This window comes from Artemia sp. Qi Xiang Cuo, chromosome 3, assembly GCF_049724085.1.
Source record: "Artemia sp. Qi Xiang Cuo chromosome 3, ASM4972408v1, whole genome shotgun sequence".
NCBI lineage: Eukaryota > Metazoa > Arthropoda > Branchiopoda > Anostraca > Artemiidae > Artemia > Artemia sp. Qi Xiang Cuo.
In genome coordinates this window covers 81,756,641-81,824,011 of record NC_142796.1, presented here as the reverse complement: position 1 = coordinate 81,824,011, position 67,371 = coordinate 81,756,641, and the positions used below count along the sequence as shown (strand labels likewise).

General features: G+C 36.1%; 2 protein-coding genes across 5 annotated transcripts; one reads left to right on the top strand and one right to left on the bottom strand.

Annotated features, from left to right (window-relative positions):
* Window positions 1-12,766: 12,766 nt before the first annotated feature.
* LOC148954624 (uncharacterized) lies at window positions 12,767-15,673 on the top strand. The gene has a single exon (XM_089086434.1). The coding sequence runs from the start codon at window positions 12,767-12,769 to the stop codon at window positions 15,671-15,673; it is 2,907 nt and encodes a 968-aa protein (XP_088942560.1).
* Window positions 15,674-18,762: 3,089 nt separating this feature from the next.
* LOC148954623 (uncharacterized) lies at window positions 18,763-66,826 on the bottom strand. 4 transcript variants are annotated; one of them, XM_089086648.1, is made up of 3 exons: window positions 66,630-66,826; window positions 45,380-45,539; window positions 18,763-20,790 (listed from the first exon to the last, which is right to left on the bottom strand). In XM_089086648.1, the coding sequence occupies exons 1-3, from the start codon at window positions 66,765-66,767 to the stop codon at window positions 19,649-19,651; spliced, it is 1,440 nt and encodes a 479-aa protein (XP_088942774.1). In that variant the 5' UTR covers window positions 66,768-66,826; the 3' UTR covers window positions 18,763-19,648. The 4 variants fall into 4 exon arrangements, with proteins under 4 accessions (XP_088942774.1, XP_088942776.1, XP_088942777.1 ...); XM_089086650.1 differs by having other exon boundaries at window positions 66,626-66,754; XM_089086651.1 differs by lacking the exon at window positions 66,630-66,826 and adding an exon at window positions 66,526-66,579.
* Between the last annotated feature and the right edge of the window lie 545 nt (window positions 66,827-67,371).

The window sequence follows — 67,371 nt, the reverse complement described above, 5'->3', positions numbered from 1 at the left end:
ATGAAAGAAATTCATAATGAACTTTGAAAAATCAATAGAATGTAACTGTGACAAAGTAAACCACGACATAACACTACTGAAATAGTCCAACTCTTTCATTTCAATGAAAGAAATTCAAAATTAGCTTTGAAAAATCAAGAGAATGTAACTGTGACAAGGTAAACTACGACAAAACACTACTGAAATATTCCAACTCATGGATTTCAACAAAAGAAATTCAAGATGAACTTTGAAAAATCAAGAGAATGTAACTGTGACAAGGTAAACCACAACAAAATACTACTGAAATATTCCAACCCTTGCATTTCAATGAAAGAAATTCCAAATGAACTTTGAAAAATCAAGAGAATGTAACTGTGACAAAGTAAACCATGTTTAGAAGGGACATTAGGAAAGGAACTTGCTCTGAAATGTCTTTTGAAAGGTATAACATAACATAACATAACATAACATAACATAACATAACATAACATAGCAAAACATAACATAGAATAACATAGTACAGCATAACATAACATAGCATAACATAACCTAACATAACATAGCGAAACATAACATGACATAACGTAGCGTAGCAAAGCATAGTATTACCTAATATAGCATAACATAACATAACATAGCATAACATAACATAACATAACATAACATAACAACATAACATTGGGGGTCTGGGGGCCCTTTGGGAGCCTGGGGGACCTTTGAGGACCGGGGGCTTCCTTCGGGGTTGGGGTGGGGGGGATCGGAGTCCTTTGAGGTTGGGGTAGAGGACCTCACGACACTGTTCAAATGGAACTTGTGTATTATAACGACCACAGAGTTTCACCCTCCAATCCTCTTCTAAAATCATGTGCTAAAATAGTCTTTTAAAATGTCTCTAACTGTTTCGCCGAAATAATTCCCTATAATGTCTAAAATGGTTTCGCCCAAATGATCCCTAAACGTAATGTTTGTGTGTTCTTCTTTGTTTTTGACAAATATGTGCTGTCAAATTTGAAATTACTAGGGAACCATTTTGTGAATCACTCTCTTAATTTCTAAGATCGAATCATTTGCCTGAAAAAAACTCTTTTGAAAGAACTTCAAAGATATTAATAGACATACGCTTGAGAACAATTCTCTTTGGTAAAAACAAATTAATTCCCCTTTCGTGAATCAATAATTCTCCTTAGAAACAACAATTAATTCCCCTTTCGTGACAAATCAATCAATCATGACATCATCTATCAGACATTAATTAACTTTCCCGGAAACAATTCTCTTCGAAAATACATCAAAGACATTAATTAACTTGACGTCATCTGTCTGACATTAATTAACTTCCCAAGAAACAATTCCAGGATCATAACATTCGCCCCTATTGGGCACTTGGCCAAAAACAACAACACCCTTGGAGAAAGAGGTCATTGACAAGTGAGAAAAAATACTGTTTTTACATTCTCACTGACAAAAACCATAAAACATACATAAATTGCTGTTGACATCCATGAAAAACATCAAATAAATTGACCAACACACATAACCGTCCAAGAAACAACCATCAAAGTGAGAAAAATCCTGTTTTTCCATTCTCACTGACAAAAACCATAAAACAGACATGAATTACTTTTGACATCCATGTAAAACATCAAATAAATTGACCTACACACATAACCGTCCAAGACAAACATCCATAAAAGTGACAAAATTTCGGTTTTTTCATTCTCACTGACAACAAACAGATATAAATTATGTAAAAAAAAGTTGTAGGTGGCAGCAGGGGTGAGGGATCGGACCTCCTGAGGCATCTCTACTAGCCCCTCCTTAACTACAACGCACAAATTGCATATAAAGCATTACCAATGCACTACTCAAAAGATTTTGAAAGACTAAAACAAGCCATTTTTGAAAAGTTTCAACTCTCCCCCAAGCACTTTCAAAGAAGGTTTAGAAGCAAAATAAAGCAAGACAACAAAACTTACAAAGAAAACGGGTACAAATTGAAAGATATGTGTTTAAAATGGCTAGAGCTAGAAAATTATAGAATGTTAGAGGACCCGGAAGAAATAAAAGGTAAGATAACGGAAATAGTGAATAAAACATCGATAGAAAAATTTATAGAAAATACCCACCCAAATACGAGAATGTACCTAAAAGAGAAACACCCACAAACAATTGAAGAAATATCCGAAATAGCAGACAGGCACACTGAAATTAGGAGGGAGACAATCCAACAAAGAGCAAGGTTAGGAGGTAGTGGTAAGAAAGAATTCCCTTACTCAGAAAATAAAAAAAATGCTAGCCAGATTTGGCAAAGACAAACGGAATCAACGTGCTACCATTGTAACTCCGACGGCCACTATAGTACCAATTGCCCAAATAAAGACGGTAGAAAATACGGCCAAAAACCGGAACAGTATGACGTTACCTGTTATAACTGTAATAAACGAGGACACTATGCCTCAGATTGCCGCAGCGCGAAAAAAAAATACGACAATAATTACAGAACAAGGGACGATGTGGCAAACGGAAAACAGGACAATCCGAGAAACGATCGATCCCGAGAGAATGGGAAAAAGTTTCAAACTTATAACAGGACCACATGGGTTAGAAGCCCGAAAAATGTGAAAACTTGCGCATTTGCAGAATCAAACAAAGTGTGTGGGTAACTAAATGGTGAATCGGTAGAAAGAGCTATCGATTCCTGCAGCGACCAAACCTATGTACGGGAAGACTTGGTAAAGAAAACCGACATAAATTACAAAAATAAAGTGGCAGCGCTATGCTACTATGGAGCAGAACATGTATGTCTAATGTCTCTATTCATAATATAAATCGCTAATAAAGAGGTGAATACGTTTAAAAAGGAATTGAAAGTAGGTATTGTACCTGTTCTTACTTTATACGTGTTACTAGGGGGATACTTTGGTAATATCGAAAATCTCCTTATACTAAAAGTAATCTCCATGATTAAAAAAGTAAATGCGGTGAAACGAAACAAATAAAAAAAAAACGAAGGCTCCGCCACCCACTAATGAAAATGATGATCAAAATATACAAAACCCATTTCAATTTAACGACGGGATGTTCATAAAAAATGCAAAACTAAGAAAACCGAAAAGCCAAAAAAGCCATAAACAAGAGAAATTATTGACCGTAGAAAGAGAACCAGAGGAAACCAAAGATGAACTAACTGAAATACTCGGGTTAACCTCCGAAAAATTCGTAGAATTACAAACAAATGATAGAGAGTGCAGAAAAATAAAACTAGCACTAATGAATAAAAAAATCCGCAATCTAAACAGTTTTCCAGCAATGGAAATCTACTTTACAAAATAATGGAGACTGGGGAGAACGATAAAAAATTACAACTTTTGGTACCGCTTTAACTGAAAAATGCAGTAATAAAATTGGCTCACTCAAGACCAACGGGGGACACATGGGATCCCAAAGAACAAGAGATAGAATCTTGCAATGTTTTGGTGGAAAGGACTGAGAAGGGATATTGTCAAGTTTTGTAAAAGATGCAAGGATTGCCAATTAATCGCTCACAAAAAACCAAATGAAAAAGTTCCAATGAAAAAATTTCCAATTTTTGGTAAACCATTTGAGAGAATTTCAATGGACATTGTAGGTCCACTTCCGAAATCTAGCGCGGGAAACAGATTCATTCTAGTTATTAATGATCTGGCTACGAGATACCCAGAAGCTATCCCAATGCAAACACTAAAATCACCAAAAATCGCAGAAGAATTAGCGAAATATGTCTCACGTCACGGAATCCCGAAGGAAATTTTAACAGATAATGGAACCAATTTTATATCGACATACATCCAAAAATTATACGAAATTATCGGCATTGAACAAGTATTAACTACTCCATTTCATCCTCAGACAAATAGAGTGACAGAAAGATTTAACGGAACCCTAATTAGTATGTTGAGACGCTTTGTAAGAGATGATGTAAACCAATGGGACAAAATGCTTCCTTATGTCCTTTTTGCATACAGAGAAACTCCACACCAAGCTACAGGGTTTTCGCCATTTGAATTACTATATGGGACAAACCCGAAGGGGTATAAGATATTTTAAAGGAATCATGGGAAAATAATGAGAAAAATGAAGAAACCGTGATAACACACTTGCTATCACTTTGAGAAAAACTGCATAAATACCATGAAATTGCCAGGTAAACGCAGCGGGAATACGCAGGATAAAATAAAATCATGGTTAGATGAAACCGCCCGAATGAGTAAATTTGTAAAAGGCGATGAATTCCACATATTACTCTTACATGGAAGTAATAAATTGGAAATAACACAGGAGGGACCATTCAAGTTGAAAAAGAAATTGGGTGATATAAACTGTATGATAGAATTAGATAGAGCAAGGAAAAAGGAAGAAGTTTATCATGTGAATATGCTGAGGAAATTTAACAGGGAGAATGAAAGGGGAAACCACAAATATCTGCAGAAGCGCTGCCTCATGATTTCGACCTCAGAAAATGACGAGGAAAGTGCTCAGTTGGGTACAATAGACCCGGCAGAAAAACACATAAATGCCATTGAAAGAGTATCGTCGGAAACACATCTGAGCCGAGCTCAAAAAGAACAGTTAAAAAATTTTTTCACGGAATTTGCAGACGTATTAACAGACCGAATCGGAAAAACAAAATATGTGGTACATAAAATACCAGTAACAAACAACAAACCTATAAAAAAATACCCGTACCGAATGCCGGAAGCTAAAAGAAAGGAAATGAAAAAAGAAATAAATCAAGGGCTCGATTCAGGGGTTATACAGCCATCAAACTCAGAATATTCAGCACGAGTCGCATTAGTCCCGAAGAAGGATGGCTCCATTTGGTTTTGCGTAGACTATAGAAAACTGAATAATATTTCCGAATCAGACGCGTACCCAATACCAAGAATGGATGAAATTCTAGAGTCAGTTGGCTCCGCAAAATTTATATCAATTTTAGACTTGAGAAGGGGATAATGGCAAGTAAAAATGAACCCAGAAGATCCAGCAAAAAAAGCTTTTATTGCGCCTTTTGGGTTATACCAGTTTAGGTATATGCCTTTTTGAATAAAAGGGGCACCAGCAACGTTCCAAAGAATAGTAGATTGTGTCTTAAAGTCTTTACCATATACAAAAGCCTACTTGGATGACATTATAGTATTTTCAAACTCGTTCAATAAACATATAACTCATGTGGAACAAGTATTGACCAGGCTGAGGAGAGCAGGATAAACTCTGAATGTAGAAAAATGTAAATTGGTACAGTCAGAAACAGAATACCTGGGACACAAAATAGGGAACGGAATTATAACCTCATTAAGAGAAAAAACAGAAAAAATTAAAAGCGCAGCAGTCCCAAATACAAAGAAAAAAGTTCGGTCATTTTTGGGGTTGGCAGGATGTTATCAAAAATTCATACAAAATTTTGCAACGATTGCTACACCTTTGACGGAGTTAACAAGGAAGGGGGCCTCAGATCCCGTTAAATGATAAGAATTGGAACAAGATGCCTTGGATACACTGAAAGATGCACTTTGCAGCGAAAGGGTACAGACAAATCCAGATTTCTCCTAACCATTTATGCTACAAACTGACAGTTCAGATTATAGATTAGGGGCAGTTTTATCCCAAAATTTTGAAGATGGGGAACATCCAATCACATTTATATCCAGAACATTGTCAAAAGCAGAATTAAGTTATAGCACGATAGGAGAAGAATGTCTTGCGATAATATACGCAGTCAAAAAACTAGACTACTATGTATATGGACGAAAATTTACAATAGCGACAGATCACAACCCATTGAAATGGCTAAATATAATGAAGCCAGATAACCGACGATTGGCACGATGGGCCCTGTGCTTATAAAAAATACGATTTCGAAATAAAATCAAGACCGGGGACAGATAACGGGAACGCGGACGGCATGTCCCGATTGTGATAAAAACATATGTAAATAGAAAAAAAGGAAAATGTTGGATGGGCTGTGCCTTGATAACATAAATAATAGGGAGAAAAATAAAATTTTGGATTGGCTGTGCCTTGATAAAATAAATAATAGGGGGGGGGGAAAGAGGTCAAAAATCCATGGGGAATAAAACAAGATGGTTACAAAATAGAGATGAATGACCTACAACGGGTTGGGAGAAAGTTGGGAGATATATGTCGAGACGGATTGGAAAAGCTTGGAAAGGAATCTGAGATTAGAATTATCAACTCAAAAGATATGTCGATCCTTTATGAGGGGGAGGAATCCCTTGGGGAAGATCCCCTGCGGGAAGTCGCGAAAGATAGCCCTTTTCCTCAATGGCGGGCTGGCGGACAAGCAGTGATCCCTTTACCGAGATTTTGCCCGTCTGATCTGGAGTCCTTGGGGGATACTCTCTCCCAGTCACTTCATACTTCACCCACGCCTTTGTCCAGTAACCCTATTCATAGCTGTTAGTCTGCATGGGAATTGACAATTATTTCCGGAAAGCCATATTCAGTATTCAACTTTGAACTTCATTTAGCATCAACGCATATTCTTCATTTAATTATCCCAGGGGAGGGAACCCAGAAAAAAGGCAATTCATGGTTCGCTCAAAATTTTACTTCATTCCCAGTACCCTTATCGTTTTCACAGGCCTTTATATTTTCGGCCTTAGATTATTTGAAATTATGCCAAAGTGCGATTTACTTTTTTATTGAGATGTGGGGTTGTTTCCACAGATGGAAATTAAGAGGCTAGCGCAGCCAAATTTTTCATGATGGCTGGCATCATCGAAAGTACCAGGAACCAATTCTCTGCTCCTCTCAAATGTAAATTCGTGAGAGCGAGAAAAATTTTTTTTTTGATTGTGCTGCGCACAATGAATTTCTACGAATCTTGGGGACTTCAACTTTCACAACATAATGCAGATGCTATACGATCTAGACCATTGTGGTTCTACGGTAGAGACGTGTCAATGACAACGGATCCTGAGCCAAGCGGTGGAAGTGCGGGCACTGGTGGATGAAAGAAGAGAGGATACAAGTTTGGTGATTTTGAGTTTAATGTTATTTATTTTATGTCTGAGTTTCCAGCCAATCCACCGGGGATGCAAGCCATTTATCTTAGGAGGGAGGTGTTGGAACCCTTGGTCCCAGTTTGTTCAGATAAATTTCCTTCCCAGATTCTTTTCTTTTGGTCCCTTAATTATTCTTTTCCCCAAGTAATAATTATTAATTTCCCTTTAATTTTGGTGGCGCCATTTTCTGTCCTTTATAACTGCGTAGTTGATTAAACAGACCACGAGGCATTAAGGTCGCAGTTGGGGATGATTGACCAGTAATTAGTAAGCCCTTGGATTGGCTGGAAAAATTCACCCACCACCCATCGCAGGCACGCGGCTGGCTGAGCGAGTTGGGGGGAAATTGGAAGTGTGATTTAGTTAGTTCCTTTTTTGTAGCGTGACTGATTACAGTAAGATTTTTTATGCTATATAATCTCTGACTTTTTAGCCTAGGTAGAGTCCAAGGAGATAGTTAGAAACATTACCGGTAACCCTTGGCCTTAAAGTGGCCCCTGGGACCATTCGATCACGCTATCGGACCCTAAGGCAGGGTATATTGTAAATCGGGTACTGACATACCCGATAGATACGGAACCGTTGAGGTAAGCACGGGAATCCCACTAACATTTGGGCTGACAAGGGGTTCTCCCCCTCGAGTAAGTGGCATAGCAACCATTTTGCGCCATATTTGCACCAATAAGTGGAGACCCCCTACTTTACACCCCAATAGATGTGTTTGGGGGAATGATGGGCGTGGCGGGGGCTAGTTTCCCTCCAATCATTTCTAACTTTTAAAAAGAGTGCTAACCCTTTGAATTTCCAATTCAGTGGGGTTGTTTTGTAACTTCTACGGCTACGCTTTCAATAAAAACCTCCAATGCCCCAGGTCACTACTTAAAACTCAGGCTGCGAAGGTTCTGGGGGAGTGTACTCTTCAAAAACAGAGTTTCCATGTAGAAATCAACTACGCTGAGCAAAATGGATATCTACAAATTTGGATTGGATTTGTGGTTCTGGAAATGGTGGGCGTGGAAGGGGTTTTAGTTGTCTTACAATCCCTTTTGACTTTTAAAAAGGGCACAAGCCAATCCAATTTCCAATTGAATGAGACCATTTCGAAGTTTTTGCGACAGCTTCTTGGATACGAAGTGCCCTGCTCTAAAGGAAAAAACTAATAAATGATACATTGCGCCAACATCGTTCCTATATGCCCTCAGGGCATAACTTAAACCCTTGCCCCGAGGGTTGTGGGGAGTGTCCTCCTCAAAAACATTTTTTTCTATCTAGAAATCAACTACGCTGAACAAAATGGCTAACTCAAAATTTTGATTGGATGTGTTTGGGGAAATGATGGGCGTGAAGAGGGACTAGTTGCCCTCGAATCACTTTCGACTATTAAAAAGGGCACTAGCCCTAAGAATTTCCCATCGAATGAGCCTTTTTTGAACTTTCTACGACAACGCCTTTATAAGAACCTTATATACCTCCACGGCATCACTTACAAGCCTTGCCCTGAGGGCTGTGGGGGAGTGTCCTCCTCAAAAACATAATTTCTATCGGGAAATAAACTACGCTGAACAAAATGGTTATCTCCAAATTTTGATTGGACGTGTTTCGGGAAATGGTGGGCGTGGAAGGGGTGTTAGTTGCCTTGCATTCACTTTCGACTATTAAAAAGGGCAAAAGCCCCTTCTTATATGCCCTCAGGGCATAACTTAAAACCCTCGCCCCGAGGGTTATGGGGGAGTGTCCTCCTCAAATCATATTTTCTATCTGAAAATAAACTACGCTGAACAAAATGGCTAACTCAAAGTTTTGATTGGATGTGTTTGGAGGAATGATGGGCGTGGGGGGGGGAGGGGGCTAGGTGCCCTCCAATCACTTTCGACTATTAAAAAGGGCACTAACCGCTCCAATTTCCAACCGAATGAGCCCTTTTCGAAGTTCTACGACAACTCCTTCGATACGAAGTGCCCGAGTATGGAGAAAAAAAAATAATACATTATGCCCACATCGTTCTTTACTTAGGCAGCGCTATCGCGCTGCCTACCGTATGATTCCTTGGATCTTATTGAATGCCACGGTGAATCTATGACTCAGTTTTCCAGTAATTTGATGCATATCCGAATGATTTCGACATTTTTGTTATTGTTATTGTGCCCCTTTACTCATTCCCTCAATTTTTTTCCCCAAGGACCACTAAGCTGTTTTACGTTATTTCGCGTGTTTGTTTTAACCATATAGTGACCTAGTTAATTATTAAGTAAATTATTTTTTTTAATGTACAGCTGAGATGGTATCCAATCAAGGTTGTATCCAGGCGAGGTGGGGGGGGGAGGAGGAGGTATTATATTTAAATGATAGTATCTTGAATTTTTTTTATTGAAGGCAGGGATGCCAAAAAGTTAATTATTATTATTTTTTTAATTTAAAGCAGAAACGGTATCCTATCAAAGTGGTAATTATATGTCAAAGTGGTTATAAATAAAAGTTAATTATATATTTTTTTTTATTTAAAGCAGAGACGGTAACCTATCAAGGTGCTTTCCGGAGGGGGGGGGTAGGGAACTATCATTTTTAAATGATAATCCTTCGAACTTTTTTTTATTGAAAGCAGGGATGCGAAAAAGTTAGTTTTATTTACTTTAAAGTAGAGACGGTATCCTATCAAGACAGTATCCAGAGGGGGGGGGGAGTGTTATATTTAAATGATAACATCTCAAATTTTTTTATTGAAAGCAGGCATGCCAAAAAGTTAATTATTTTTTTTAATTTAAAGCAGAGACGGTATCCTATCAAAGTGGTAATTATATGTCAAAGTGGTTATAAATAAAAGTGAATTATTTTTTAATTTAAAGCAGAGACGGTATCCTATCAAGGTGGTAGCCGGAGGGGGGGGTGTAGGGAGTTATCTTATTTAAATGATAATCCTTCGAACTTGTTTTTGTTGAAAGCAGGGATGCCAAAAAGTTAATTATTATTTTTTAATTTAAAGCAGATACGGTATCCTATCATGGTGGTATCTAGAGGGGGGGCGGGGGGGGGGGTTAGGGAAGTATTATATTTAAATGATAATATCTCGAATTTTTTTATTGAAAGCAAGAATGCCAAAAAGTTTTTTTTTAATTTAAAGCAGAGACGGTATCCTATCAAGGTGGTATCCAGAGGGGGGGGGGGGTTAGGTGTGTATTATATTTAAATAATAATGATAGATATATTTAAATGATAATATGTTTAAATGATAAACAACGTTGATCGTGCCGGCGACGCGCCACCTACAACTCACCCGCGGCAGCGCGAAAAAATCATCGGCGGCACGAAAGAGGACTATAGACTAGCTTCAGAATTTTAGCGCGATACCGATACTTCCGTTATCACATACAGTCCTATGCCCAGGGACTATGGAGAGTCGGTTCTAGGAAATAACCCCCTCCTAATTGGTATCGCACGTATCGGTATCGAGTGTATGGGTGTCGGGTATATTGGTATCGCGCGTACCGGTATTGGGTGTTTTGTTTTATAGAGAGATGTTTAATGGCTCATTCGATTTTAAATTAAATATACTAGTGCTCTTTTTAAGTGACCAAAATTACTGGGGGGGCAGCTAGCCCCCCTCCCCAAATGCCCACCCCAAAAAAGCTGTCCAATTACAATTTTAAAATAGTCATTTTGTTCAACACAGTTCAAAGGCCCAATAACTAAGGTTTTAGTGATGATATGACTCTCTGGTGGCCGACATTTACCCCCCAGAAAATACCCCCTCCCCGCTGAAAATGCCCCCCCCCCCGTGGAAAACGATTTTTACTTCATAGTATGCACAGTAATTGTACCCAACACGTTTTGATGCAAACCCGCTATATTTTACCCTTCCCCTCCCCTGATTTGCAAATATATAGCCCAAATTTGTTTCTAAAGTGACGAAGAAACCGGTTTGTTCTCGAGTTTTACACATCGTAAACTTGAGTGAGTGGTGCATAATAGCGACGAAGATATTTCTTTTGATTCTGCTTTAAGCAGTCATATCTTTGATAATCCTAGGAATAAAATACTTTTTGAAGAAACATCCCTTATTAGCAAGGGTTTAGGCATAAAACAGGTTGTTCGAGAGGCAATTGAAATTAGAATCAAAATAAATAGTAATACTTCTTTAAATAGGGACTTGGGGGAATATTCACTTAATCCCTTATATACAAATTTAATTAAAAATCATTTAACAAATTATGTTAAAAAACCAGTAAACAATTCCACTCAACCTGTTACAGATAGCCCTTCTAGGCCAGTGGTTCCCAACCGGTGGTACGCGTACCCCAGGGGGTAGGCTAAACCCTCGCGGGGGGTACGCGAAGGTCCCAAAATTAATTTAGTCTACATCTTTAAAACTTTTCTGTGACTCAGTTCCAACGTTTTCCTCAAAATCAGATAACCCATTGTAAGTAATATGAGACTCATTTTCAAAACTTTCGCTTTCAGTAACCCGCTAATTTTTCTCCATAGAAAGACTTTTAAACTGGAGTCGAAGAAAGACTCCATAGAAGACTTTTAAACTTGAGGAACTTTCTATGGAAGAGTTTTGTGTGGGGGGACTTGCCATGGAGTGGGAGGTGGATTTTCTGGGATTATTTGAAAAATGATGAGAAATTAACTTTTTCATATTTATTTTCTTTTGTAAGTGTAAATAGCGACGAAGACCACACTGCCTTTCGATCACAAATACAAACAACAAGTAGAAACAACAGGGAATTTTTCTTAAAACATAGGAAACTTAACACTAAATGAATATTTCAACCCTGTATCCAAGGACCGTCTTCAACAAAATAAATGAAAATAGCAATGCTCGAAGATAGGCCTGATGTAGATTGTATAAGCAAGTAGGAGTTAGTGAACCGAGGGGCGAAAGCTGCACATACTGGTTAAACTCTGGATGGAGTAGTGGCCCTTGCGTGCAATATTGTCAATATCTTTTTTCTTTTCTCTTTTTTCTTCTTTTCTTCAGATAGCTTGGCATTGGAACATCGTATATTGCTGTTTATTGGCTCATTTTTAAGGAAATTGATGGGATTAAAAACTTTTTGTAATTAAAAAATTTATTTGCCAAACAGAATCAATTTTTCAACTAAAAACTGCATTTTTCCACAATACTGTAGTAGCTGTTTATATTATACACTATTAGAGTCAATATATTATATCACAGTCGATATGTATATTATACACTATTACAGTCAATATAGTTTATTATGGATAGGGATTTTACATTAAAAGATTAAATGGAAAAACTACATTTTTTTATAGCACTGTAGTAGCTGTTATTATTATAACATGAGGAATTTGTCACCTATATGTGCTTTTGTAATAAAAAAAAAACAGTTAAAACAAAATCAATGTTTTTACCGAGAACTACATTTTCATATACTAGATAATGAATGTCGTCATAGTTTTATTAGAACTATGACGTGAATAGAAAAACACTACATTATGACGTTAACTCTGATAACATTCGTTGACGTCATAACCAATATATTATTTTACATGACGTCACATTATGACGTCATGATTATAATATAAGGGGCCGTAATAATATAGGGCGCTATTAGAATACATAGCTTGAACAGTAGTACACATACGAAATGTCACTTTCACTGAAAAAAATCGATTTTTACAAGGAGTTTGTTGAAGTAAGGAATCTTTCAATTTCAAAGCACCGGAAATTCTGCCAAATATTAAACAAATTCTCTGAAATGGAGGATGTGAATAGAATACCTAGGATAAAAGGGACAAGGCAGTCGAGAGTTAAGCCTTACGAAAGGCCTACCAGTGTAAAAAATGGAATTTTCAAAAGATTATCTAGAGTTTTCAGTGCTGTTCCATCTTGGCTAATAGAAAAATTGTCACAAAGCAAAGTTTCAAATGGACAAGGTCAAGAAACACCTAGTGTTAAACAAGAAACAGAAGACCAAGATACTTTTCATACACCACCATCAACTACAATGCTCCCTGGTGACCAAGGAGAAGAAAGAGAGACCAATGTGCCTTTAAGTGAATCACTTCAGACTACAAATCAATCCAAGTGTATGTCTTCTTCTACAACATTAGAAATCAAACGAAAAAGAAGGTTGGATCAGAGTGAATCTGCTGAAAGCAGTGCAAATGTGAGCGGAAGCCCTAGTATTTTTGAAGAGGATCCAGATCTTCGTAATAACTGGAACCTTGGTGCCAAAAGGGCTCGCCTAAGTTTATGGTCATCCAGATCTCACAGAGAGGCTCCTGAGGAGCCTTCTACATATCTACCTTTGCTAAGAAGTGAAATGTTCCGGTCCCCGTTTAATCCTGGTAATACTACGCACAGTGGAGCTTCAACCTACCGCTTCGAAGCGACTCGGCCCTTTAGGCGTCAAGTCATATCTGTGAAGAACAGGGTGAAACCGACTGAAAAACCCCGACCCATGAGTACAATGACGAGACGAATATACAAAGCCCTCGAGTCTTCCACCCATCCCACTCATTTAGACACTCCCAGAAAACAAATGTCAATTTCGGATCTATCTTCAAGTTCCTTAAGACCTTCTACAGGATTTTCCACGCCGCCCAGAAGTCTTGGACATCCATTGAATTCCTTGCCTCTACCATCCTCCCCAGCAAGAGTTGTTTTTCCACCTCTTAGGATACGCAAACCTGCGGAGCTTCCAGTTACTGATCTGCAGCAAACGGGAGTTCGGAAGACAAAAACTGGAGAAAAAATCGTGACAAAGGGGTTGGATGCAAGAAAACACACCAAAGTGGAGAGTAGAATCAATAAGTTTCAGCTAGAAACTGAAAAAAAGCCGTTATTTGAAGTATCAGAACCGCCAAAGACTGTATTTTCTGCTCCTTTGAAACCGTTCAATCTTGACTTTGAAAATAAAGCAGCTGCAGTCAAAGAAAGAAGTGAGAATTATAGTGACTTCAAATGTAATGAAACTGTAAGCTTGAATGATGGTCAAATTGAAACTTCAGTCTTTGCAAAGACTAAGTTTGATGAATGTCCAAGCCTTGGAGACCCTAAACTGGTACCCGTCGTTTTGGCAGCGGCAAAGAAGCCTAGTGTTGAAACTGTTAAGAGAATTTTTGTAGAGTGGACGTGTAAAGAGTGTTTAGCCACTCATGGTACAGATATGAAGTTTTGCCCAGCATGTAACGAAGAAAAAGATAAGATTAAGGAGCCCATAGCTCAGTCTCCGTCTTTGATTGAAACCTTAAAAGATTTTTTTCTACCGAATCTGTCGGAAAATGGCAAGTGTGTTGCATCCATATCTCCAAAGCCTGGTTCCGCACCGCTAGTACCGAAACAGCCCGCTATCCTATTTTCATCTGATGCATTTAATCCAAAACCAGTTCCTATTTCCCCTGTTAAAGAGAAAAATGTACCTTTAGTTTCTGGAACGGCAACCACAACTATAGCGAATTCCTTAACCCTTCCATCTGCACATTCCGTCACTCCTTTAACAACAACTAAAACCAATGTTTTTGCTACTGGGCAGTTACCCTCAAAAGAATTTTCGGGCTTAACTGAAACACACAAGTCTACCGAAACTTGTTTGTTTGGGGGTACAAGCCCACCTATCGGTCATTTCAGTTTTGGCAACACGGAAGGCATCACTTCTCTTAAGGAAAGTACAATTACAAACACGCCAGTTTATAGTGCACCAACATCAAAACTTGGAGCTGCGAAACCATCTCAAGAAACAATATCCTCTTCAAAAGATTTAAAAGCAAAGGCTGTTTCAGCATGTGGAAATGTGGCAGCTCCATTTCAAGTCGGAGTCCCCATTGAAAGTCAAGATTTAGGTAAAGCAGTGCGAAAAAACGAAACTTCTAATTTCAATCTTCGTGTGGCAACTACTCCAACTACCGAAAATATCTTTCGGGATTTTTTCAGAGCTCGTTCGAGCATAGATGCTAAGTTGGAAGACGCTAAAGAAAGACGCTTCTCTCAAGAAAGTACAACTGCAAGCACGCCAGTTTATAGTGCACCAACATCAAAACTTGGAGCTGCGAAACCATCTCAAGAAGCAATATCCTCTTCAAAAGATTTAAAAGCAAAGGCTGTTTCAGCATCTGAAAATGTGGCAGCTCCATTTCAATTCGGAGTCCCCATTGAAAGTCAAGATTTAGATAAAGCAGTGCGAAAAAACGAAACTTCTAATTTCAAGCCTCGTGTGCCAACTACTCCAACTACCGCAAATATCTTTCGGGATTTTGTCAGAGCTCGTTCGAGCATAGATGCTAAGTTGGAAGACGCTAAAGAAAGACGCTTCTCTCAAGGAGGTACAACTACAAGCACGCCAGTTTATAGTGCACCAACATCAAACCTTGGAGCTGCGAAACCATCTCAAGAAGCAATATCCTCTTCAAAAGATTTAAAAGCAAAGGCTGTTTCAGCATCTGCAAATGTGGCAGCTCCATTTCAGTTCGGAGTCCCCATTGAGAGTCAAGATTTAGATAAAGGATTGCGAAAAAACGAAACTTCTAATTTCAAGCTTCATGTGCCAACTACTCCAACTACCGTAAATATCTTACGGGATTTTGTCAGAGCTCGTTCGAGCGAAGAGGCTAAGTTGGAAGATGCTAAAGAAAGACGCTTGAAACGGTTCTCTCAAGGAAAGTAGAACTACAAGCACGCCAGTTTATAGTGAACCAACATCTGTGACAACATGAGCTTTTTTAAGTAATGAATCAAAACGAAGTTTGTATTCCACCTATTTCCTCTGCATCTGCTTTCAGTAAGTTTACCGGTGCGATTCCCGGTGAATCATTTGAGCTTTTTATGTGTAATTATTGAAGTTTTTTAACTTTGACTCAATAAAACTTATTATTTTAAATACTGGATTTGTGGATACCCTTACTACAACGATTTAATATCGTTCGATCTCGCTTAATACCTGATACCTTCATGATTTGACTGCCTGGCGTCTTGGCCAAATGAATTTTCTTCTTTGAGCAATCATGTTTTGAAACTTTGAATTGCTTGCTAAAAAAAAAAAAACTTTTTTTATGAAGAAGCCAGCTTATCCAAGCATGTATTCACTCTTAAAGCTCAGAGAAAGAGTGTCCATCCCTTCAAAATAAAATCCAAAGATTGAAAATAAAAAGAGACAACAAGTAAAAACGAGGATTGCAAGAGCTTTTTCGTGTGAGAGGTTCTCTTCAAAATTCTGATTTTTAATTGTTTCTCACAGTTAAAAAAAACTGACTTTAGCCTTCATGTTACACTAAAATTGACTTAACAGTTGAAACTCAAAATATACTGCTGTTTGAAAATATTTCCCTCTTTCTTCATTCACTCTGTTCAGCCAACGTAACCCCAAAACTAAAAAAAAAAATTGACACTGTTCTACGAAAACAAGCATGCCAAGAGAGAAGAGCTACATCCTCCTTTCTCAAAACTTCATCTATTCCTAGAAAAATCAACAATAATAAATGTAGCGCTAGGTTCCGACAAAAGAAGGGGAATAACCCTTCCCCCAAAGATGGCTAGAGTTCCAACGCACGGGTCTACTTGATGATCAGTACGACATTCCTAAAAACGAAATTCTTTGATTTACAGCATGAAAAAAAAATGTTTAGATTCTAGTTTATTAAAATGAAACAAAACGTTAATCAGCACAACCATGTAGGAATAAAAGCATCGAGTTAATTAAATCACAAAAGCTTGAACAATATAAACGTTATGCAAAATGAAGTTTCCTGAAATGAAAACGCTCTGCATAAACGAAAGTATACAAAGTTCCTTCGGGTATCAGCTAAGCACCATGACAAAAGTAATTCTTTTTCACAAAGAAAAATCCAACACTACCATCCTAAGAGGTCCCTAGATTAAGGCCGTATCCAGGGGAGGGGGGTTGAGGATTTTAACCCCCTCCCCAGCCCGAAATTTTAGTCCAACCCGTAAAAACGTAATAAAAATGGGTACGTGTATGATAAACGCCTTACCGTTCAAGTTGTTCATTCACTGACACATTATAGAACCGGTGTTATTTCGTTAGTTTCTTTCAGCTTAGCGTGAGACAAGACAGAAAGAAGTGACAGAATAGATGGAAAATATATAATCTGAGCTATATATTTGCACATCAAGGGGGGGATAAGTATTTGGACAGCGCTAAGTTAGAAAACAATTCTTACTACATAATATGTAGAATAATTGTACCTAACACATTAGGCATGCAGACCCACTATACTTCCCCTCCGTCCCCTAATGTGCTAATATATAACCCAAATTTATTTCTAAAGTATTATATTTGTATCTTATTTTGTTATATTTTATTAGGATTGAGCGTCAAACATATTAGAAGAACATTAGGTAGGGCGTATATCATAAAAAAAACTAAAAATGTATAAAAACACATTTTTGATGTGTTTTAAGTTTTTTTAACCCCCCCCCCCCCCTCCCGTACAAAAACTTGGATACGGCGTTGCCCTACATACCCAATGATAGATCGGCAATACGTCAGAGGGTGGCTGACCCCTCCCAAAATACCTAAGAAGTACACTGAAAAACTGATAATTAGTTACTGAGATCTTCTAAAAGTTCAAAAACTCCCCAGATTCTCACTTTTTCTGGTGCCCAAATACAGTTAAATTCTAATTCTTGGTGTTATTTTACTCCGTCAGTATGAGCGGCGTGACATATTTTAAACCAGTTCTTGCTAAAACGATTTTGCACTAAAATCGTTTCAAATTTAATATATAAAAAATCCATTTTTTAAAACAGAAAAAAAAGTTTTAGAATTGCTGAAAATTCGGTTTAGCCAGCTTTTTATGGCCGCCTTCTGATCATTTTTTCCTCCTTAGGCTTTTAAGTTTGGAAATGAAGCTGGAAGTACAGGAAATACAATAAAATAAAAATCAAAATTTTTGACAATGAAAATAATAAAACCTCAATATTATATTTTTCGCCTTACTATTCATTTGTCATCTGTCATTTCTTTCCTTTTTTTCGTTGAGTCACTTTTTTGATTATTGGATATGATAATCACTAAACTAAAAATACCCATTAGCTTTGTAACGTCAACCCTGAAAAGACGAGGTAAAGAGCAGGGACTTAGAATTTAGCTTGACTCTAAGAAGAAAATAACTAAAATAAAGACAATGGTTATACATCTCTGTCAAGGGATAGTGGTTGAGAAACTGAAAAAAGCGCAATAGTACATCAAATATCTAGATTGTTAAATTTCTTCATGTTGGGAATTTAAAGTTCCCAAAGTCAGATCCTTAGGAATCCCCATTCCATCTTTGTAGCTCTGATTCTTGTCACATTTAGACAACTTTTATTCCGCAACTTTAGATTTTGTAAAATAAAAAAGAAACAAATGAGAAAAAATTAGCTTTTTATTAAAAGGAATAGCCAATACACATTTACACTAGCGGTACTTACGATCCGACAAGGAATGAAATAAAAATCATTCGGAAATCATTCGGACACTTGGAAAGGAAAAGCCACACCTTTGGCCCACGTTTAACTGTTACTTCTACTGTTAACATCTTCCTATAAATTTCTTCATGTTTTTACTGTTGCAAATAAATTCTTCCGATAACTATTTTTGTTCAATCATCGAAAGGTATAGTTCTGCACACAGAGCTAAAGGAGAATCCTCCTTCCCTAAAGATAGATCCAGAGGATTCCTCCTCTTCTAAAAAAGGCTGTTGATAAGGAAATACAAAAAAAAAAAAAAAAAAAAAAAAAAAAAAAAAAAAAAAAACTGCAACAAAAGAAACACATTTTTTTAACTTCAACAATTTCTACGGTTAAGATTTTCCTAAAAATTCCTTTACGTTTTTCCTGTCGCAAGTAATTTCTTTCAGAACTAATTTTGTTCAATCATCAAAAAGTATGTCCCTGCATACAGAAAGAAAAGAGAATCCTCCTTTCCTCAAGATATATCCGCAGGATTCTTTTTTTTTTTAGTGAGCTGCGGCAACAGAAATAAATTTTTGTGTTTAAAGGATTTCAACGGTTAACATTTTCTTAAAAATTCCTTCACGTTTTTCCTATCTCAAGTAAATTCTTCCACGAACTATTTTTGTTCAATCATTAAAACTTATAGTCCTGCCACACAAAGAAAAAGGTGAATCCTCCTTCCCTCAAGATAGAACCGCAGGATACCCCATCTTCATAAAAAATCGTGACAAAAGGAATACATTTTTTGTGGTTAAAAAGTTTCTGTGTTTAAAATTTTCATCATATTTTCCTGTCACAAGTCAATTCTTCTAAAAACTGTTGTGTTCAATCATCAAACTTTATATTCCTCGACACATAGAGAAAGGAAAATCCTCAAGATCGATCCAGAAGATTCTCTCTCTTTATATAAAACTGTAGTCAAACAGACCCGTTGTTTGTGCTCAAAGAATAAATGTATCTTGATACCCCCCCCCCCCACGATCTCTCTCTCTTTTAAGACTTTGACCTCGCAAATCCTAATCAAGAAGAGCTGAAACCATACAGACAAGAATCAACTGATTCATAACAGAAAAAAAATAATCAAACGGCCAAAAAGGAACCCTGTGACCAGAAATTAGAAAGGCGAACAAGAATCACAACGTGGCTACTATTTTCCATAACGTTAACGAGTGAATCAATTAATCAATTAGTTATTTGCACTATCATTCAAATTGTCGTTTGACATTTTTATTACATCAGATCCTGTCATATCATCATCTTTCACTTCATCTTCCATCCTCGAGTCATTTTCTTCTGCTGTAACGGTATTTTCTGCACTACATCCATCGTCGTTAGCTGACGATTCACACTTACCACCTCCACACCCCTCTTGAATGTCCATGTCATTCTTAGTTGACGATCCCTTTTCGATCTTAGATTCTAAAAGGGAGATATACTTTTGTATTTCTTTTATCGTTTCTCTACGCACAGCTCGCACTTCTTCACCAGAAACATCATCTAAACGGATCATAAGCCGCGTCAGCATCTCATCAAGATAAAGAAACTCTTTATCAGACCTCTTCCCTTTGAAAGACTCTATGCGACTAATAAGTGATTGCAGGTCTTTATTGACATCTTTTATTTTAGCAAGGTTACGTTCATGAGCTGTCAAATGAACCTGCTTTTCTCGTTCAGGAGGATGTACAGGACCTTTAGCTGCTTCTTGGCTAGGCGGACGTTGATCAGTTTTTGGTTCATGCTGAACTGGTTTCTGAAATTGTTTAGGAGTTTCAGCCCTAGGCTGCTGAACTGGAGCTTTAAAAGTCGGAGGCATACACTTTTCGGCTGTCAGCTCATGCTGAACAGGTATTTGAAATTCCTGAGATCCTTCCTCACGACTTAATCTCGGACCCTTGAATTCAGTTCGCTGTGGACGAGTGAAAATCTGCCCGGGGGATTGGGCTCTAGGAGATTGCTGACGTGGCCTAATGGAACCTCGAATGGGAGTGTTGGATCTACTTCTCATCTCCTCATCAACACGAGGAAGCGGAGTATCACGTCCTTCAACGAATATAGGCACGTTACGGACAACTGGTTTATGCTCCTGCTCGGGTTGATTAGGTGTAAAATTGACACTTGACACAAAATTTTGATGGTCTCCTGATTCTTCAGCTGTTGGTGGAGCTGACGCACATCTTTGTTCTCTATCTTCAACATTAGATTGCTGGTTAATTTCGGCCGTATTACTTTTTACTATGGGTTTCTTCTGATCCTGCTTCTTCTCGGTCTGATTCGGCTTAGCAAATTCATGAACAACAGGAATCGGGATTCCATCGCTGAGTGAGGAGCCTAAAACAAAAAGTAAATTTCATAAATAAAGCATATAAGGTTATCTTTTTTATTATTGTTATTCTGAAATATACGAAATTCAAAATGTACCAAAGTACACCTTAAAACCATCTTTTTTCACGCAACTCGATACAATATGACCAGAAACGTAAATTTTATTTTTCAAAGTTTTTTTCTGTGGCAAAAACCAACTGCTACATAAATCCTTTACTTCGAAATACTACTTCAAACCTCTTTTCAAGTTTTGAAATTTCACAGGAAGTCTTACGTTTCCACAAACTGTAGGCAAAAATTCTTGTAGTTCAACACACATGTTTTCGTGTACCTAATTAAAATTATTAACTGTTGTTAAAAAGATGGAAACATATGCTATTACTTAGAAAACATATGCTACTATTACCTTCATTTACTATTGCAATGAACTCTTTACTCCGTTAATTCGCTCAAGGCTGACACATATACGAACTCTTTCATTTAATTCTATTCAAAGCTTCTGCTTTGATACTCTCATCCCTAAAAGTTTACCCAGAATACCCAAAAGAATACCCAAAGAATTTTAGCAAATGATTTTTACCATCCCTGAAAATACGGAGAAACCTTCAGAGAAACACAGATAATATGTAGGAGAAGAACACATAGTCTTGCACAAAGCGTGGGACACATACAAAAGGGGAGGGGCATTCAAGTCCCCACCCAATTTAAATCTTGGGCTGAAAATATTTCCTAAATGGTTCAAATTTTGAGGGGTTTTGACAAACTTCAGGCCCCTCAAAAAAAAAAAATTATGTATGTGCTTACACACCCGACAATTTGGGATACATTCCTGTGCTTATTTGACAATTTCGATTTTTATGTGGCTGTCTTGAGTTTACTATGTTTTTTTTTCTCTCTGCTTCCATTATATATTTCGAAACCGAGCTTGCTATCGCAAACCCTTCGGATGATAGCTCGTCAATTAATGCCACGATGTGTCCAGAGTTTCACCATCGTATTTATGGTTACAGAAATTACACATTTATATGAAATACCCTTCCGTCGATCCAGAGAGTATTTCTGAGGGAGGACAGAGGCGAGGAGCTTTTATCTACTGCAGGTTATTACCAACTTCTTTTTATATATAGTAACAATTGTTAATTTAGTAAAAAGTGTAAGTTCATACTTTTGTTAGTTTTTGGCATGGTTAGTGCATTAATGCATACAATAAAGTATTCTAATTATTATAAAATTATGATTATATGAATCTGACTATAAAAATTATCAATTATGAGGACAGAGATGAACAAAGTCTATCTATTGCATGCTAATATAAACTTTTCTAGCAGCATTTGGTAAGTTTATGAAAGGGGTGATTCAACATTGTATTAACGTTGGACGTAATTTGATTAAAGGGTACTTTTAATGTTTTGTTGATTGTGGGTACATCTTATTGGCCTATATTTAATTAATATGTAATTTTATCTTATTAATTGGTAAATTCAAATCAACCTTTACGTTGTTCTTCTGTTAATCAAGGGTATTGTTTAATCAATCTATATATAATCTATATACAATTTATTTTATTAATGGGTGTGGTTCAAATAAACGGTCAAAAACGATCAACGGTCATTAAACGATAGGGTGCAAAAAGCTTACAAATCTTGGTTCTGGTCTACTGTCGAATATATACCCAAGAGAGACTAATTGTGAAAAAATATTGCAACTTAAAACTTTCCGTCCTTTCTATTGGCTTAGAAATTCACGCAAAAGAACCAATCAGGAGCCAATGTTTTTACTGGCTGAAGATTTGGGATGGCAACAGCAAATAAAAGGAGGACAAAATTATTTGGTTTACCTATCTGACAAACGTTCAAAGATTATAATTTTATTGGCTAAAACAAATACATCCTAAAATAAACCACTGGATTAAATGACACGGAAGCGTAGAACAACTATCTTTCTTTTTCTCTTTGTACACACTCTATCGTTCTATGCGTAGCGTTTTTATGATTTAAATTTAAAAAAGGTACCCCTCTCAAAAAGTTTAAAAATAATTTTTTATATAATGAATAGATTTTTGAAAATAGCCAACTATCTTGAAACAACAGCATTTTGTTTTCAAATATTTGCAACTGCAGAACAGATAGACTTGAAAACTCAAACTTATACCCTTCAAAAACATACAATTAGCTCCTTTAATCATCATCAAAACAATTAATAATGGGAAGTTCATTGCAAATTCTAGAAGCCCGTTATTTTCCATTCCACAATGATTTAACGCGTAAAATAATTTTTTAATGAAATTTGAAGAGCCAGATTTTTCAATTTGAAAGTGGGCCCAGTTGAATCGCTGCGTAGATCCTCACTTTTAGAGAGTTTCGACAAACTTCGGTCCCTTCGAAAATGAATTCCTGTAATCGTATTACTATAACCAATATTATTAAATAATTGTTTGGCCTATTGTAGTTATCTCACTGCACTTACAAAAGTATTTTTTCTTCACAAAAGTAAGGAGAGGCTAGCGATGATTTCAGCACCCTCTACCTCAAATACTACTTGACATAATTTTAAGTACTACACAAATCGATACAATTTTTGAAACTGCATACTGATAATATTTACAAATATAAAGTGTTTTTTCTTTTTTTGTATAAACGTGCTTTTATATATAAAAAAAAATTTCCCAGGCCATATTAACTTTCCATTTACAGTTCAAATGAGATGAAAATGTAGAAAAACAGGTATGATTTTCCTATCAGAAAACGGATAAACAAAACACACAAAAAAAACTTTTTTTTCACAAATGATAATTCAAGTCCGAATATTTCGGCTTCTCGTTTGGTTACCTTTATCAACTGGAGAAATAAAAAAAAGTAGAAAAAGGGGAAAAAACGCAAACAAAGTGAAGTGTAATGCAGTTTCTTTCTTTACTGGCCTTTTTTGTGCATGATAAATATAAGTTGAACATTGGAAAGTTTTCACTCGAAAAATTTTTCTTTCGTTTTCAATTTGTTTTGCACAGGTTGTGTCCCCCCTCTTCTTTCTTTATATCTTGTTTATGTAAAGATTGATGGGACAGAACATCTCAGACCAGCATGTGTGCCGCACAGTTCTACCACTTGTGCTTCACATATAAACGTGCTTCGCATATCCAGTATTTACTTCAGAGAAAGTAGAGGAGACCTGTTATATTAATGATAAAAAAAAAAAATCTCAGTGGCAAGCCTCTAGCCAAGAAATTGTCGTGTGTACTTGCACATGCTATATGTACAGAGACCCTTCAACTCCAATAAGTCCAAGACATACACACATTTAAGGATCAGGCCAAAATGTCTCTCAAATTCGCCAAACTTTTCGCCCAGACCTTTAAGACAAAACAAAAAAGAAGAAGAAGAAGAAAGTTCGAAAGAAGAAGAAGAAGAAGAAGAAAAAAAAGAAGAAGAAGAAGAAAAAAGAAGAAAGAAGAAAATAAAAAGGAAAAAGCAACTTTAAAAAAAGCTGATGTCACGTTTTCTTTGCGCTATTATTCAGGGCAAAACAATCCAAACCAAAATCAAAATGAGCTAAGTCAATCCCCAATCACGCAAATTTAACCAAAACCATTCTAAAATCCACATAAAACATCTTCAATAAGGAAATTAATTTTGTTAAACACACTAAACAGGAAACGGAAACATAATACGGGTGACAGCACAGTATGTCTCGAAAAAATGACAATTACTACTGAAAATATTTCCACAACACTGAAAGGATCCCCTCCCCCCAAAAAAATCCCAGAGAACGAATCTTATTTTTGAAAAATACACACACACACATATATATATATATATATATATATATATATATATATATATATATATATATATATATATATATATATATATATATATATATATATATATATATATATATATATATATATATATATATATATATATATATATATATATATATATATATATATATATATATATATATATATATATATATATATATATATATATATATATATATATATATATATATTAATGATCTTCCGCGAATTTGCAGGGAAATAACTGTCTTGCAATTCAATTTGCAGATGATACAGCTGAATCAGTTAGAGAGGGATTGATCTACACTAATTGAAAATTTTGTTATAACCATTATTTCAGTTAATCGATGGTCTATTTCCAATAATTTACTACCAAACTTTGTTAAAACTACATTTATGGTTTTCAGTCACTCAAAGCGCGCTACTAAAAAAAGCGTTTTGGGGGGCCTGATTTTCATAATTCTCTGTTGTGGTTTCCATATTTTCTTACCAAAGTATTTTATTTTAATCATACTTACGCATATTCCTTTAGGATTAACCTAACTTCACTTCTTGAATGTGGTGGCTATAAAAGATAAGTAACAATTTCTTATCAGGATATTCCGGCTGGTAAGTATAAAACCCGGAGAGGTCCAATCCTATCATTATTTAGGAGTTTTTCTTTATCGCCTGTGTCATTTATTAATTAAAAAAAAGCTTTTTTTAACTGACAGTAAGGAGCGACACTGAAACTTAAAACGAACAGAATTTATTCTGTATATGAAAGGGACTGTCCTCTCCTCAACGCCTCGCTCTTTACGCTAAAGTTTTTTATTGTTTTAAAAAATAAAGTTGTGAGACAGAGCCAAACTTTAGCGTAAAGAGCGAGGTGTTAAGGAGGGGACAGCCCCTTTCATATACAGAATAATTACTGTTCATTTTAAGTTTTAATGTCACTCCTTACTTTCAGTAAAAAAAACTTGTTTTTTTTATTTAATTTGTGAACGTTTTTGAATTAATGCTGCTTTGATTTTGGCTCACGGTACATGAATAATTAAAACAAAATTTGCATATTAATTTTACTTTTTTTGGCTAAATGGCTTTCTCGAAATTTTGTTCTAACTTAAATTACGAATTAACTTACATAACGAACTTATATATTCGTTTGTTTTTATTACGTATATTAGGGAGTTTGTCACCTATTCAATACCTCGCTCTTTACGCTAGTTCGAATTTTTTTCGAATCACAAACCCCTGAATCCCAAAGGCCGGTTAATTAGAATAGATAGCTCTTTTGAAAGAACTAAAAAAAGCTTTAGCGTAAAGAGCGAGGTATTGAATAGGGGGTGTACCTCCTTATATACGTAATAATTTCTGTTCGTTTTAAGTTTTAATGTTGCTCCTTACTTTCAGTTGAAAAAACTTGTTTTTTTAATTTAATTTCTGATCGTTTTTTAAATAATGCAGGGAAATCCGGCGCTCCCTTCATTGAAATGTCCCTTCCCCCAAGGAAACATCCTCCATGGAAAGATCCTTCCCCGTAACCCCCCCCACCAGAAAAAAACTCCTGAAAACGTCTGTATACTTCCCATTAACCCATACTATATGTAAACAATGAACAAAGTTCATAATTTGCAGCCCTTCCCCTGGGAACTTTGGGGGATTAGGTCCTCCTCAAAGACATATTTATAAGATGTTCGACTATGCTGAACAAAATGGCTATCTCAAAATTTTGATTGGGTTAGTTCGGAAAAAAATGAACGTGGGAGGGGGCTAAGTTGCTCTTCAATTTTTTTGTCACTTAAAAAGGACACTAGAACTTTTAATTTCCGTTCGAATGAGCCCTCTCACTATATTCTAGGACTACTGGATCGATACGAACACACCTGAAAAAAAAAAAAAAAAAAAAAAAAAAAAAAAAAAAAAAACACGCATCCGTGATCTTTCTTCTGGAAAAAAATGCAAAATTCCACATTTTTGTAGATAGGAGCTTGAAACCGCAGTATGGTTCTCTGATACGCTGAATATGATGGTGTGATTTTCATTAAGGTTCTATAACTTTTAGGGGGTCTTTCCCCCTTTTTTCGAAAATAAGGCAAATTTTCCCCGGCGCGTAACTTTTGATGGGTAAGATTAAACTTGATTATGTAACTTTTGATGGGTAAGATAAAACTTCATATTAAATTCTGCTTTTTTTATGCTTGGCAGCTTATATTAGCTGATCTCAGCTCGATTCAAGTTTTAAATATATTCTTTAGCCTAGTTTTCATTAAACAGATTAATTTCTTAAATTTACTTACGAGCAAAGACGCGAAGAAAAACAGTCCCTCATAACAGCCAATGGCCGGAACATAACAAAAGAAGGGAAAAAAAAGAAAATAAACATCAAAGACATTGAAATCGAAAAAAAAATGACAGAAAAAGAAGCCGTTTTTTATTTAAAATTAAATTTAAAAAAACAAGTTTTTTTTAACTGAAAGTAAGGAGCGACATTGAAAATTAAAACGAACAGAAATTATTCCGTATATGAAAGGGGCTATCCCCTCCTCAACGCCTCGCTCTTTACGCTGAAGTTTGGCTCTTTCTCACAACTCTATTTTTCAAAATAATAGAGAACTTTAGCGTAAAGAGCGAAGCGTTGAGGAGGAGGGGACAGCCCCTTTCATATACGGAATAATTTCTGTTCGTTTTAAGTTTAATGTCGCTCCTTACTTTCAGTTAAAAAAACACTTTTTATATTTAATTGCAGAACGTTTTTAAATCAATGCAGGTTTTGATTTTGGCTACATGAATAATTAAAACGAAATTTGCATATTCATTTTACTTTTTTTTGGCTAAATGGCTTTCTCGAAAGTTGTTTAATTTTATTTACGACCGTTTTTATTAGTAATAAATATATGTAACTTACGAATTAACTTACGTAACGAACTTCTATGTTCGTATATTTTTATTACGTATATTAGGGGTGTCCCACCCTAGTCAATAGCTCGCTCTTTACGCTAAAGTTCGAACTTTGTTCCAATTCTTTAAGAATGACCACTTAATAACAAAGGTCGTTAATTAGAATAAATAGCTCTGATGAAAGTATTAAAGAAACTTTAGCGCAAAGAGCGAGGTATTGACTAGGGGGCGAACCCAATCATATACGCAATAGTATCTGTTCGTTTTAAGTTTTGATGTTGAAAAGTTTTCAGTTGAAAACTTTTTTTTATTTAATTTCTCATCGTTTTTTTAAATAATGCTGGGATATTCGGCACCCCCTTCATAGTAATGTTCCTCCCCCATGGAAAGATCTTCCCACGTAACCTCCGATCCACCCCCCCCACCTACCAGAAAAAAATCCCCCCTGAAAACGTCTGTATACTTCTCAATAACCAGTACTATATATAAACATTGGGCAAAGTCCATAACTTGCAGCCCTTCCCCATGGACTGTGGGGAATTAAGTCATCCTCAAAGACATAGTTATTGTATTTTCCGACAACACTGAGCAATATATCTATGTCGAAACCTTTAAAGGGCGACTTTTGGGAAAACAGTGCTCATGGGAGGAGACCTAGCTACTGTCAATTTTTTGGTCACTTAAAAAGGGCACTAGAACTTTTTATTTCCGTTTGAATTAGCCCTCCCACGATATTCTAGGACCACTGGATCGATATGATCACCCCTAAGGAAAAAACAAACAAATAAACACGCATCCGTGATATTTCTTTTGGCAAAAAATACAAAATTTCACATTTTCGCAGATAGGAGCTTGAAACCTCTACAGTTTCAGGAAAGGTGCAACTAGGTCTCTAGAAAACATGAAGTAATGAAAATTTTTTTAAATTTTTTTGTCCTATTTTTTTCAATTGTTTATGGTCCAATCTCCCCCACCGGTCGGGGTGACATTGCACCAGCGTATTTTGCTAATGAGAAACCAAAGACATGTCTAAACAGGGTTTACTTTGGTCCACAGACTTTATTTTTTTTTAATTCGCATAAATTTGGCATTGATTCAGGAACTTTGGGATTAAAGTAACTTCTCATCTTCACATATAAAACCGCAAACTAAGCTAAATAAAATTTGACTGAAGAACAGATAGAATCTCAGAAGTCCACAAATAAAAATCGTCGGTCACTGGGTAGTCTTCAATATCGTCACGATCAGGCCATTTCCAAATATTGGGTCTGACCATTTTTATTGACTTGATTTTGAAAGTCCTGTTCTTTTCTTCGATGATCATGCCTGAGAATCTCTCCCCTTCATACACAAACTGAACATAATTTCCCATTTTCATTTGCAGATTCTGGTTCACACCTTTAGTTGTATCACTGGTGCTATTCCGCTTTTTTTGCACAACTTTCCTTGTCCTGTGTTTCTAATATTCTGAGAAACTCTTCTCATCAGAGCTATCACCAGACTGTCCATTGGTCATCCCGCCTGTACCGGTAATAGCCGAATAGCTTCTTCCAGCAGGGATGTTTACCTTTTTTCATTTTGTAGTCTTTGCTGTCTCATTTCCGTGCCTAAGCTCCTTCAGATAGTCTATCACAGTATCGTTCAACACTTGAGTCGTGTTTGTTGTATCTGCATTAAAGCATGAAGGAAGGCGCTGAAGAACTTCGTTTCTGTTCAGAGGATATATTCCACAATTTTTAAAAACACGTTTCATACTTTCTCTTCCATTTCCTTCTTCGAGACACTTTAGCACTTCTTTCAGCAGTTTCGGAAAATCAACCTTCAGTTTGCCAACTGACAATCCATTCTTCTTGGTCTTGTACCTCAGAAATATTTATCGCCATTTTATTTTCATTGGTCGAAAATATGCAACATCTAAGAGTTTTGTCAAATGCGTTGAAATCAGCCTAAAAATCTGATTCTTATGATGTATCTATTGGTAGGAAAATTCCATTTTTTAGAGTTTCAGTTACTATTGAGCCGGGTCGCTCCTTACTTACAGTTCGTTACCGCGAACTGTTTGAAAATCACATTGATCATTTAATGGAAAATTTCACAAACTATTGGGTCAATGGATCGTTTGAAAAAATATTTTTCCAACTTCCATTTTAAATATAACTTACCCATATTCAATTGCTTCTTATTTCAATTATTGTACAACTATTTATCTTAATACCTTTTGGACGCATATAGAAACACTGAAGATACTTCAAAGGTATTTTGGGGTATTCTGTGAGAATACCCCAATTTTGGGGTATTCTGTGAGAATACTCCCAAATTTTTTACACCGACCATTAAAACTCGAAAATGGATCAAAAACAGAAACATATTTTTTTCTATGGAATTTGTCAGGTTTAAAACATAGAAGAGAAGTTGACACATCGATACGAAATTTTCAAATACAAAACCCAAGTAATTATCATTAGAAAGAAATCTCTGTTGATTCTGCCTCCTCCTTCGTCTTTTAAGCGTTCTAGGATATATTGAAATTCTTTTATTGAAATTAATATATTGAAATTCCCAAAGTATATATTTTCAAACAGTCATCAAATACCCCAAATTTCAAACGAGTCGGAGTTGAATGATAAAACTTGAATTGATCCATCCGGTAATTTCAGCCGAAGACAAAGGAGGAAATATTATTTGTTGTTTAAAGACTCTTTATTTGCGAATGGTGGTGGAATACTTGAGTATATTGTTAAAATGTATTAGTTTCTTTGTGTTTATTTCAGTGTGCCCGTGTTGGGGTGGCTTGTCTTTGTTTAAATGTATTTTTTGTTTTGTTATTTTGAAAGCCATTTTTTTTCGTTAATATTATGATTGTGACGAGGTATATTGTTATATGTTCTGCTATCAACATATCCAGCTTTACGAATCCTGTCCTCGGTTGGGGATTAATGTTTTTGTAGCTTTAAATGAACTAAATAGAACAGTTGAATTGTAATAAAATACAACATTTTCCATGTTCGTATGCTGGGTCTTTATAAAGCCCAGGACCGACCAAGATTTACGGACCATGTCCCAATGTCCTGGCATTTGCTTCCCAGTATTCTTCAGGAAGCAAAAAATCGTAAACTTCATCAAATTTAAATAGATATGCACTACAATTAACAAAGAATTGGCTGAGTTAATTTGACGAACGTGTTTTGGGAGAAGTTTGAGCAAATAGTGTAAGGTAAACACATACCTTTGCCAGCAACAATTTTTGAATGAGTTTCCCAGAATAAAACCAGAATATCATTTTGCAACAGCATAGAAACTAAATTTAGCCCAGAGTGATCTGGAAATACTTTTCCAGATAAAAAAAAAAGACAGTACAAGCAGTGACGTAGCAAAAAGGTGCAGGGATGCGAACCCTCCAACGGGCGGTACTTTCCAGAAACAAAATATACAGTTGATCAATAATAATATTACCCTCATTGTTTTCGGTACTTGTGCATAATATGGTACCGACAAAAGAAGTCAAGTTTGGTTAATGCTAATGAAATATAATAAAATAGGATGAATATATAATAGTTTAAAAACAAAATTTGGGCTATATATTTCCACTTTAGGAGGTGGAGGGTCAAGCATAGCATATATTAAATACCCAACCTAACCTAGGTACCCCCCCTAAACCCCAAAAAACAACAGTTTAAATATCGTAAACGCAATGAAAACCAAGCTTTGCACTCCATTTCTCTATTGCAATCAATTACAAATACCCGTTTGGCGGGTTTCGTCTCTCGTTTCCTTCATACAGTTATAGCGGTGGGTACCAGATAGTGCACAAGTACCGTGTTTTCTAAAAATAGTCCGATTGCAGGTATTTATTAGACTCAAGAGGGGGCGGCACCCATGCTACTCAGGCCACTGAAAATAGGCAATTGTTACATAACTCAAAGATATTTGTGATATGTTGAGGCTAGGACGGGGGGGGGGGTCTTTTCCCGGTATATGAGCCTGCATCAGTTTGAATTTTTAATTTTTTGCCAAAAAAAATTTCAAGTGTTTATGTACACCGTAGTACTTCCAATCTTATACCTTGAAATGAAAAATTAACACCCCTTAACACCTTATCCTTAACACCTTAACACCCCCCTCCCAACAAACCCAAAACCCACACTAATTAAAATAGCGTTTCCATAACAAAACTAATATATTATTTTGCGACAAAATGGAAACTAAATTTAGGATCTAGAAATACCTTTCATAACTGCGTTATACTTTTAAAATTCGGAAACCCAGAGGGGTTGAAATTAGAATCTACATCAATATATAGAGAAAGCAATACTCTGGGAGATATGAATCTAATATACAAGATAAAACATGTTTCGGTGCACACTGGCCTCTGAACCCAAAACACACTCGCTGCAGAATTTATTCACGATAGGTTTGCTATCCCCTACTAAATTAAGTTGTGACGTTTGCAAATCCGATTTTTATTTTCCTGATTTGAAAAGCTATATTTTCCATGTTTCCTCATTTGTGTTTTATTTTCCGCCAACTAACTCTGACTATTCGTGCACATAGGAAAAATACTCGCCTGAATATGGATCGTATATCTGCTTTTTCATATCCAGAAATGTGATTCCTTACAACAAGAATAAATCTATCCATTTCATTTTTGGGGCCATTTTCCTCCGAATTTAGTGGTATTTCTCGGGGTTTTAGTCCCGATCTTAGGAACTCGGGAAAATAATCCGGGTTGCAGCGGTAGCTAGCAACCTAGTAAGAGACGATGACGTCCAATGTTAAGAAATATAAAAACCCATAACTCCTAAAAAAAGAGTCAGGTCAAAATATTCATTAAGAATTAGCCCCCAAAAATATATGAAATATATATTCGTATTTATACCTTCATTCTTTTGTAAACTTCCGAATACCCCCCCCCCCCAAAAAAAATCTAAGCACGGTACTGTTTAAGAATACCAAATATTTGCTTTAGGTGCAAACTTCTGTTAGAAACGCTGAAATCGTCAGGAAATAGGAAATTGCTGAGCACCGAGTGCTTTGGATGAGGCTATAGAGAATTACAAGAAAAAAACAAACTAAGGCTACTGGGCCAAAAATGGATCGACCACCTAAAATAGATACGTTAGCAAGTATTTTAGTTTTGTTTATTTGTGTTTACAATACAAATTGTTTTCCCTTCTAGTTTTTTGTTTGTGTTCCAGTCTGTTGTTTGTAAGATGAGTTATTAATAAAACTATTATTTTTATAATTCAATACCATTATTTATTTTTTGATTTTTATAATAAACTCATTTTTATAGCTAAATTTTTCATTATTCGACATTGAATAATTATTATTAATTTAGCATTATTATCATTATTCATCAAATATTGTTCATAAATCATTATCCAGTTGATAATTTGGAGCTATTTTAATACTTCTTCAATGACCTAGCTCCGGTCAAATGCAAAGGAGATCGGTACTTCAGGGCTTGCGTGTGGTAGACACTGGAAGAGCTACAGACCCTTTAAAGGCTTACTACCACCTTTGCTGGGCATACGTATAAGGTCATTGGGCGCTCTGTATCTTAGTTTATGCAATGAGATAGTTAATATGCTGGAACACCCAGATAGAAAGTTACAGTGATATTTACGTTATCAAAGTGCTTATTAGGAAGACATATATTACACACAGCAAAAAGCATTCGGCTTTTTCTCAGCTGGATGTACTAAAGAACGAACCCAAAGGATAAGGGAGCAGTCACTCAAATCTGACATCATACCCAATATAATATCATCTTGTATAAGAAGATGCAGTTTTTTTGTCAAAAATAAATGGAATTCATTTTTCACATTGATTTGTTAATTACAAAAGCGCATAGATACAGAAATTTTCTTCAAAACGAGCCATTAAACAGCTCTCTATGATGTTCAAGTGTCTCGCTAGACGCGGAGAAAAAAAGAGGATACTTTAGCGTTACCTATGCAAAAAAAGCAATCCAGCTATTGTGATTCCACTCGTGATTTTTTCTTTCGATCGAGCGTCATTTTTTTGGAGTCTTGGGCTATTTTTTCGAAATTCCCATAAGTTTATGTTCGAAATAAAAATTTTATTTGAAGACTAAACGAGATAATAGATAAGATAAGATCAGATAAGGTAATTTTCATTTCAAGCCTAAATAGGGCCGTGTAAAAAAATAAATACAAGATTAACAAATTACAGCGACTCGCCACAATAATAAAGAAAAAAATAAAAATAAAATAAAAACTACTCTCTTCTTTTTGCAAAATACTCATCAAGATACCTTCCCACTAGACAAATAAAGTGTGAAGGCTGAATTTTCAAGGCATCTGGAAGCAGCACTCTATCATTCCGAAAAAAATTTTCCCTTACCCCGAGAATACCTCGACAACGACTCAGACAATGCTCCAAATTCTCCTCCTCTTCTTGGCAAAGAGGGCAAGCAAACCTGCCGTCCGGGCCACTTTTACTCCTCTCAAAAACTTTCAATCTCGAACGAATCGGAAGGCAATTAGATCGTAGCTGCATCCAATATGTGAGGTATCTAGACGGTAAATTTAACTTAAAGTAAAATTCCTGACCATAAATTATCTTAACCTCACTATAATATGTTAAAGTTTCCGAATTCTTAATCTCCTTACCCCATTTATGTATCGTCTGGTCCTCCAGCACCCGCTTAATTTCTTTGTCCGAATGTAATTGTTGACTATTTGGTCCAAGGCCATCATTCCATGCGAAAGAAAAACCTGAAATATCCAATACCTCTTTAAGTTTAAAAGGCTAAGATCTTGTCATATATAGCCCAAGTAACTCATCATATGCAGCCTTCAGTAACCTATCACTGGGTAACTGTATAACCCTTGGCCGACATTTGATCATTTGGACTATCCTGTAACTGTTAAAAGACCAGAGTCCAATGTCTCCTTTAAGAAACTAGGAATGGGTCATTCTATGCAACCCGTACAATCTCTTAAAATAACCTAGCTGAACGCTTTCTAACTGGGCAGCGTTCTCATGTCCCCAGATCTCTGCCCCGTAATGGAGAATCGGCATAATCTTAGATGAAAAAAACCCTCTTATGCAAAGACAAATTCTTTATTCCACTAATTTTATTCCTGAAAAGTGAAAATGTTGCATATGAGAACTCCATCTACCATTACTTTGGAAGATATAACCAAGATACTTTATTTTTTCAACTACTTCTAATTGTTGTCCTCCAAATACAAATATATTAGCTATTTTTTCATTCCTTTTACTGAAAACAACCCTTTAGTTTTCATAACGTTCAGCTGTAACTTTTTCATTTGTAAGTATTCCTCAATTAAATCCAGTAACATCTGCAGCTCCCTTGGCGACTTCGCCACCAATGTAGTGTCATCCTCAAATAATAACACCGAAAAATTAATTTTTCCAAGACACAGCTTTGGAGCCCATTTTTCTTCCAGAAACTCCACCATATCATTCAAAAACAAACCGAACAGTCTCGGGGACATGGCGCTGCCCTGCTTCACTCCTTTCTTAAGGTCAAATAGCCTGGAAAATCCCGAACCTGCAACCCTGGCCATAGACTTAGTCCCAGAATACATACCAACAAATAAACGAGTAAAACTTAAAGGTAGACCTTCATCTCTTTAATACTTTTCAAGGAGAGCTCTATCTACATTGTCGAATGTCTTTCTTGAGTCTAGAAACGCAACATACAGCTTTTTTCTACCTGATCCATACTTCTCTATCAGTGCACTTAGCACAAATGCTCTATCCGACGTGCTATACCCTTTCCTGAAACCCCCCTGCTCCTCTTTAATTACCCCATAACCCTCCAACCATTCATTCAACCGATTGTCCAAAATCTTTTCTAAAATTTTACTAAGTGCAGGCGCTAATGCTATCAACCTATAGCTATCATGATCACTAGGACTACCTTTCTTAAATAGAGGTACCATAATCGATACTTTCCATAGGGAAGGCCATCCAACCACTACTTATAATTCTATTAAAAATATTCACTAAAACTAGCAAAGAAACATCAAAAAACCTCTTTAACAAAACTGCTGGTATACCATCTATTCCTGGCCCTGATCCTCCCTTCATCTTCTTAACTAATTTCCTAACTTAATCTGAGGGTACCTCCTTCACTAACTCATAATCTTTTTCTTTCATCGGAAACTGCGGAGCAGCCCTTGATTCTTCACTATCAAGGCCACTAGAATCTTCATCTATACTCTCAAGAAAACAAGGCCAAATATCAGCTTCAGGGATTTGTAATTGGCATTTTCGTTGTTTATTCTCCTGCGTTATTCCTGCCCCAAATTGCTTGGTATCCCCTACCATATAGGCCTTCTCTATCTCTTTCTGTTCCTCTTTAATTTTCTCTCGTTGTTTCCTCCGTTTTAGCCTATTGTATTCCCTTCTCCTTTCCTTAAACCGTAAAAACAAGCTCTGCCTTTCTTCCTCTACAGAGCAAGAATTTACGCAATCTAGTAACCCCTCCAACTCCTTTTTAGAAGTACTACATTCATCACCAAAAAAACTATTTTTCCTTTTCATATTTTGTTTCTCTAACACGCGAGCACACTCGTAAATTACAAAACCCAAATATTCCAAAATTTTATGTATATCTCTTGCTTCGTCATGCAAACTCTCAACTTTCTCAATTATTTCAAGCCTCAAAAACTCCTCTTTCATCAACTCCAGCTCCTCTTTACTCCATTCACTCTTTAAAAACTTCCCTGAAAAACAAAGATCGTTTGTTACCCTCCTAGTAGGACTATCACCTTTTTTATTCCTTGGAAATCCTCTTCCAAGGCAAAGCTGAATCTCAACTGGTAAGTGGTCAGAGCCTACGACCCTAAGAACCTCAACATCAACTGTCAGGGCCACGAGTTCAATACCAACCAAAACATAATCAATTACACTCTGGTTTGTCCCCGACAGACAGGTAAACTCACCCTCCTCCCCATCCTTCCCAAATCTTCCATTTCCAATCACTAATACATTATCTGAAGACAATTCCAGAAGCGTGTTCTCCAATAATTAACCTTTCTTTCAATATCTTTGCTCCTTCTAGATGTTTAGTAAATAACAGGTATGAGGTTCGGCGTATCAACAAATAAAACTTGATTAATCTTTTTGTATAGTCCTATTTAATCATTCAAGTTCCCCACCACCAAAAAATAATCCTCATCAAAACGTGATAGCAATTGCTTATGCTCCTCCTCTAATAAATCCCGTGTCACTTCCGCTACATACTATCTATTCTAGAGGGCAATATACACGACACCTAAAATCAAACTTCTACCACTAACAAGCTGAATCCGAACCCATATAATATTCTCCGATACACTAGAAATTCGAGAATGTTTACAGAAACGACCTTGCTTAATTAACAAACAAAAAACTTCCATTATATCTCATATTCTTTGCTGGTTTACGCGCCACATTTTCTACCCAGTATCCTTCAAAACAAGGCACTGTATCCTCACTATGCCACGAATCCGCAAGAGCAATAATATCAAAAACACATAGGTCCTTCAGTACTTGTTCAACCTTATTTCTCACATCCTGGACATTCCATATGATTACTTGCATAGAGTGAACATGGCCACACTGTTTCTATTCACTTAGAACAAGCTGGTCATGTGTCGGCAGGACAAAGGGCGTTTCTGGCTCATCAGGTAACTATGAAAGTCTATAATAATATTTTGATGACCCAGCTCTGGTTCTCCTCGACTGTCCTCTGTAGTTAGCTCTTCCGCTGCCAGATCTAGAGTCCTTTCTTGCAACATTACGGGCATCAATACGATTTTGATCATCTGGGCTTATGACCTTCCAGGCTTTTCGCTTTTGAGTATTTTTCGCAGCTATTGGAGAATTCCGGACAGGAAGCGGAGCCCCTTTCGAGAAATTCGGTTTCAAATCACGTATATTAAATTCAATCACCGTCTTGATATCACTCTCGGCTTGACTATCACTCTCAGAGCTTTCAGACACCACTCTGCCAGCGACGGAAATGTCCGTTTTTTCGCTAGCCGGTTCTTTAGCTAGTTCGAATTCTCTTGTTTCTGCTAACCCGTTTCGAGGAGGGCCCTGTTTTTTCACTTCACTGCAGCTGGTGGTTACTTCCTTAACACATTCCGAAGGAAAAGTCATAAACAAACACTCTGCCGTCGATGTATAACTTTCCACCCCTAAGCCAAGCTTGATGGTGTTTCGACAAAGCGTACTCTAAGACCGGTTTAAGGTTATTACGAGCTTCCCTTTGCCTGGCACTATAATCAGGGGCAGCCGACAACCCATTCCTCTTCAAAAGAGGGTTAGACTTAAGAATTATCCCGCGAAATTCAACAGAGTTCATCTTTAGTAAGACTGGTCCCGCACGCATTCTGAACACGTCTTTGAAGCCACAACGGTTCAGATTTAAGTCCGGTATACACTTATTAAGAATCATAATTATTTCTTGCTTCAGCATATATATAGCAGGATTAATAGGTTCGAAGTTATATAGGACAACATTACATCTTCTCAGTTCTTCATCAAATGCGTCAGCCCGCATGGTAACTGCTCGTAAATTCTTCCGAAGCATCTCAATTTCTCCTTTCATCTCTTAACAAGCTTTGACATTTTCAGATACTTTTTGGTTTAAAGAAGAAAACTGGCTTTCAACTCATGTAACCTTCACTAAAACGTCCGGCAAAGTCTTTTCAGTAGCCTCAATTAATCGTGGTATCAGATCTAGCTTGAAATTAATTTCCCGTAAAAACTGAGCACTGGCTGTACCCTCAGGCATAGCCTCAGTTAAAGCTATAGTCGCTTCGTTTGAGTTATTCATTTTTCAAAAATTTAAATCCTCCCACACACAGCTTACATATTCCTGCTTCAGTAATCCAAATCACGATCAATAATCATATATAAATAACAGTCCAGAGATACTATCACAAGAGTCTAAATTCTATTTCGTATTTCACTTGCAAGCAACGCTGTATGAAAACAGATTTTCATTCAGAGAAATGATTCATACTTATTTCGAAATGTCACATTAAATACCAAATGATTGGCTAATTATTGTATTACAACGTTATCCAAATGAAAACATATATGAATAAAAATCCTCAATTACATAATTGACGTTCAATACACGCAAAAATTCCTTACGTATTTCAATTTCAATAATCCAAATCGCGATCAATAATCGTTTATAAATACCAGCACTGAGACATTATCACGAGAGTCAAAATTCTATTTCGTATTTCACTTGCAAGCAACGCTCCCCGAGGCGATGTTCATCAGACGAGCGCTGAATAATAGTGACCATTACTTAATCCATAAATGGCAATTTTTCTCACGAGCTAGTTTATTTTAAACTCTTACTAGGTTGCTAGCTACCGCTGCAACCCGGATTGCGTTGTTTTTGCTACTTTGAGCCGTGGTTCGTTCTTTACTATGTTGCAGCTACGAATGTCACCAAGATTATTATTACTTAATAGCTTGTGATTCGTTTTTCAATCCTTCGGATTTTTCACAAGAGAGTCTTGAGATGTTATGGAATTTTCAATAGAAGTTTGTACCTGCCTTTGTGACTGTTATGTAGACAAATTGTCATAAAAAATATTAAATATCTAACTTGAGATTGTCGCATTTGAAAGCAGATATATCGAAGTCAATGCGAAATAAAATTAATTTCGCATGAAATATGTTTATGGAAACCAAGTGCTGGACTTATCTTAGGGCTAAATACAAAAAAAAAATAGAGCTAAAATAAACAAGGCAAAACAGCAAAGGCGGGAAAAGGCCTTACAAGGGCTAAATTACGAAAAAAATACTTGCGAAAAAGTATAAATGGTAATGCAAACTAATTTGGGAAGATGTGCTGCATGATTTAAGGTTGTATAACTTTCTACCAGAATAAATCTACAACCAAAAACCAAAAACCAAAAACATTGCAGGTCAAGCCAAAAACAGTAACACGGAAATTTGAGACTATTGAGAAGCAAACATAATGCAAAATCTAATATTTAAAGGTACATGCAAAAATTTTGTATCTCCTCAAAATATTTTTGTATCTACTCAACAACTAAGGACTTTAGATTATCATTCACTTGTTTCTGTCCTCTTTGCTACAATATAATATTTTCTAATTAAAACAAGTTTTGATTAGCCATGGTATTTCCTCGAATACCTTATTTATAAATGCTTTAGCATATCCAAAAATGGCATCTATTCTACAAAAGCTTTAGAACAAGGTTTTTACGTATGTACATGCTTTTTTTACATTTGCACATGGAAGCATGTACAAAGTGGAAGAATTAAACTTATATGAAAAAATTCTTTGTCTTTCTAACAGCCTTCTCGAAAAAATTCAAATTTAAAATTGAAATAAATTCCTTAAGAAATGTTGAGATTTATATTAGGTTCTTAATGCTGATGCTCAGTTGCCCATTATTCAGGCTGATGATCATCTGCCTCCTATGTTACCAAGATATGAACAATACAGGTCCCTAAAACGGAATTTGCCTATAGGAAGGAATCCAACATATAGTATGATGTAAAGGAAATTGTTCAATACAAATGCCCTCTGGCAAGTGTTCTGTGTAAAATTCAGAAGCCTGACCTTGTTCTAGATGATGATGAGGAATGTGAACTGATGCGTGACCTTTCTTCTCTACTACCAAATTTTTTGGTGTGCGTGTAACTGAACCCCAAGCAATTGAACCCCTGTAACTGAACCACCGTGTAACTGAACCCCCGTATATCCGAACCACTGTGTAACTGAACCCCCGTATAACCGATCCCCCGTGCAACTGAACCCTCGTGCTACTGAACCCTCATGCAACTGAACCCCCTTCAAATGAACCCTCGTGCAACTCAACCCCCGTGCAACTCAACCCCATTTAAGTAAAACCCCGTTTAACTGAACCCTCATGTAACTGAACCCCAGTACAACTGAACCCCTGTATAACCGAACCCCCTTGCAACTGAACCCCCGTGCAACTGAACCCTCGTGCAATTCAACCACCGTACTTACATTGGGTGAAACGCAAGCGTGTTATAAACAATAGTTAATTAACTATGGTATGTTTATTTAACCTTTGAACTGTTTTAATTAAAATGGCAGTCCCACAATTTAGATCGGATGTATTTGGGGAAAAATAGGGTGGGGTGGAAGCCCTCCGATCACTATTAACTCTGAAAAAGTGCACTGGAAATTTTGATTTCCAATCGAATGAGCCCCCCCCCCCCCCCAAAGGTCATACAAATTTTTTTCTACAAAAAACTTATGTGTTAGCAATGAGCAACTAGCTTAACTTACAACCCTTGTCCCAGATGCTGCTGGTGGGGTTGTTAACCCCAAAGGCCTGGTTATTGAATTTTCAGACTATTTCTAAAAAATTTTTTAATTTTTTTTTTATCGGTTGTATTTGGGGGGGGGGGGGTGTCAGTTAAGAGGGAAATGTTGGTTGTCCTGTGATTAAATTTTATTCGTCAAAATTTAACTTGAACTTTAAATTTCCAATCGAATGAGCCTCCTTCAAAGTTTTTACGATCATCCCTTCTATAAAAACCTTAAATTTTAACAATTGGTAAATCGCAATAATATACAGATTGCTAATACAGGTGTATCAGCAATTTTTTTTTGGAACAGCTTAGCGTATCAAGATGAAACTTCTGGGGCATCTACCTGCTACTACTGCTATTAATACTGCTACTACTACTACTAATTCAACACTATTATTACTTCTACTACTCCTACTATGACCTCTGTTACTATTAAACAAGCACTATTAAGGCTACACATATCAAGTTGAAAATTTGACTGAATGAGGTATTTGAGGTGGAACTTGAACTAAATCAAAAGACACTATGTGCGTGCAGATATCTCAAAAAGGGATTTGTGTATTAAGTTGGAAATTTCAGAGAGTGCTTAAAGGGAAAGTCAATTCACCAAAAGGAAATATGTGCACGCTCAGGCCTGGATTTACCACTAGGTCCCTAGGCCCAGACCCAGAAGCGCATAATGATAGTGGGAGCAATAGATTATCACTGAGTAATTTTTCCTGACAAAAACTGGACTGATGTGATTTATCGTCGCCAGGTGCACTCTGCCGCCACGCTGCCTATTCACAGAAAAGTGACTTTAAAACAAAACAGAAATTCCAAGGTCACTTATAAACTGTCAGATGTCTCCCAAGAATGGTAGTTGAGAGTTCGATATTGCCCCTCTCTTTCATCACATTTCGCTCATCAGTTGTGCTCTGTTAACACACAGTTACATGGTTAGGCTACATGGTTACACACAGTTACAGTTACATGGGGGTTCTTACACGGGGGTTTAGTTAAATGGGGTTGAGTTGCACGAGGGTCCAGTTAAAGGGGTTCAGTTGCATGAGGGTTCAGTAGCATGAGGGTTCAGTAGCACGAGGGTTCAGTTGCACGAGGGTTCAGTTACACGGGGTTCAGTTGCACGGGGTTCAGTTGCAAGGGGGTTCAGTTGCACGGGGGTTCGGTTATACGAGGGTTCAGTTGCACGGGGGGTCAGTTACCCGGGGGGTTCAGTAACACAGGGGTTTAGTTAAATGAGGTTGAGTTGCACGGGGGTTGAGTTGCACGAGGGTTCAGTTACATGAGGGTTCAGTAGCACGAGGGTTCAGATGCACGGGGGTTTAGTTGCACGGGGGTTCAGTTATACGGAGGTTCAGTCACAATGAAACCAAATTTTTCTACGACAGTCGAGGCTATTGAGGGAGAATTCTTTCCCACCCTAAATGCTGCTCTACTCTGTTGGGGCCTCCTAAAAGGTCATCTTGTTTAGAAATCAATGATAGTAGCTGTATTTTGCTTCTGAAAGGAAAGATGAGAAACAAGTTTGACTTTCGCTTCCCATCTCATGGTGAGAGCTGCACTTTTGGACTAGGAAACATTCAAAATAAACGAACTTGATGAGCATCTGAACCTTCTGATGGTTCACTGACAAGAAGGAAATTCTTGTTCAAAATGGTGAAGACGCTAGTGCTAGAGACTGACATAAGGCACTTTATCACATCTCCTGTGAACCGAATTTGTCCAATCAATACTCCAAGTCCCTCCACTTCAACTTGTGGTGAGCATTTTAGTGCAGTAGTGCATTTGAGTGCAGGTTCAGAGTGCAGGTTAGCATTTTACTGCAGTAGAAATTCTTTTGTACAAAAAGGAAGGGTCCTCGAAAAGCTTGAAGAGGAGGCTGTAATTTCTGGTGCTGTTAGTGGATCGGCTATCCAAATCAGTTGTATTAACATGGCTAGAGGATTTTCTCATAAGAGCAGACACTCTAAACATCCTCATGATCATACATAAAAAACGAGGCTGTTTGATCAGATAAATATGTGAGAGCGATAATTCGGAACAGGATGAAAATGATGATGTGATTTGGCGTCAAGTCAATTTATATTCGGCCTTGGCAGCCCATGCTAGGAGATCAAAAAATCCTATCCTAGTTGATGCAATCAGTCAAACTATTGCCTTCAGAAAAATATATTATATTTAGCTGTCATGGTTTGCAGCTCTGGCGAGAAAATTTCTATCGTTGGCGGCAACAACTGCCCTAGCAGAAAGTTCAATGGTGCAGGACTAATTGTCACTGCTATGCGTTCTATGTTGGCTTCACAATGTGTAAACGTATTTTTTATGTAAGCTAATTTTTATACATCCTAACTGCAAGCTTGTCAAAGCTTTTTCTAGCTAAGTGTTCTGAATTTTTAATTCTGGCTCCTTAAACTGCCTGAGAATTGACAAAGTAGGGAATTTACAACTTAAATCAAATTAAATTCTGAAATTTAAAGCCAGAATTAAAAATTTAATACATTAAAAAATACAATTCTAAAGAATGGTTTTCTCTATAAGATATTGCCTCTCTTTATATAAAAGCTTTTCTTTACAAAATGTTGCTTCTTTTTCTTCTTACACCTGGGAACGAACTGTTCTTGAAAAACGACATGCTAACTTTCTGAAAATTGGCTATGTAAAAAGAAAAAAGAAATAATGAAATATTAAATCCTATACACTAGAGTAAAACTTTGCCATGTTCAAGCACGTAGAGTAAACTACCCGCCATGTTCAAGCACGTCTACAGTACCTTAATTGCTGAGATGGGAAGGAGAATAAATAAGCTCTTTCATTCTCAAAGGAGTTGGTTGAAACGTTTAATTTTAAAACTTTTATTATATCACCCGTAAGTGAGAGGATTCAACGTTGAAGCAATGAGAAACATTAGCTTCTGTAGCGTAGAAACTGAGGGGTAGGGCAGTCAAAGAAGTAAAATACTGGTTGTAATACCAGGAAATTCGGACATAAAGTAGGATATATACAACAGATTCCATTGATGTTTCATAAATTAGCCATGGATTAATGGTGCAAGTAAATTTGTTTAATTCAAGTTTTAGAGCTGAATTTGAATTAAATTACCTATTTAGTCGGATTCATTCAATTATCAGACAATTTAAGGTCTGGCTGTCGATCATTTAGATTAAAATAATGTTTTTGAGAAGTTAAGATTAATGTCTCGTCCTTATTTTGTCCGAGGTTTCGTCATGGTAATGAAGCTAAAAAGGAATTGTAGACCCAATTCCGATAAAAACAATACCGATAAAGTTTCCAAAACTTTTTAAAGGTAGCCAAAAAACTCTGAAAATGGAACAAACGCCTATCAATTGACGGCGCGCCGCCGCCGGCGTAATTGTATCCGCCGCCACCACCAATTTTTATTTCGACACGGCTTCGGGGTCTAGTAACACTGATTGGGTGGTTGCTAAAATTACCCAGTTTATAAGAGAAATTTTTGATTCTTCAAATCCGTCTTCTTCTTGTTTGGATTAATACGGAGACGCTTCCGCATAATTGCATCATAGGAATCAAATTCCGAGCCCTGTAGTGTGTTGCTACAGCTGAGCTCGAACTTTGTGCGCCGTATTACCAAGATGGGATCAAATCCACTGCGCCACTATTGGACACAACTAACTAACTTTATAACTATATAACACTGCCTATAGAACTAAGCATATAACACCATACGTAGGATTTATATAACACTACAGGAGTATTGCTCTTGAGATGGAAACACACTACTTAAAATGGTAATAATAGGCTACCCTTTGATTCCCCATTCAATCTGTTCAAACTTGCTACTCTAACAATGCATTGGCCATTTTTTTTTTCTCTCTATTTTTTCAATGAAATACTAAAAACAAGGCAATTCTCAATAAGAACACCCCCCAAAAAATATTTTTCAAAACCAAAGTGAGAAAGAAATAAGATGATTTTAATTTACCAAATAGGTTGAGAACTTGCCCCCCTTGCAGGTTTTAAGAGATGGAATTAAAGGGAGATTAATTTACTAGTGGTAGCAGTTATTTAATAATGGGGACACTTAAAACAGCTTCTCTAGATATACTGTGGCAATAGGCAATTTAATTCCAAAGAATTTGAAGGTGATGTTACATAAGGCAGGCAAATATTACGCCACTGAACCAAAATATTGATTTATCCTTTTATATGTGAAGCTGAATACAGATATCGGAAAAAGGCACTATCAAAATTTCAAAGAAGCTATTATTCAATAGAAAATTCAATAAAAGGTATTTTTCAATGAAAGTATATAAAGATATATTTTTCAAAATCAATGAGAGGATACAAAAAAAAAAAAAACTATGGGTAGGAGGAAGGGGTCCTTCCTCCTACGAATGAGACTACAATGAGACCAATACCTCCTCCTCCTTCCTCCGTAATCAATGAGAGGATGCAAAAAAAAAAAAAACTATGGGTAGGAGGAAGGAATATTATATTTAGAAAGTGCTGAATGGGGAATCATACCATAGAATATAACTCTTTTGTTCATTATAGAATTTAGTTCAAATCGTTTAAAAAGAGTTTAGTACTCGTACTAAGCTCACTACTCACTAGTACTCGCAGTGCTTCCATCATCACTCCTTCTGCCTGACAAATTTCTTCTTCGTTCTTTCGATAATCCATCATCTTCTTCTTCAGTTGTGAAAACTCTTTGAAAGGGTTGAGGAACTCGATTGAAACGCTGACGAAATTCCATTGGTATGCGAGAATCCTAAGTGAAGAAAAGAAAATACTAAGAATTAAAATTGCATTAAAAAAAATATATATTAGGCATAGAAGCAATTCAAATGCCAAAAACATAAAACGTAGCGTGGTCAAGCATAAATAGAGCGTAATTACACGCCTGATGGAATTCTATTTGTATGCGAGAATCCTAAGTGGAAAAAAAAGAAAAATATTAAGAACTAAAATCGTATTTAAAATGTCAAATCCATATGTAGTCTTTAAATTTGGTCAAGTATAAATAGAGCCTAATTATACATATATATGGACACATGAGGGAGCTACCTCCTGGATTAGATTTAAATACCTTTCCCCGTAAAAGGGAATAATTTGGGACCAAAAGTTAAAATTGTGCGTTTTGACTTGATAATTTGACTTGATAATTGATTGTGCGTTTTGACTTGATAATTGATTGTGCGTTTTAACATCATTTTTGATAAAAGAAACTTCGCTGGTGCAGCTTGCTATTCCTCAAATTTCCCTTTACATTGGTGTATGAATTAGTCTACATGGTTTATTTAGTCAAGTTTCAAGTGTACTTATGTGTTCCTGGTGCTAGGTTCTGGTATGTTATTTTTCCGCATTTGTCAAAAGTCAGACAACAATTTTGTTACCGCTCGATAATCACTTTTATCAGCTTTAATTCACTCAATTCAGTTCATCAATTTAACTTAATTCAATTAATATTGTTAATATTCAATTAACATTCTATTCACCTTAGACCTTAGTTCCTCTATTGCCTCCAGAGGCACACAGGGCGTCAGTGAGCAGCTTCCTACGTTCCCTCAAGTGGGCCGTTGCATAGATGTCCTCCCACTCTGGGATGCGACTCTTCTGGAGGGCTCTCCTGTCATGTTCGTACGCTGTAAGTAGCGTGTTCTTTGGTCTTCCTAGGTGACGGGTGCCTTCTGGTTGCCAGTGGATGAGCATCTTAGGAAGTCTAGGATCTGGCATAGAGAGAATATGGCCAAGGTATCACCATCTTTGTTATCTCACAAGAGAGGCGAAGTCTGGTTGGCATGTGCGAGTACAGATCTCGTGGTTTCTGACATGGTTTCGTGGTTTCTGACGTATCTCCTGTTCCGCGGTTAGCTTTAGGCATCCCATGGAGTAAATCAGAACAGACAAAACATTGCTCTAGAACAGTCTGAGTATCAGCTTATGTGATCCAGACTGGTTGAAGTCTAAGAAATACTGCATTGGCTAGAGCTATTCTGGCGTGTAATTCTTTTTCAGAGTCACCAGTGAAAGTTACTGTACTGCTTAAGTACTTGAAGTCTTCACCTATTCGATGTCTTTATCTCCTAGTTGGATCCCATGGGCGAACTGCTAATTGACATAGCAAAAATGAATGAAAGTCCTTGCGACACGCGGGATTGAACAAGGACTCCTTTTAACGCAAGATCCTGTCACCACTACGCTGGAATCTAGTCATCCACTACCCTGTCACAAGATATTTAATATCAAAATTAATTCAATTCAATTAATCAATTAATATTAAACTAGAATGTATAAAAAATATTGAATTCAATTCAATTAGTATATTTAATTTGATGATTTTTTTTCATTCCTGTTAATAAATCCAATTTAGTTCAGGTAATCGATTAGATTCACTTTTACCAGTCTACAGAAACAAATTTTTGAACTTGCCTCTAATTTTTTTAGAGTGACAAATTTCGAGTAATTACTCAAAAACATTGGCAAAAATAAAATGTTCATATTTTTCAAGCCAGTTTAGATAATTCTCTAAGAGAAAGGGTAAATAATTTCTTAATTCTGGCTAGGTGAATTGATACCTGGAACTAACGAATCCAACAATATTTGTATTGTGTTCTTTCGATTTAAGTTACAGTCAACCCTACACACCCAAACCTCAATTAATTTTGCCACTGCCAAAGCTATTGATACATATTTTGAAGGTAATTTTGGCGTTTTATTAATTTATTTTAATTTAATTATTTTTATTATAATAAATATCCCATATTTGTAATATTTTGTTGTCCACTCTATGTCTATGTAATCTGATTTGATAATCATGATCCAACACACGTACGCACTCACTATAAAAAAGAATGAGCCTCGTGAAAATCTAAAAAAAAAAAACGACAAAACGTAAAACAGCACCTGCTGCTTCAAGGTCAATATGTTAAGATAGAAAGAAATGTCACTCAAATCACTGGTTGAAATTGCAAATAAAATACTGCTTACAGGAATTGCAACACATCCCCATTGTGGAAGTGGAATTTTTTTTATAATAACAGTCTACAGTATTACTATAGAAAGCATAGGAAAAAGCATTGGTGGAAAGTCTATTTGCCACTTATTCCAGCACATCATTTAGTTGGAAGTTGTCTTGATAGGGAGGAAGAATGTGTTAGTGAAAATAATGGCGTCAATTCAAGAAAATCTAAGGGAGCAAAGAGTTTTTTTTGGAAATCTGTGGGGGGGATTTGTAATTTTTTTCAATTTTATAATGAAAATATCAGAAACTTATTAAAGAACAATTAGTGAATAAACAAAGAAGTTGCGAACTACCGCCCATGGTAGAGACGGGTTACAGCCCTTAGTAGAAACGCCTTCTAGGTTACAGCAGTAGCTGCAACTTCTTAAAGAATAACTAGTGATTAAATAAAGAACTAGCGAACTACAACCCATACTACAAAGGTCTTCTAGGTTACAGCAGTAGCTGCAACTTATTAAAGAATATCTAGTGAATAAATAAAGAACTAGCAAACTACAGCCCATAGTAGAGATGGGCTACAGCCTATAGTAGAAATACCTTCTAGATTACAGCAGTAGCTGCAACTTATTAAAACAACTAGTGATTAAATAGAGAACTAGCGAACAACAGGCTCTAGTAGAAAGGTCTTTTAGGTTACAGCAGTAGCTGCGACTTATTAAAGAATAACAAACAAACACACTTAGAAACAACAGGGAATCTTTTTTCTTTTCTTTTTTAAGACAGTGGAATTCAATTCAGTGGATATTTCCACCCTATGTCCAAGGGCTTCAGCACAACACTAACAAATATATATATATATATATATATATAAAGCTTACATTAAAATGCGAACTTCAAAACTAAAATGTGTTTAAAAAAACTAACAGCCCTAGCATCATTACTTTAACAAAGTTCAATCAGTACAATGGAGTTCTGAGTCCTGGTTGAACTTCGTTGAAATAATGATGCTAGGGCTGTTTTAAAAGGTGATTAAACACATTTTTAGTTTTGAAGTTCGCATTTTAATGTAATTTTTCTTATATATATTTTTTTGTTGGTGTTGTGCTGAAGACGGCTCTTGGACATAGGGTCGAAATATCCACTGAAAATTGAATTACACTGTCTTGAGAAAAATTTTCCCTATTGTTTTTAAGTTGAGTTTGTTTGTTATGGAAAGGCAGTGTGGTCTTCGTCGCTATTTGCTAGTGAATAAATAAAGAACTAGCGAACTACAGCCCATAGTTGAGATGGGCTACAGCCCATAGTAGATGGGCTACAGCCCATAGTAGAAAGGCTGTCTAGGTTGCAGAACGAAATGTCGCACAAAAAATCCACGGTAAGAAGACAAAGCAGAATTACAATGAACTGAAGGACAGTGGTAGTTTAAAGGAAGGAGGAGTGAATTCATGCCAGAATTACTTAATTCAATTGCAATTTTTGACTTTTCACCCTAGAATGAAGAAACGTGTTAACTAACGGCTGCAAAGACACACAGGAGGGAGAAAATGAATTCACGCCTGAATTTCTCCACTCTAAAACAGCATTAAGTTATTTTAGCATCTCTGTGAATGATAAGCAGGAAAGAGGAATTGAATCCATCGCAGAATTTCTTAGTTCAACTGAAATTGCTGATTCACGACTCTATGAATTAAAACTAAAGAATAATATGATTATAACGTTATTGCATAATTTAGATATTTCAGATATTACAATAGAATAAAGAACGTGTTATTTTAGCGTATGTAAAGGATAAGCAGAAAGGAGGAATTGAATTTACACCAGTTTCTTAATTCAACCGAAATTGCTAATTTTCACCTTATGACTTGAAACTAAAGAATAAAGCAATACCTATGCCAATGCATAATTTAGACATTTCAGAAGGCATAGGCAATGGAATATTCCTGGTTGTCACTGAATTATGCAACAACATAATTAAAGCAAAAATATAACCCCTGGGGAAAAGCTGGGAAGGAAGTTCTTTCGGCATCTATAACGTCATACGAGATTTTACACATACACTTGAATGAATCCGAACAGCTAAAGCAAAGAGCATGGGAAAATATATGAGGTAATGATGAACAAAAACTGCGGGTAGAAAGCATGCGAGTATAAGCATTACAACAAAACCATATGAAAATAATGGACAAATAAATCTGCGGTTAGAAGATAAGCAGTAGAGATGATCACATCGAATCATAAATGAAATCTGCGGTTAGAAGAGATGCAACAGTGAGAATCACAACGAGTCCCAAGAGAAAACAAATCCTATAAAATGGATAATTCTTTGATGCATTAACAGGAAGGAGGAATTGAATTAACGCCAGAATTTCTTAATTCAATTGAAATTGCTGATTTAGCACCTTATGACTTAAAACTAAAGAATAATGTGATGATTATGCAAATGCGTAATTAGATAATCAAATATATACAAGCCTACCGCGTGCCGAGTACCAGGGCCCAGGTAAAGCACGGGCTCCCGTGCTTTACTCTGTACAATTAAGAACTCTGTACAGAGTTCTTTGCCAAGTCTGAAAAATCACAAAAAAAAATTCAATTAAACCAATTGCTGTTGATTAAACATCTAGAGATAAAAGTAAAAAGAAAGAGAAGAGATTGTGGCACGAGTCCAAACAATTTAAGTAATCATTTCCTTTAGAAACTTCTACGTCTTTCTACAGATAATTCCAGTATCTGCGTCAATGCATCTTGGCTGAAAAATAATGTATAAAATGGAGTTTTTATTCCATTTCCCCAAGCTGTCGGCAAGTGATCAGCAAAAAAAAAATCATTTAGTGGTAGTGTTTGGGTTTTCAGAAGAAGGTAGAGAATAATCAGATACGTTCATACATGTTTAGGAAATAATGAAGTGTTCTTGCAATAATTACAATTGGATAAAGTTTGCAAGTCCTGGGCTAAAAACTCAAACTTTAAAGGGGGCAGGGCATTTGCCATACAGGGTTGCCACCTGTAGCACGAAAGTGCTATTTTAGCACAATTTCATTATATGTAGCACTGTAGCACGTGATCAGGATTGCCACGTGTAGCACGACAGTGCTATTTTAGCACTATTACAGCAAATTTGTTTACTGTTGCACCGAAAATCGCTGTGTAGGACACAAATTTGGGCAATTGTAGACACTTTAGGAGCTAACCGCAGTGGCAACGCTGTTGTAATCCCTTCCTGATTTTGTTGGTCCCCTCTCTCAATTTTGAAAAATTGTTTTTTTTTGGTATTGTAATTGAAAATATCCTTCTTGGCATTGTCACTGGATAAAAATCATTACCACCCCCCTAGATTTGAAAAATAAGGGCCGGTTTTTACTCGTCTATGTGCTAAGATCTTACATCTTTTGACAAAGAACGCTTAAAAGTGACATCTTATGGCGTTCTTTTGCAAACGTCTTTCATCATTCTGCTCTTATCAGCGGTCTGAGAACAATGATGAGTATATCATCAAAGTTCTCTCATCATTGTTCTATATGGTAAAAGATGGCGTCCTTCCCACTTTTTGCTAACATCAGTGAGCTGTAAGATCTTAGAACAGAGATGAGTTAAAAGAACGGATATCTTTGCAGAAACATGTGATATCTTAGATGTAAGATCTTAGTGCAAAAGAACGGGCCTATACATTTTGTCCCTCGCCAAAATTGTTGTGAATCAGTGCTACAACATCCTTGAATACTTTACAGAAGTCAGGGGAATATACGAATGCACCTAAAAATTCCTGGACAGTGTTATGATATTCACAAAATGAAGATCAAACCTCTTGTTCCATAGAGCTTATCGGAATTACTTTTAGTGTGTATGTCACTAGATCTGGCCAGTGATTGGTTGAAAATGATGACTCGCAATCACTTTCAACCAGAAGTCTTTTCTGATAACAAACCTGTAAAAATTAATTAAAATAAGCTCTGTTACAGACGAGTAAAATCAGGTGAGTCAATATGAACGTGAAAATCTAAAAATATTTATCCGATATAAGGCCCTTTCTTATTACGAAACCCTTATTCCAGTTAAATCCTCACTTCGTATGTTTTCTTAGGGAATGGTTCCTTCCCGATCCATTATTAAATAAAAAAAACAAGTTTTTTAAACTGAAAGTAAGGAGCGACATTAAAACTTAAAACGAACAGAAATTATTCCGTATATGAAAAGGGCTGTCCCCTCCTCAGCGCAACGCTCTTTACGCTAAAGTTTTTTATTGTAAAAAAAAATAGAGCTGTGAGAAAGTCAAACTTTAGCGTAAAGAGCGAGGCGCTGTGGAAGGGACAGCCCCTTTCATATACGGAATAATTTCTGTTCTTTTTAGTTTTAATGTCGCTCCTTACTTTCAGCTTAAAAAACTTGTTTTTTTTTTATTTAATTTCTGATCGTCTTTAGTTAATGCAGCTTTTATTTTGGCTCACTGTCATTGAATAAGTAAACAAAACTTGCAAAAAAAATTTACTTTTCTTTTGCTAAATGGCTGTCTCTAAATTTGGTTCTGACGTAATTTACAAATTAACTTACGTAACGAACTTCTATATTCGTATATTTTTTTTCTGGCAAAAAATACAAAGTTGCAGATTTTTGCAGATATGAGCTTGAAACCTATGTTATAGGGTTTTCTGATACGCTGAATCTGACGGTGTGATTTTCATTAAAATTCTTTCACTTGTAGGGGATATTTCCCCCCTCTTTAAAAAATCGAGTAAATTTTCTCAGGCTCGTAGCCTTTGATGAGTAATGCTAAACTTAATAAAATTGATATATTTGGAATCAGCATTATAGGCCCATTCTTTTGATACATTTATTGACATCAAAATTCCGTTTTTAAAAGTTTCGATTACTATTGAGCCGTATCGCTTGTTTTTTTTTTTTTTTTTTTTTTTACGTATATGTTATTACGTATATGAGAGAATTCTCCCCTTAGTAAATACCACCCTCTTTACGTTAAAAGTTAAAATTTTGTTTAATTCAAAAACACCTGAATCACAAAGGCCGTTTAATCACAATAGATAGCTCTTTTGAAAGCACTAAAAAAAACTGTAGCGCAAAGAGCGAGGTATTGACTTGGGGGCAAACCCCCTCATATACGTGATAATTTCTGTTCGTTTTAAGTTCTAATGTTGCTTCTTACTTTCAGTTGAAAAAACTTGTTTTGTTTTTTTTTAATTTAATTTCTGATCGTTTTTTAAATAATGCTTGCAAATCCGGCGCCCCATTCATAGAAATGTCCCTCACCCCAAAGAAACATCCTCCACGGAAATATTCTCCCGAGTAACCCCCTCCTACAGCCCCCCCCCCCAACCAGAAAAAAATCCTTCCTGAAAATGTCTGTATATTTCCCAATAACCGATACAATATGTAAGCAATGGGCAAAGTTCGTAACTTAAAACCCTTCCCCTGGGAACTGTGGGGGATTAAGTCATCCTAAAAGACATATTTATTAGATTTTCGCCTATTCTGAACAAAATGGTTAAATTCAAATTTTGATTAGGTGACTTAGGGAAAAAAATGAGCGTGGGAGGGGGCCTAGTTGCCCTCCATTTTTTTGGTCACTTGAAAAGGGCACTAGAACTTATAATTTTCGTTTCAATGAGCCCTCCTACGATATTCTAGGACCACTGGGTCAATACGATTACCCCTGGGGAAAAGAAAAAAAACAAATAAACACGCATCCCTGATCTTTCTTCTGGCAAAAAATGGAAAATTTAACATTTTGGTAGGTAGGAGCTTGAAACCTCTAAAGTAGGGTTCTCTCATACGCTGAATATGATGGTGGGATTTTCATTAAGGTTCTATAAATTTTAGGGGTTTTTCCCCTTTTTTCAAAAATAAGCCAAATTTCCTCAGGCACGTAACTTTTGATGGGTAAGATTAAACTTGATGAAACTTATATATTTTAAATCACAATTAAAATCTGATTCTTTTGATGAATCTATTGGTATCAAAATTCCATTTTTTAGACTTTCGGTTACCATTGAACTGGGTCGCTCCTTACTTACAGTTCGTTACCACGAACTATTTGAAAGTTATAGAATGCTAAGAATATGCTACTATACCAAGCAAACAGTGTGTAGTAAGCCCAGTGAGCTAAACATGTCAATATTCCGAAGAAAAATAGTAAGAGAAACCGAAAAATTATACTCAAAGTGGAATTCACCAAAATAAATTATACTGCAGATATTTTTTATGCCCGTGCCACACCATAGTCACATCTATCGATAAAGAAAGCCAAATATCATGAATGACATGGCAGTTTTCTTGATTTTAGCGTCACACTTGTATTTAAAAAGCAAAAATTTGAAATTGCAAGAAATTAGTTTAAAGAGTTTGCACCAACAGTAATTTGTGTCCAACTTTTCTCTACTAATATTAAGTCTTCTTAACTTTTGTCATATTCCTCTCCCAGATAGAAAAACCGCTGTTCTAAGTTTCCATCTTTTCTAGTTTTAAAAATACTGCCTCAAAACCTTGACTCTGATTGGTCAGTCAAGAAATTTATGTTTGGAAATTGAACAATGTTCAACTCGTGAAATTACGAACGGCAAACGTAATTGGCGTTGTAGTCGCGCGTAATTTTGATTTTATCGACAAGTGTGACTATAATGTGGCACGGGCATTATAATGAGCAGTGCGTCCTCAGTACAAATGATAAAAAATAAGCAGAAATCATAAAATCCTTAAATCAGAGGGAAACAAGACTTGAATAAAACCAACAAGTACCGAAAATTAAAAAGGAAAATTAAAATCATAATAACTTTTTTTTAATGAATCAACACAGATCATATTATATTAAAATTAAAGTACAAGTTTTTCTTTTAATTCCACTAGATTCGTTTCCATTGGAAACGTTTACGGATTATTTTTCATTAGAATTTCAAACGCATTTTAGTTTGAATTCAATTTTGTTGTAGATGAAGCGCAATTCAGAGGTGCATAACAGTAGATATAAATAAACTTGACAGCTGAGGTTTTCAAGAATTAGACCCCCCCCCACCCCTATTAAAAATAATCGAACTGTCCTGATATCATTTCATTACCTCGCACAGTTTATATTTTTATTTACATACTCGTAAGACTTGTTCAAAGTCTAAGATTTAGACTCTAAATTATACAAATTAGAAACTTGAAATTTTCATCAAATAGTCCTGAATCCAGGGAAATATTACAAAACTAAAAATATCCATAAATTACATCAATGAAAGATTATGTTTCAGAAATTCTAACAAGAGTGGTGCTGTAAGAAAGGGCCACGTGGGAGGGCTCAATGCCCCAGCGTCAGCGTGATCAAAGCTAGGAATAGTCAGAGGCAGTGGTTTAACACTACCTAAGTGAACAGTCATATGCCCTCACTGTATTTTTTTTCCAGCCATATGGCACAGAATGGTTGGTCATAGAAACTTTAGAGGGAGCTCATTCCATTGGAAATTGAAAGTTTTAAGTGCCTTTTTAAGAGCCAGGGGTGATCAGAGAGCAACCAAAACCCCTTTCGTGCCCCTTTGTTGCTGTCCACCCCCTACCCATATCTCTCCAATATACACGATCAAAATGTTGAAATAGCCCTTTTACTCAAAATGATTGACAGGTCCCATAAATCAAACAGTTCGTGATAACGAACTGTAAGTAAGGAGTGACTCGGCTCAACAGTAGCCGAAACTCTAAAAAACAGAATTTTGATATCAATAGATACATCAAAAGAATTAGCGTATTAGCTGATTCCAAATACATAAGATTTATTTTAGTTTTATTTAAGTTTAGTTTTACCCATCAAAAGTTACAAGCCTAAGAAAAGTTACCACATTTTCTAAAAAGGGGAGAAACACCCAATGAAAGTCAAGGAATAAAAATCACACCATCAGATTCAGCGTGTTAGAAACCCCTGATGTAGAAGTTTCAAGCTTCTATGTGCAACAAATGTGGAACTTCGATTATTCTTTTTTTTTGCCAGAATAAAGATCACTTAGGCTTGTTTATTTCTTTTTTGTCTTTTTTTCATGGTTGATCGTATCAAAATAATGGTCCTAGAAGATCGGAAGAGGGTGCATTCAAACGAAAATTAAAGGTTCTAATGCCCTTTTTAAGTGACCAAAAACATTGATGGGCAACTAGCCCCCCTCCTACGGCCCTTTTTCCCCAGTCATCCGATCAAAATTTTTAGATAGTCATTTTGTTCGGCATAGTTGAAAGATCCAATAACTATACCTTTAGGGGTGACATGATCCCCCATAGCCCGTGGGGAGAGGCTTTTAAGTTATAAAATTTGCCCACTATTTACGTATAAAATGCGTTATAGGGAAGTATACAGGCATTTTTTTCGGGGAAAAGAGTAGCCTATATTTGGTGCTTGGGGTGGGTTTCCACAAAAAGAAAATTTTCGTGGGGAGGTAAATTTCCGGTGTTGAACTTTCCTGGGTAAATTTTACAGTGGTAAATTATGGCAGAATTTCTATACAAAATTCTTTTTATTTGTCTTACTTTCTCAAAAACTTTGCCAAATCAACTTTGCATGCCAAATCAACTTTGCATGTGGAGATTGTTCCGGGAAATTGTCCGAGGGCTATTTTCAGCGTGTTTGGATTTTTGGGTAAAAATTTCACAGAAGGGAGATTTCCAGAGTGATCATTAGAAATTAAAGTCTTTTAAATGAAAGTATGCTAACGAGAATATTTCCGGCTGAATCATCCGCAAGCAATTTTACAGGGGGGATTCAGTGAGGATGGAATTGTTCGGAGAGAATTTGAGGGGGGGGGGGGGTATTTTACGTGAGAGGAAAATTCCACGGAGGAGTTTTTCGTGCGGGGAGGGAATTTTCCATGCAGGATGAGCTAGATTTACCGGCATTATTTGAAAAATGATCAGAAATTAAATTTTAAAAACAAGTTTTTCAACTAAAAGTAAGTAATAATTTCTATTCCTTGTGAGTTCTAATGTTGTTCCTTACTTTAGGTTGAAAAACTTGTCTTTTTTTATTTTATTTAATAGGCCTCCAAAAACGACTTGACTACCGTAGCACCATAAATAACGCAAATCATCCATTTTTATGTATGGGTTTTAAAATGGAAAAGCGAGGTTGGTTTGATACTGGGTGTGAGATCGGCTTAAACTTTCTGGGATCATTATCTGGCCAAAAGGATTAAACAAATATCTGTGGGAGAGGAGGGTGATAAGGGGCCTACAAATTCACCAAAAAATGTTCGTCAGTATCAGCTTGAAACTTACAGCCATAAGTCCTTGGACCAAGAGGAGGCGAAGGTACAAAAATAATGGTTCAGGGGTATTGTCCTTTACCAAAAACAAAAATAATGGTTCAGGGGTATTGTCCTTTACCAAAAACAAAATAGGGCACAAAAAAGGCCAAAAAAGGCGAAATTCAGAAGATATTCAGAAGATGAAATTCAGAAGATGGGTCATTAATTAGCTCCCACTCCAGCAATTTTCGTTCGTCTACCATACCTAACTTTGAAGATAGCAACAAGCCCCTTATTGATATATTTACACTGATCTTTGATGGCCTAGGACAAACTAAAAATTGTCAAAGTAAAACAGTCAAAACGGATATTCACCTAAGTATTTATATGGGCATGAATGTTGGCTTCTACGAATTTACATAGTTGGTTTAGTAAGCCAATTGAACGTTGGCTTACTAAATTACATAGTTAACACCTTCCCTCATGGGAAGGTGTTAATTATATTCATCAGTTTGGTGACAATGACTATTTCTAAGGATGCATTCCAAAAGTCAATTATCATAAGCCATATTCTTACCATTATCTTAAAATGACTGGTGACCACAAGTTTTAACTCTTACATGCTCATAATAAGCAATGTGCTGCACAAGTTCCGCACTTATTTGAGAAAACCAGTGCTTGGTTCATTTTGGGGTTCCATTAACCATCAACACAACCCAAAGTTTTTTCAAAATATTTCTTTTCTCTTGAGTTTGTTTGGCCTAGAATATATGCACAATAAATTGCAAGCTGATCAAAGACAAACTAGCTTTGGGATCTTTTGGACGTCAGATATCAATTCAAAATTACTTTTCCATAGCTTGTGTCTGCATTAAGGTCCCTTTGTAATGCCCTGTAAGCAAGGGCGTATCCAGAATTTTGTTCAGGGGGTAAACAAAAACTGGACAAAAAGTTGCACAAAAACTTCATGGGGGATGTCGAACCGTACAAATCCCCCCTCACGTGATACAGAATTCTTTGGACCAGTTTCAGATATCTCATATGCCATAGTTACAACCCATTTTCCCAATCTTTTGTTTTTATTGAAGTTTGCCTAGCCTTGTCTACATGTCCTGTAAGTCACAAACCTATTAGAGACAAAACAAATTTTAGGCCAATTTTTAAACATAACAAACCAAAGCAGCCAAAATTCAGTTTAAATTTGTTTTCACCATAAGAGTTGACCCAGCCATTAACTATATTAAATAAAGAAAAACAAGTTTTTTCAATCGAAAGTAAGGAGCAACATTAAAACTTAAAACGAACAGAAATTATTATGTATATGAATGCGATTGCCCCTCCTCAACACCTCGCTCTTGACGCTAAAGTTTTTAGTACTTTTAAAAAAGCCTCTTATTGTTCTAAATATACAACCATTGTGTTTCAGGAGTCATTCTTATAGAATTGGGACAAAATTCAAATTTTAGCATAGAGAGTGAGGTCTTGAGGAGGGGACAATCCCCTTCATATGCATTATATTTTCTGTTTGTTTTAGCTTTTAATGTTGCTCCTTACTTTCAATTGAAAAAACTTGTTTTTCTTTATTTAACTTCTGATCGTTTTTTAAATAATGTCAGGAAATCTGGCCCCACCTCCACGGAGAAATCTCCCTTTCCACGGAAATGTCCTCTAGGCAATTTAATCCTGGTGAATATTTTCTCCTGGCAATTACCCTCAACAACTCCACGCGTAAAATTGAGACGTAAAAGAGAAAGCAAGAAATATTTTGTTTAGAAATTCTGGCAAATTCCACAAGTGTACAATTTCCCCTGACAAGTTCACACCCTGGAAACTTCCCTCTCCACAGAAAATTGACCCAAGGAAAAACCCCCATTTTTGCAGATAGGAGCTTCAAACCTCTGCAAAAGGGTTTTCTGACTCACTGGATCTGATGGTACGATTTTCATTTAAGATTCTATGACTTTTAGGGGGTGTTTCAATCTTTTTTCGAAAATCAAGTAAATTTTCTCAGGTGTCGTAGATTAAATATGTAAGACTAAACCTAATGAGACTTATATATTTGAAATCAGCATAATAAGCTGATTATTTTGCTGTATCTGTTGATATCAAAATTTCAGGTTTTAGAATCTTGGTTAGTATTGAGCTGGGTCACTCCTTACTTACAGTTCGTTAATATGAACTGTTTGATATGATTGGAGAGATAGAATACAAGGCCTCTTTTTTATATATTTCAAATCTTTTATGCTTTTGGTCCGGGATGATCAAAAACATTCAAAGTCAAGTAACTAGGACGAAAAGTAATATTAAAGGTCCTAACTGATTAAGAAAAAAATACCCATGTCTATTTCCAGGCAAAGGAAACTCTCCAGGTTTTTTTTTAGCATAAGGGTTCCCACCCATAAGGATTTATTTTAAAATTTAAAAAACTGTTCCAACAAATGTTAAATAAAAAAAAACATGATTTTTCTACTGAAAGCAAAGAGCAACATTAAAGCTTAAAACAAACAGCAATTATTCTGCATATCAGGGTGACTGCCCCCTCCTTGATACCTGCTCTTTAGGCTAAAGATTAAACTTTTGTCTCAATTCTTTAGGAACGATTACAGAAACACAAGGACCTCAAGGGTGGGAGTACCTCAAGGGGAGGGGGGAGTAATAAGCCCACTCCTCTTTCTTATTTATAGCAGTGATATTAGTTTTGAACATGTTCTGGGATGCAATCTGTATTTGTATGCCAATAATATTGCACTTGTTGCAACATCAAGAGATAAGCATGTCCTGCAAGCTGCTGTCCAGAAAGGTATTGATTATCTCAGTGTATGGGCAAGTGTCAACAACATGGAATTCTTTCCAGCTAAGTCAGCAGTGATCCTCTTCACAAGGACAAAGACTCGTTCAATACCAAGGCTTTCAATCAATGGCACCACTGTCCCAACAGTTGAAAAGTTCTGCTACCTTGGGTTGGTTTTTGACAATTCACTCTAATGGACTCAACATGTGAATTATTTAATTGGAAACCTCAAGAGCAGAGCCAACTTTGTCAATGCTATTTGCTTATCTAAGAGAGGAGCCCCTTTCTCTGTTGCCACCCAGCTTGTGAGAGCAGTTGTAATAAGCAGATGGATTATGGCTGCCTCCTATACAGAGAAGCACCTGCCCAACTACTGAAAAAAACTGGATACAGCCCTGCATTGTATACTGAGGAAAATTCTTGGATGCCTAAAATCAACCCTCCTACCTGCAATATACTGTGAACTAGGACTGACAACATTAGAAACTAGAATGAAGAAATTAGAAGCACAATATTTTACATGGAAGATGTTGATCCCAAATGACATTATCTACAAAGAACTTATTGAAACATATGATCAGAACCAAAGATTCCAACCAAAATCAACTCCACCATACTGTCAAATGGTGAAACACATATCTGAAACACCTGCTCCTATCCCAACTCCTGATGTTATTGATGAGGTAGGTTCAGCTTCTAGTACATGTATAAAGTCAAATATAGCACTACCCCCATTCTCAAGGGGTAACCCAGAGGAACCACCAGAGATGGCAAGGTGGCATGAATGGGTAGACCAGCAGACACAGACTGGACATAGAATGGTATTCACTGATGGATCATGCTTTGCCACTGGGGGTGAGGTTGTGGTCCTTGGGCTTAGTCATGCACTGTCTTTTAAAGTAACAGAGAAGTTGTCAATCTTTTCACTTCAGTTGTATGCACTATTGAAAGCGTTTGAATTTATTGCAAGTGCTTTGCCAGTAGTAAGTATTTGATATGTAATGACTCACTTTCAGTACTGAATTATTTGATGTATGGTCATAGGCCAGCAAGAAAATCAGCTCTGCTTTTAGAAAAGATACTACCAAAACTGAAAACAGCCAAGTATGAGATTGTAGCAACATGTGTACCAGGACATGTTGGAATTAGTGGAAATGAGCAGGCAGATAAGCTGGCAAAATGGGGTGCTAGGTATGGGGAGAATTTAGTATGTCAGTATTCAGTGAATGTTTTTTTATGTTATTATGGTAAGTTGCTAAAAGAGAAGGAAAAAGAGGATTTTGGTCAAAGGTCTCAGAACCAGATCCTTGATGTGTATGATTATGGTACCCCACCTCCTGATCTATGTCACCCAGTCAGACAACTGGCTATCAGTATGTTCGGGCTCAGAACAGGCCATGCTCAAATTAGGAGTGTATTATTTAAATGGAAGTCAGTAGATTCTCCATTATGTGAGGTCTGCAATGTAGAAGAGGATCTTAGGCATATTTTAATGTATTGTAAAAAGTATGAGACACAGAGATTGCCACTGAAAAAAGCTTGCCTAAAGTATTTTGGTGCATTCACACTCAGAAGTATCCTGGGCCATGCACAGGCACCACCATGAGCTAGGAAAAAATCTATGGAAGTATTAGGCCGTTTTATTGTAGATACTAAGCTACACCTAGTGCTGTAATTTGTATTAATAATTGTATATATTAATATTATTGCACATTATTTTAATATTGTGCATGTAAATTAGTGATATGTATATGCATGAGTATTTGTCTATATTGCAAGCCAAGCTCATCAGTTTAAATTGCCATATCAGCCAGTTGTGTTTGAAATGTAAATATGGAGGCTCAAATGTGACACCATTGGACAGTGTTGAATATAGCTTGACATTGATTTAATGGTTTTTGCCTTGAGATTCTTCAAAACCCCTCCCTAACCACAGTGAAAAAAGCCAGAAGGCTTTTTAAATTATTTGACCCTCGGTCATGACAGAACAACAGCTGGACAGCTGAATTTTGACATGGAATACCTTTCATCCCTAAAGGCTCTGATGAAATCATGGAGACGTGCACAATGGGCAGCCTGCCCAGAAGTGTATCAAAGAAACAACAACAACACAAGGACCATGTAAATAGTATCAGAACATTTTGAAGTTCTTAAAAAACTTTAGTGTGAAGTCAGAGATATTGAGGAGGGGGCACCCCCCCCCATATACGGAGTAGTTTCTGTTAGCAATGTTGCTCTTTACTTTCAGCAGAAAAAAAACTTTTTAAATTAAATAACTTTTATTAAATATTTGCAGCATTAGTATTTTTTTTTATTATTTAAAACTAATCCATAATCTAATGGGTCAAGGGAACCCTTATGCACAGAACAAACAAAGTAATTTCTTTGCCTGAAATTTCTATTTCAGGTAGAATAGAAATTCCTTTATATAAAATTTCATATACAGAATAATTTCTGTTTGTTTTAAGTTTTAATGCTGTTCCTTACTTTCAGTAGAACAACTTGCTTTTTTATACTTAATTTCTTATCGTTTTTCAAATAATCCCAGGAAATCCACCCCTCCATGGAAAAAATATTCCCATGAAAAATCCCGCCATAGAAAGTTCTTCCACCTAAACTTCCGCTGGGAAATTACCCCATACAATTCCCTGCTTGCTGCAAATTCCCCCCACAAGATCACAAAATTTCCTGCTTACAATTTCATCTGAAAAATACTCCTTGGAATACTTTCATTTGAAGAGACTTGTTTTCATAGAAGTTATTAGCATAGATAGTTATTAAGGTCATGGGGGAATCACCTGTATGGAAAATATTTCCCTGAAATCCCCCCTAAATGGAAAGTTTCTCCCACAGAAAGTTTCCCCATGGAAAATTTCTCCTGGTGTTATTTCCCCCATTGGGAAATTGCTGTCCCATGTAAATATCCCCTAGAGAATTCCAACTTGCCTGAAAATTTCCCCCAGACAATTCCCCCAAAGCATCTTCACATGTAAAAAGGAGTCGCCAATGAGAAAGTAAGACAAATAAAACAAATTTCGGATGCAAATCCTTTTGCGTAAAATTTCTTGTAAAAAAGTTCACCCCCTGGAAACTTCCATCCCAATGGGAAACTGTCCCTGTAGTTAATCCATCCCCAGAGAATCTTTCCCTCCCAGAAAAGTATCAGTACACTTCCCTGTAACAAATTATATATGTAAGTGGGCAATTTCATAACTTGCAACCCTTTCTCCAGTGGTTCTGAGGGGTCATGTCATCTCCAAAGACAAAGCTATTGTATCTACAAACTATACTGATTACTGAAAAAAATGGCTATCTCAAAAATGGCTATCTCAAAAATGACATCAGATGACATTTGGGAAAAAGGGGCATGGGAGGCTAACTGCCCTCCAATATTTTGGTCACTTCTAGGACCATTTTTTTATACAAGTACCCCTGGGAAAAAAATGAACAAAAAAATATATATATAAACAGACACGCATCCATGATCTTTCTTCTGGCAAAAAAAAAATGCAAAATTCCACATTTTTGTAGATAGGATCTTGAAACCTCTGCCTGGTTCTACAATACACTGAATCTGATGATGTGATTTTCATTCAGATTCTTTGACTTTTAGAGGGTGTTTCCCCCATATTTCAAAAATCAGGCAAATTTTCTCACACTTGAAGTCTTTGACTGGTAACACTAAACTTAATGAATAATATATATCTTGAATCAGCATAATAAGCCAATTTGTTTTTATGACAATTGATATCAAAATTCTGTTTTTTAGAGTTTTGGTTACTATTGAGCTGTGTTGCTCCTTACTTACAGTTTATTACCACAAACTGTTTAATAAAGTTTAAAAGGAACCCTACATCATTCTCAAAATATTTTTATATAAATATTTGTATAAGTAAAAGTATAAAACAAGAGTTGAAGAAGGGATTAGTAACCAGCCTCTTATTTAATATTGCCTTGGGTAAAAAAAATTAGTAGTAACAAATTGTAAGCAGAGAGCAATCTTTGTCAATAAAAATCAAAACACCAAGAAACAAAGTTTCAAAAAGGGTTAGAAATTTTTGCAACTCAAAAAAGGTTGCAATTTTGATGCTAATTATGCAATAAAGTTATGAGAGCCCTAAACCTACTACCTGAAAAAACATGCCTGTGCAGGTGGTTGTTTTGAGCAAGTATTTGAAGGCTATCAAAAGAGCATTTCCTTACACAGTAGTTATAAGATCTAGTACCCTCTGAAGAGTCAGAACATACATTACACCACAGCAAAATGCCAATTTCTACAATTTTGTCACAAAAAACAGCATTTGTAGCCCAAATTGTACAAATATGGGGTATTTGTTTTGCCCCCATCCCCAGATTCCTACGCTCTTTTCTCCTAAACAAACATGCAGTTCATGTAAAATATTTGATGGTATAGATTGTTTATCCAATCAATTAATATTGCTATAGCTAACATGCATTGTGTTGCTGCACACTAGCTACTGAGGAGGCCAGGACACTGTTTTTTATGAGTTTCAGCCTAACATCTACAAAAATTGTCTTAGGGCCCAAATTCTCAAGCCTTGCTATTATTTTCAGGCAACAAAAAAGGGTCTATTACTTCCCATTCCAGTACAGAAATTACAAAGTCAAGCAGCAAATTTAACATGGAAGGTGAATAGATGACTTTTTTTTTTAATTGGAGGATTTCTTTTTGTCATATATTTTTGAATTAAAATTAATTTAAAAGTTTAAAGAGAATAAATAATTTATAATAAAATAAATAATTAAATTAGAATTAAAATTAACCAAATAACAGCTAATAGTAGGTTAGTTTAGTATTAAAGTACCATGTCGAAATTTCAACAGAAAATATATATGAGAATCCATAACTATACAGGGGAAGGTGAACACCCTACTTGATTCCTTCATTTATACTATTTCTAAACATAATTACCAGTTCACTTGTAAACACAGTCCCCTCCTCCTCAAATGATCCTGTAAATGTACAAAGTCTTACTTTGTAATTTGCATGATATTTTTAATGATCAACTTTGTATTTTTCCTTTCATTGTACATTCTTAAATCATCTCAAATAACAGTTTTTTCCTAAATTATCTACTTGAACAAAAATAGAGATATATTAAAGATTGAGAATGTTATCAGCTTAAAAAAGGAGATAGAGTATAACATATGTTTGATTAGATTGATGTAATGGCAAATTATATTATTAGGGCTAGATATGGAACCATTAGGAAGGGGAGGGTACATTTGCAAAAAAAAATTGTTAGTATATTTGTAAAGAGCATTAAAAAGGAATCAAGTAGTATGTTCACCTTGTCCCTATATCAGTTATAGAATCTTGTATTAAACCCTTGAAACTACTGAAAATAAAAGTGTTCAATAAGTTATTTCAAGATGACATTAAAGTCACAAATTAGTTCTAATGCAGTGACTTCTCCTCAGAAATAAACACTATAAATATCTAAAAAAAGGCTTTAAAACATTCTAAAATAGGCTTCTTATATCATTCCTAAAAAAAGTGTCACTATACATTACCTTCTCTCCCCTGCCCCCATGTGCAGATGTAAAGTCCATATTATAAATTTTCTATAGTTTCTCTTTTGCATGTCTATTCTTTTGCCAAATATATTTAACAACAAAGAAGCAACACTGAAAAAAAAATTAAGAAACAAAAGTTACATGGGGAGTATATTTGAACATTGGGGGAAGGAAGATGTTTGTAAAGTAAATTGAAGAACTTTCAGGGATGATACAAGCATTCCTAATTTTTAAAGGTGTTTCCAGAATTTTACAGTATTTTCTTCTAGGGAGGAGTAACATTGCAATACCACCAGCAAAGTAACTAAAGAGACAAATGTTCATTGTGTTTTGACTTTGTAATGGTAATTCAAACAAAGCTTAATTTAGTCTCAAAATTTATTCATGGGAGTTTTTATTCTCTAAATTCAACTAGGCCTACATTTCAACCAGGAAGGTAGGCCTAGGCTATTAGAATTAGCATAAATAAAGGCATAGGCTAGGGTAGGTTATGAAAATAGAACTTTCAGGGATTGGTCTACAGGCTAAAGTATGTCCCGGGAAGGTATTTTGAAGTACCCCTTCTCTCTCTAGAGGGTCCTGAAATTTTCCTACATGACAGATCTAGGCCTATACCTATTGAAATTTTGACAAAACAACATTTCAGTTTAATTTTCAGTTGTCAGGTTCTTTTTGTCTGGCTTTAGTTCTGAAAATGCAATTCCTGTTATTTGAGTAGAATTTTAAGCCATATCAATTTTTTTTCAAAATTTAAGGTATTTTTTAAACCTCATAGGCCTAAATTGAGATAGACAAACATTGTGAAGCTGAAAACATTTTTTTTGTACTTCATTTAAGCAGAATATCCATTTTGCTAGGTTTCACTTTTATATCACACAGATTTATAAAGGTTATCAAAAGTCAGGACCCTCTTGAGGGGGAAGAAGTGGAGGTAGGTATTTCAAAATAGCCTATATGAAATTTTGAAATTTTGAAAATTTCAAAATTTATGTCTTAGATTTTGAGAACCTTGATATGGCTAACAACACTAGGCAACTGAAATGTTAGGAAATTGCATTTTCAAACTAAAGCAAATGGAAACAAGATTGTGAACTTAACCAGAATATGAAAAGGGCAGACAAAGTAGCTTAATAATGCCTTCCCAGTGTATATTTTTGCCCCTGATTTCATTCCTAAAAATTTAGGCCTAATCCATCTGACTCAACTACTTCCCAAAATAGAAAAAAGCCCCTCAACTAGCCTAGAACTTTACCAAAAACTAAAATCAAGCAAAGAAAAGCAACATCAAATAAGAGCTTCCTTTTTTATGGTAGAAAGCAAAAGCCTGTCCCAATACAACAAAATCTTGTTACCTACGTCGAAAATTCTCTCTCTATGATGATCTTTATCAAAGAACATTTTCCTGTCTCTATCCACTTCGTCACGAAAATTTTTTATAATTTCATCACTAGATCTTCCATCAATACTATTCAGTCTATCTGAAAACCTGGACATATCAATCTTAAAACCTCTTATTTCTACAAATTTTAAGAAATAACTAAATTTCTCTAGAACCTTCAAGAATGATCAATATTTGTGAAGTAAAAATATAACATGTTGCAATATTGCTCTCTAGAAAACTTTATAACGTAGGTAGCGCTTAATATCTGCAAGTTGATTATCAGACAGTTGTGAGATCAATTATTTCTTATGAGCCACATCATAAATTACCGAATGCATGGGTGTCCGGGGCAACCGCCCCCCTGGCTGAATGATGCTGTCTTATTTTTATATTTCTGTCCTGAGATTTCTATTATATAGCATTAAAATTTCCAATTAGACGAGGTTTGCCCCCCCCCATGGAATTCAGCTTATGGGCGCCCCTGCCTGAATGTGACTAAATAGGTAAAAATTTGAAGGAAGAAGATGAAATAATAACTCAATTGATACTAGCTCAAAATCTCCTTCTTCTGTTGACAATATTGGCTTTCCAGTCAAAATTATTTTGCCTTCTTTGTTCTTCAATATAGCTTATTGTAACTGACTTCAATTGATTTTCATCACTGAGGGTCAATGAAAACCCATCTTTTTCTACAAAAATGGATTTCATTGGCTGCCT

Coding starts and splice junctions, on each gene's coding strand:
- LOC148954624 (XM_089086434.1), top strand. CDS start 12,767: ATGGAGGATGTGAATAGAATACCTAGGATAAAAGGGACAAGGCAGTCG.
- LOC148954623 (XM_089086648.1), bottom strand. CDS start 66,767: ATGTCCAGGTTTTCAGATAGACTGAATAGTATTGATGGAAGATCTAGT. Junction 45,540..66,629: donor ATAGAGAGAGAATTTTCGAC/GTAGGTAACAAG, acceptor TTCTTCACTTAG/GATTCTCGCATACCAATGGA. Junction 20,791..45,379: donor TGGAAGCACTGCGAGTACTA/GTGAGTAGTGAG, acceptor TTTTTGTTTTAG/GCTCCTCACTCAGCGATGGA.